This window comes from Quercus suber, unplaced genomic scaffold, assembly GCF_002906115.3.
Source record: "Quercus suber isolate HL8 unplaced genomic scaffold, Cork oak 2.0 scaffold_295, whole genome shotgun sequence".
NCBI classification, from domain to species: domain Eukaryota; kingdom Viridiplantae; phylum Streptophyta; class Magnoliopsida; order Fagales; family Fagaceae; genus Quercus; species Quercus suber.
The window spans coordinates 235,597-304,531 of record NW_027069751.1 but is presented as its reverse complement, the minus strand read 5'-3'; the positions used below and the strand labels follow the sequence as shown (position 1 = coordinate 304,531).

The window sequence follows — 68,935 nt, the reverse complement described above, 5'->3', positions numbered from 1 at the left end:
ACCCCTATTTTTTTTTTCCTTTAAACTGAAAATTGATGAGGTTCTTTTTAGATTATTATTGTTAATTGATGGGTTGATTCTCTTAACTTCTGGAATGCTTTTGTTTCTTCTTTCATAAGAGGACAACCCAAAAAGAGGCTAGATAGAGGGAGATCCCCACCACCATTAGACCCAGTAACGCCGCCAGTAAAGTGTGTTTTTTATTAGTTTTTTTTTTTTTTTAATGAAGTTATTTTGGTCAAAAGTGAAACTATTTAAATATCTAATGAATTTTACGATATGGACTAAGAAGGGATTAAATTATATGCTTCGTACCTGTACTGTCAGTGTCTCCACGATGGTTATTCATTTCTTATGCCACTATTGCGTTAAGTGCAGATGGATTTGCAGAGGTTAGGCACGGCCATAGTGGGTCTGGCTCTGCACAGTTTTGCTTTAAGGAATTGTATCCGAAATTGATGGAGTTAGAAATACAAAAGTCTAGTAATATAGGTTTAGGTTTGAGGTCTGACAAACAAAAAATAAGGTGTACCGATTGAGTGAGTGAGTGGGCTACTCAATGGAGGAGGAAATATGGGTTGATACTATTCTTCTTCTTCCCAGACTTTCTCCCTCTTTATGTGTTTGTCTCATTTTTCCTATCTTTCATCTCTATCCGTTCTCTCTCCTCATATTTATGGGAGTAATTAGAGACCACAATTCTTATCTTTTGACTTCCGTCTCTATCAAAGCAAGTGCAGTGGATAAGTTAAAAAAATGTGAACAAAAAGACAAAACAACCCTCAGAAAGAGCAAAATCAAAACGCAACACGCATGACTCATGCCGTTTAATCGTTTCTATAGTCGTTTGGCCTAACATAAACACCTCAGTTGTCCTTTTTTATATAGAGTATAGAAATGACAGAAGTTAGAGCTGTTACTGTGAATCGGGTTGGTGTAATATTTTATTGGATGAGCTCTTGTAGCCTAACGATTGACTTCAATTTAGCAACTAATAAGCAAGGTTATCAATATCAAAATCCTACATAGAAACAGTAAAAGGGTTCGACAATTAGATTGTAGGATCAACACGACGATCATAAAATCTTACTTTTAGATTAAAAAACATCTATAATTATAATTCATAATATATGTTAAATATATATTTAACAAAAAATAATTTTTGACACAAATCTATATAATAATTGTGGGGCCGGAAAATCGGGTAGCCTTGGCCCACTCCAAACCAGGCCCAAATGGCCCACGTCGAGGATGCATGATGGGTCCAAGGATGGAAGCACGAAGACCAAACCCCGAGAAGCATATCCGAGAATGACCCTGCCCTCGGGCGTCCGAGGCCTCTGGAGAACACAAGGACCACCTTGTCAAAGGAGATTCCTTTGCTGTCCGATGAGGAGGGCCCAGTGCCACGCGTTGGTAACAAGGGTATGGCAGAGGGGCAAGTCTTGGGCGAACTATCACCTCGGCATTGAATACGCTCACCTAACCCTCCTGGCCGCATTAATGGGGACGTAACCTCTTGGCAGGGCAACATTGATTAGGGTGAGCCACTCGAGCACGGATATGACCTTTGATGAGACAGACAGTCAGGAGAGAAGCCAATGGATGATCACCAGGAGGAGGAAGAGAGGAATATATAAGAAATGTGAGCCAAATGTTAAAGGGGGAGAAAAAAGAGGAGCTTGGGAAACAAGCCTCCTCGGCCACTGGCCGAGGAGCATCCCTCAGTTGTAAATTAGTCTTAATATTCTTTCAATAAAAGGAAAGGAGTTGAGGCCCTGTTAAGCCTGGCGAAAGCCTAAACCTTCAATCCACTCTCTACAAATTCATTGTTCTGGGTTCGTTGGGCCTAAGGCCTATATCTTTTGGGCTACAAAATCGGACCCTACAATTGGCGCCGTCTGTGGGGAGGATTAGTGCGCTGGCCGGTGCAACAGGCGATGGTTCGGAGTAATCATTCTACGGAAGATCGGTGGTAAAAAAAAAAAAAAAAAAAAGAACTACCAAACAAACATTGCAAAAAGATAAAAGTGCGAAACAGAAGATTCAACAAAAAGGGAAAGAAACTGCACATTACTTTATTAAACGAAAAGTTACAATGTACAATCAGAGGCTCAGGCAGGCGTGCTTTAAAGCAATTCTACAATCAGAGGCCCAGGTGGACCTATTCTAGAATTAGCTAGAGGAAAAGGGGCTGGGGCTAGCCTGGTTCTAGGCCACCAACAACTCCTTGTCCGGTGCAGCGAAGCTTAAACAAAGCGAGGACCAGATGCAAGGGCACCGGGACGCCCTCCCTCGTGATGTTCCCTTGATTCTCTCCAATCCTCACGAGCGTTGGCCGTTGGAGACGGCAACACTCGGGCACCAACCATGACATGTGTTCGCACGCCTCCTCCGTCGAGGGTGCGCTCCGGGGAAAGACATTAAGTACTTCAGCGACATCCCTCCTGGCCACCGTGCGTGGCACCATCAGTGTTACGCCTAGACTCTGCCGCGCCGGAAGCCGAGTGGGGGCTGCGGTCACAACAGCCCTTGGCCCGGGTGTCCTCACACCCGCCCAAAGCCGCCTCATATCTACCAACTCCGGTCACAATCCGAGCGGGGTTATTGAAGGGGCTGGGGGAATTGAAGGGACGTGTTTCTAATTGCGTTGGGAAGTTCATGGAGTGTGGAGAAACCTTCCCCCCGGAAAGTCTTATATAAGGGATGAAGACTGGTGGAAATTAATCCACACAGAATTCGAAAAGAGAATTCTTAGCAGTGCTAATCACGAAGCCACCAAATTCCAAAGGGACCGTAGACCACTGGATTTGTGTTAATTCACGAGGACATTAATGAAGGCGCGTCTCGCTCACCGAAATGCCAAGCGCGAGGCGCGAACAGCCAAGGGACGCCTCGTAAATCAAAAAGACGGGGGCTCGAGTTGGAGGCGAGGTCAACGCAACGTGTAAGATCATAGTCTGACCTAAGGAGGAATCGTCTCCAATAAAGTGGTCCGAGAACAAACCCCTACCTACAGAGAAATGGAAGTCTTAAACAGAACCAAGGCATTGCTTGGTCCTCGAACTTAAGCCTATGGGGAAACTAACCGCTCAGCTATACCTGGGTACTAGATAGAACCAAGGTATTGCATGGTCCTCGGACTCAAACCTATGGGGAAACTAGATACTTACAGAGAAATGAAAGCGTTAGACAGAACCAAGGCATTGCATGGTCCTCGGACTCAAGCCTATGGGGAAACTAACTGCTCAGCTATACCTGGGTACTAGACAGAACCAAAGTATTGCATGGTTTTCGGACTCAAACTTATGGGGAAACTAGATACTTACAGAGAAATGAAAGCGTTAGACAGAACCAAGGCATTGCATGGTCCTCAGACTCAAGCCTATGGGGAAACTAACCGCTCAACTATACCTGGGGGCTAGACAGAACAGGGGCATCGCATGGTCCTCGGACTCAGGTCTACAGGGAGACTAACTACAAAATATCCCAAGTTAGGAAAGGATCAAGCCCCACCTAGCCCTTGAGATGCAAGGGAGCTGCCCATGCATACGTTCTCTCTCCTTATCATCGTTACTGGCGCAATTGGCCGACATACAATTCAAGCTAAAATCGTGCAGATCAAAGGAAAAAAAAGGATAAGCAGGCAGCGTGTACACAAATAAGCAATTGAAATAAATAGAAAAGGAAATTAAATTCGCATTACAGTAATGAGTTTGTAAAAATTGCATGGCAAGAGCCACAGTACATAGAGGAGAAGCACAACAAAATAAAATGAAACGGCGTGAAAGTGGGACGAGCCAAGACGCCAGGGAGTCTACTCTTTTTGCTCAGGCTGGACAGGGGCAACCCCTGACTCCTCCGAGCCTTGGCCTGAGGGGACGGCCTGCAAGGGTACGGCGCGGACAGCTGCTTCCTCAGTGGTGGGGGTTGGATCATCGGAAGGGATCTCCACTATCTCTTAGGGCACCTCCTCGCTCGAGTGCTCCCCTACTTCGGCAGCCCCCACCTCTTCAACAATCTCCCCGGCCTTAGTGCCATCAGGGGCGGCCTCGCGGATAGCGGGGGGGTAATACACGCTCTCTGCCTTCCATAGGTCGGACGTGGCCTCCACCCCAGCTTGTTTGAGGGCCTCAGCCCAGACCTGGGAACAGTATTGCCTACACACCCCCGAGACTTGAGCCTTGTAGAGGGCCTCTACCGCAGCCATCCCATCAGCATAGGCTACGGTCTCAGCCTCTTCCTTGGCACTCTCGGCCATCTCCCTGCCATGTTTAGCCTCGTCCTTAGCCCGCCAAGCCTGGTTTCTGGCCCATTCTGCCTCCCTTTGGGCCCCCTCGGCCCTTGTCACCTTAGCCTGCAGATCAGCGATCAGATCCCTCGCGGTCTGTAGTTGCTCCTCCGCCTCGCCCAGGCGCCTCGTCTGCTCATTGGCCTGGTTCTGGGCACCCTTAAGACCGGACAGGGCACTGTCCCGCTCCCTGGTCACCGCCTTCAAATCCTCTCGGGCCTTAGCGAGGTCAGCCTCGGAATTCTTCAGAGCCCGGGTAGCCTGAAAGCGCCAATCACGCTCCCGTTTGAGGGTCTCCTTCTGGTCGTTTGCTGCCCCTTCCAACATAAAGATAGCTTGGACAGCCTGCCAGAATAACCAATGTGTTATAAGCCCAATAAAAGGAAAAGAGTGGGAGAAGAGTCGAGGTTGTAGCCCTTACCATCCCTACATTATCGCTTGAGGCTGAGGAAGACCTGTTCGCTCGTCAAAGAGCTAAGCTCGGCCATATCCGCCGGGAGCAGCAGGCTCCTCTCCAGTACATCTGCCACGCGCGCACCTTCACCCTCATTGAAGTCCCTGAAGGAGGCGTTAACCCTCAAGGGCTCCCCACGGAGCATCGAGGCTGGGAGCCAGGCCTGGGCCTCGGAAAAGGTAGTGTCGACTACCTGCCTCTCCTGGCCCTTGTCGCCTATTTTGAGCTGCTTAGACGGTCGCAGAGTAGTGTCCACCTCCTGCAAGGACACCGTCTTATCCTCTACAGGCCTTTTACCCTTATCCTTCTTCTTCATGGGGCCGGCAGGCACGGACCCAAAGGGCGAGCGCGTCTGAGAAGGAGAAGGAGGGAGCCTCTGCCGAGCGGAAGTCGACCTAGTCTTTGGAGGTAGAGTGGGAAGTTTCTGTTGGGACTCCCCCGGCTGGCCCTCAATCAGGTCCAGGAAGTTGGTGGTGGGTTTCCTCTTGTAACCCATTCTCGGCCGAGGAGGGGCTTCTGAAGCGAGGAGGTCTGCTTCGGTTAAATTGGGATCACCCAAGTCCCCGGGAGGGTCCTCGGACTGATCAAGCTGAGTGAAAATGTCAAACGCGTCCCCTGCCCCCTCTGGAGCTTCCTCGGCGGCCTCGGCGAACGGTTGGGAAGAGGAGGGGACGGCTAGTGTGACAGCTTCCTGGTCAGAGGGCTCCTCGGGGAACGAAAATCCGTCCTCGGTCACAGTAATCCTCTGAAGCCGAGGATCGTTGGCTCGAATGACGTGCTTTGGAACTGGGAACGATTTCTGGGTAGGTTTATACCCCAAAATTATGTGGGCGGCCCTAACCTGATTGTCATCCTCGTTTATATACACCGACGCCCTCAGCACCTTCTGCAAATCTTCCCGGTTGACCAGATGGAAGTGACGCTCAAAAGCGTGCGGATCTGCAAACGGAAAGCACCACCGCGTTAGTAAAAAAGAAAAAGGGGGAAGAAAAAAGACGAGAACTTGAAACCCCTCCTGTTTCCCACTGCCCCACTTGGTATTCCCTCTGTTGTTGGGCAGTGAAGACCATCGTGCCACTCCCCTGACACGATGAGAAAATCCTCATTGAACCCCTTGCTGGACTCGGGGAGGCATTGAATGAGCCGCACCCTGTCGTCTCTCGTCTTCAGGTAATACGACTTGCCCTTAAGAAGTTGAAGGTTGTAACACCAGTTCACGTCGTGGTGGGTCAACCTCAACCCCATTTTCTCGTTCAGGGCGTCCACACAGCCCAGAATTCTAAAGACGTTTATCCCACACTGGGTGGGGGCTAACCGAAAATGCGTGAGCTAATCCCTCATCACCGGCCCCATGGGGATCGTCATCCCCCCTTCAAGGAAGGCGACAATGGGAATTACCACCTCGCCCTCCTGTCTGTGTATGCGCCAATCCCCGTCCTCACAATATCTCAGACCTACATTGCTGGGAATTCGGTAGTCGGTGATGAATTTCTCCATCGCCTCCTCAGTATCAACGTATTTCTTAAACCTACCCATCCCGGTTGACACCTAAAAGAACTAAGGAAGAACAGGCGAAGCAGAAGAAAGAGTAGAGAAAGAGTCCAGAGAGGGATAGAGCGACTTACTGAAAAGAGGAGGAGCTCCTCGAACAGGCTTTTTGTGCTGGAGGTGCTAGTGAGAGTGTGGCTGAACTCAGGAAAGGCGCACGAGAATCCTTGATTAAAAATGGCAAACAGAAAGAAGCGGTTCGTATGGGTATTTATACCCTAAATCGAGGAACCATGCGGATTTTCCCGCCCATAAATGCGAGACGAACCTCCACTGTTGGATGGGTAACGCCTCATTAGACGTGGGGAGCACAGAGCCGCCTGAATTTAATGATGGGCACGTTACGTGCTCCGAAACGTCAGCGATGTGCCTTGGGTAAATGAATGGACCCCAGTACTGACGGGGGGGAGGGGGGGATAAGGCCAAGGATGTCAAAATCCTTCTCCCCGCCCAAGGATGCGTGCAGCAAGATTTTGAGGGACTATTGTGGGGCCAGAAAATCGGGTAGCCTTGGCCTACTTCAAACCAGGCCCAAATGGCCCACGCCGAGGACGCATTATGGGTCCAAGGACGACCCTATCCTCGGTCGTCCGAGACCTGGGAAAAACACGAGGACCACCCTACCAAAGGACTCCTGGAATATCCGAGGAGGAGAGGACCCAGTGCCACGCGTTGGCAACAGAAGTACGAAGAAGGGGCAAGCCTTGGGCGAACTGTCACCTCGGCATTGAATATGCTCACCTAACCCTTCTGGCCGCATTAATGGGGATGTAACCCTTTGACAGAGCAACATCGATCAAGGTGAACCACTGGAGCATGGATATGGCCTCTGATGGGACAGACGATCAGGAAGGAGGCCAATAGATGATCAACAGGAGGAGGAAGAAAGGGATATATAAGTAAGGTGAGCAAAATGTAAAGAAGGGGGGAGTTTTGGGGAGAAGAAAAAACCTCCTCGGCCATGGGCCGAGGAGCATCTCCCAATTTTAAATTGTTCTTAGTATTTTTCAATAAAAGGAAAGTAGTTCATGCTTCATGCACGCCGGCTAGCGCCTAAACCTTCGATTCATTCTTTACAAATTCATTGTTCTGGGTTCGTTAGGTCTTTAACCCACATCCTTTGAGCTTGGGCAACAAAAACAGACCCTACAATAACCTAATGGAAATTGTTTTAATTTAGTGAAGAGAGGGAATATATATATATATATATATCCTTAACATTTTTGTGCAAGTCTATATTTAAATTAATCTTAAGTTTTCCCCAACGGCCCAAGTCCATTTAAATGGTCAACTACTTATGAAATTTAGGTCCTGTTTGGTAGACTATCTAAACAGCATATTTTTAATTTTTAAATAACATTACACACATTTTTACACACTTTTTCATTCACATATATTTCAAAAAATTACGAATAACATTACTCAAACTCTTTTACCAAACGAGACCCTTAAAATTGTAAAAAAAAAAATTATAAAATCTTGAAGATTGGCTACTTGCCCATTAAAAAATTAGTTAAATACTAATATAAAGCCCAAGTAAATGATTGACAGCCAAGCATTCGGTACAAGTAAAGAAGTTTGGTGTTGACCCTTTACACTTCGACAGCCAAGTATTTATTGTTTAGTAGGAGACCTTGATAAAAAAAAAAACTACTAGATAAATTATTGATCGTCATTGGGTTCTACCAACACTAATTTATTGTCGTTTATAATTATAAAGCAGAGGTTGATTTTGTCGTTTATCAAAGCAGATAATGATATGTGGTTATTTTTAATGGTAACAAATGTCTAAGAGAATTCTTTTACAAAATACTTCCAAAATTTTTTTTATAAAAAGAAAAAACTTATTTTTTATACTTTTTATAAAAATAGTAAACATTCCAAAAATAATTATTTCATTTACTAAGAAATGTCCTTGCTTTCCGTGGCACAAGGAATCTTATTGGTTTATCTCAACCCCACCACCGAGTACAAGCACATTGATGCTCTTATTATAAGCATCAGTACGCAGCCACCTTAAAATTCATCTCCATCCATAAACACGGACTCCACAAGCCAGTTACCTTATGGATTGCAGGGTCTTAAAACTTGTGATTCAGTCAGCGCATGGATTGAGAAACGTCAATCATATGACAACAATGAAGCCGTACGCGATTGTTTCCATTCGCGACAACCAAAATAACCTCCATTCCTCAGAGGAAAAAACACCGGAGGATACAGGGGGTGGTTCAAACCCCACATGGAACTCCCCAGTTACGTTCAACCTCGACATCACCAAGGCCAAGGAGAGCAGCCTTGAGCTTGTTGTTAAGCTCATGTCATTCCGGACGGATCACTGGTTTAGGGACAAAGAAATCGGTGAAGTCCGTGTGTTCATCACAAAACTGCTGGAAGGTTTTGGTGGTAAAGCTAAAGCTGATGCAGTAGTTGCTGAAAAACAGATGAGTGAGAGTGTTATGACCACAGATGAAAAGCCCGAAGGAACACTAGTCTTTTCTTACAAGTTTGAGAGCGTGACTAGTGTCCAGAAACCAGCAAGGCAGAAGAATTCTCCAACTGCGCAGCAAAATGTGCAGCAGAACCCTCAACAACCTGCGGGATTGGGGAATCCGTTGATCTCCAAAACGGTGAAAGGGATTGCGGGAACTGCGTTGAACAATACCGGATTGACAAGTGTGGTTGCCACTAATGCTACTGCAGCCCGGCCTCCGCCTGCTATTCAAACCCGTGTTGCTGCTGCTGTTAATCAACGTCGTGCTGATGACCCGTCTGAGGATAAAAATGAAGGGATTGCGGGAACTGCGTTGAACAGTACCGGATTTACAAGCGCCTCTGATGCTGCTGCAGCCCCGCCTTCGCCTGCTATTCAAACCCGTGTTGCTGCTGCTGTTGATCAACGTGGTGCTGATGACCCGTCTGAGGATAACAATGAAGGGATTGCGGGAACTGCGTTGAACAGTACCGGATTGACAAGCGCCTCTGATGCTGCTGCAGCCTTGCCTTCGCCTGCTATTCACACCCGTGTTGCTGCTGCTGTTGATCAGGGTGATGCTGATGACCCGTCTGAGGATAATAATGAAGGGATAACGGGAACTGCGTTGAACACTACCGGATTGACAGGCGCCTCTGATTCTACTGCAGCCCCGCCTTCACCTGCTACTCAAACCCATGTTGCTGCTGCTGATGACCCGTCTGAGTATAATAATGATGAAGATGAAGGTGAAGATGATGGTTATGAAGATGAAGATTTTGAAGATTAAGAATGAAGCTAGATACGGTCATGGAAGTAGTATATAAGGATCTCAAGGGTGGTTATATTATATCTAGGTATGCATATAATAATTAATAATGCAAGTCCACCTCAAATTAGCTATATGTATTGGTTTCTACTGTTTCTGTGTGAATCTTTATGCAGTCTTTCTTAGAATGTCAAGCTGAGACTGTGAATTATCTTAATGTTCTATTTCTACTATGTGTGTCAGTACTGTTTCTATTTTGGGGATGATAAATAGTAGTTGTTGTGTTCACTATTCTTCTGATATGGTATACGTTAGTTTTCATTTTGGCAGCGTTTGCTTTGTTTTTGAGTTCGTATAATTTCGGACTTAGAGTTCCTTTGGAATTTGTTGATTTTACTAAAATTGAAAACTTTTTATTAAGAGTACTTTAAATAAAAATAAAAATTAGTTGAAATAGTACAATAAAATTCATGAATAGTACCTAAAAGTGCAGCAAGGCCTATAAATAGTAACAAAAATAAGCTGAATAGTAAAATAAGTTGACAAAAAATAAGCTATCCAAACACAAGCTTAATTAGATATTTGGAATTATACGCCCTGTTTGTTTCACTGAAAAATTTTCTATAAAGATAGTTTTTCATATTTTTCAATGTTTGATAGTATATAAAAAAAAAAAAAAAAAAAAAAATAGTCAACAGAAAACTATCTTTAGTCAACAGAAAACTCTTATAAAAATAAGGCTTATTTTCTATAGGTTGTTTTCCAAAAAAAAAAAAAAAAAGGGGAAAATAATCTCTCTCTCTCACAATGTGTAGCTCTTATAAATATTATCTTCTTCTGACCTAGGAAAAAATATTTTCTTTCGCTCATTTAGCCTTTCTCATAATAAACTCTCTCACTTCTTCTCCTTCCTTTATTTTTTCTCTCTTCTCACACCCTCACTATCACCCCTTCTGGCTTCTTCTCTTCCCACAGACTTCTCTCTCTATCTGCCTTTCTTCTCTTTTTCCTCCTTATTTGTTCTCCCCTCTATAACATTGTTCTTTAATAAGGTTTGTATTTTTTTTTCTCCTCACAGATCAGTCAACGGTTCTATAACAGTTTTTGGTATATTTATCAAACTCTTTGTACTGGATTAGTTTGCCAGTAAAACTATTTGGCCTATGTGGCATTTTGAACTATTTAAAATGGAACTTAAGGTTATAATGGTTATTTTGAATGATGAGAAGTATGGTTTTTATATATATATATATATGTGTGTGTGTGTGTGTTACTGTTTATATGCATGAGCAATATTAGTATTTGAGATCATAAAAATTGGATAGCTAATTTTGATTGTATCTGTTGTCAAAATTTTAGTTTGAAAACCAAATTCATTCTTGGTTTTTATTATCATTATTATTATTGTTGGAAATTTAGACCCTTTAAACACACACAGATTGCGTAGCCTAGATTAATTAGCCAAGTTGTTACTTAGTCAAATTAAGCAATTCTAGGTTAAAACAATCCAAACAATCATATCAAGAATATAAAGCAGCGGAAAATAAATAACACAAGATATGATCACCCAGGAAACCACACGGTAAAAACCTGGGGAGGATTTGACCCACCGATCCTCAAGGCTAACCTGAATTCACTATGAAAGAATTGAAGTTCGTACAAAAGGACTACAAGCTCCCCGCTCGACTTCCTAATGCTACCCACCAGTAGAACTTCCTGACACGACCACGCGCAGGCTCCGAATCCACGGACTACTTCTTTCTTGAATTCTTCAATCAGCTACAAGCTCCCCGCTTGCTTTTCTTTTAAGTTCCAATGGTTGCAACAGTAATGATCTTCAAGATGTTGAAATAATCTCCACCATGAAAACCCTAAGTTTTGTGTAAAGGAAAGCTCCTCAAAGATCTCACACGAGATTCACACAAAACAGCAATGTATGAGCAACAATACAATATGGACAACCTTCAAAAACGTGGCTAGGGTTTTATTTATATACCTAGGGTAAAAACATAAAACCCTAAACGTTTAATGAAGTAGGGCTGAGTTGGAAATTCTGCAGAAAATTCAACCTGTGCGATTTTCGATCGATCGAGTCTATTCTTCGATCGATCGAGCCAGGCCGAGAGTCCCAAGTACTTCTGCAGCCACTCGATTCCAACTTTACAATATTAAACCAACTTTGAGCAAGTCTAAATAAGACTAAATACAATGTTTTGATCATGGTTTGCCAACATTACAAATTAGAGTTCTAAATACATAAAATCCTAAGACCTTAGAACCTAACAAACTCCCCCTTTGGCAATCCGTGACAAAACCCTAATTAACAGCTCAAAGTTTTACAAATAAAAAGCCCTTTACAAAGATAATGCTCATAAAATTCAATTCAGCCTAACTACTATCCATAGTTGCAAGTGTAGACAGCAGCTTAGTTGAATCAACCTGTATAATCCTGAAATACTCAACAAACGCATAAACGCATGTGTGACAGTAAAGAGTAAAACAACAGGTATAACATTCTTGTAAGATCCACACAACACAAAATAAAGACATATAAAAATGAACAAGTCATAAATATAAATCAATACGCAGTGAATCATAAAGCAACAAGAATCAATAAAAAATATCATGTATATCAATCAATGTTACTCCCCCTAACATGAATATCCCCAAAAATGATATACAAAGTGAAGCACATAGATACAATCTAAAAACTCCACAAGCTCCTCTAAAACAAAAAAAATCTCCCCCTAACAACAAAAACACTACTACAAGTCAAAACTCCACTCCCCCTTTTTGTGACGGAATGCCAAAGAGCAATCACAAGGCGCCATCAAAAGGAGGTGGTGAGGGTGAATGAAGACGCGCAAGATCAGCTCGGAGAGCACGCATCTCATCCAGCAAGTCCACCAAAATCTGACCATGAGCCTGCTGAACAGTCATGACAGTCTCCAAAGTACGACGAACATCAAAGTCGGCCGAAGGAGGTGGAGGAACATCAGCAGCAGCATCATCATCACCAACAGGAATAGGAATATCCTCACCAGCCATACCTGCAGAAGAAGAAGGAGGAGGTGCACTACCAGAGGGCTCAGATCTAGGGTGTTTAGAACCAGCTCGAAGATGAGCGGCCCTCTGTCTAAGAAAAGACGCACCTATAGGTCCTATCACATGGACGGGCTCAGAGGCAGGAAAGTCATCAAGACCAAGAAAGAGAAGAATCCTATGAATGAAAATAGGATGAACTAGAGCATGAGCAGTAGATGAACTCCTATAAACTTCGTTCAAAGAACGAAGAAAAAGATGGGGAAAACTAATAGGAGCATCAGTAACAAGAGCGTACAGAAAAACACACCTCTCAAGAGGAATGGTGTGAACATGGGAAATAGGCCAGATCGAATGACAAGCTATCCGAAAGAACAGATAGTGCAACCCAGAAAGCTCAGCAGAAGTGATCCGAGGATCAGAACCCCACTGGACAGTAGTACCAGTGACGTATGACAAAACATCGCTAATCTCGGGAGACTCATCATAAGGATAGACAGGATGCTGGACCAATGGTACCCCAAGAGCATCAGCCACTACCCGAGGAGTAATGGTGTACTCTACGCCTCGTATCCAACTCTTAACTAGAGTGTTGGAATCATAGACGCGGATAGAGATGTTCGAATAGAACTCTCTAATCAAGGCAGAAGGTGGAGGAGGATCAGAAACATCCACCAAGGGTAACCAACCCCGACGCTCAAAATTTGCCCTAATGGCAGGATCAAGCTCATCTAACAGCACAGAACGCTCAGCCCAAATCTTTCTCTTAACGATAAGTTTCTCAAAAGTCTCTTGGTTTTCCTCACTCGGAAACCTCTCACTATCAAAGGATGGAGGGGGTGAAGGAGAAGGTGAGGGAACACTCCTACGGGCTCTAGTTTTCCTAGGCATAGTGCTAAGGAAAGGACAGAGACACAAAGAGAAAAACACAAAGAAACAAGAGAAAACAAAACCAAGGGCAGACTGCAAATTAGCACAATAAATAATATAGAACAAAAATCTATATGATGCATGAACAATAAAATGTTGTGATGCATGATCTAAATGCAGTGACAAATTAAGTTTAATTGAGAGTAATTGGACAAAATTGGCTTGAACAAGGAATTTCTATCAAAAATCCCAAAAATTTGAAAAACCACTTGAAAATTTTGCAACAAATTGATGAATTGAGCATTACAAAACACAGCACATAGATTATAATGCTTAATTACACCAACACAACAAGCCAATTTCATCAAATTCTACCCAATTTAACAAAAGCCCCAATTCGGATCAAGAACAAACCCTAGAATTTTCAATTTTTCACAAAACACAAAATTGATCAAATTAACCACCAAGGATCATTAATATAATGTGTCCCCACAAAAACCCAATGATCAATTTCATAAAATAAGGTTTGAATCAACAGAAAATCCAAAAAGAATAAAGTCCGAAAATTACCCTTAAATGCATGGATTTATGCATGAAATAATGAAAATAACATCAAAAGGAAGGGCAAAAGAGTCTTACCGGCTTGAGGAAAGAGAGATTTTGCAAAAACAACGGAGGAAAACGACAAAAATCCTGAGGTGTGGAGCCTTGCCAACGCGGAGAGAGAGAAAAGTTTGAAAAAAATTTGAATAGCACCTTTGAAAAAGTCAGAACTGAACTTTTAAAAAGCTTTTCCACGATATTCGATCGATCGAAAATTACATTCGATCGATCGAAAAGCACAGTCATTTTAAGACAAATGAGAGCACTTTTTCGATTGATCGAAAAATAGGTTGGATCGATCGAAATGGGCAGAGGCTCACTAAATTTTGGAAAAATCACAGTTTTTGAAAGACACAAGCCGAATTTTGAAAATAACTCCTCAAAGCATTAAATTGAAGAAACAAAATGCATGAGTATGAGATGGAATGCTTTTTCAAAAACCCAAAATTTTGAACCCAATATTCTTAAACAAATTGCAATCAACCTCCCATTATATTTTCTCAAGCAACAAATATGTTGTGCATAAATCTCAAGATATTTTCAAACTTGGTTGGTCAGACCAAAAACACACACTAGCATGTACAGTGTTTAACAAAGAGTAACTTGTGTCGTGTGTGATACTAGCAAAAACTTGAGATACATGTGAGGTGATATGTGAATAGCAATCAATCACAAAGTCTACAAAATTCATCACATAGAATTCAAAAGAGACTATCACCTAAAGAGTTACATCCTATAACTCCCACATCTCCTAGAACAAAAGCTTGCAATCATGTAAGTTTCTTGTATTTTTGCCTCTTATTTGCATGAGATGGCATTCAGCCTAATAGTACACACCGGTTTGAATTAAGTGAATTGGCATCAAGCCTAATAGTACACACCAGTTTTAATTTATTTTGAGGCTACACCTTATGTTCTTTTTGTGCATGTGCTACACTTTCTCGAGCACAGAATCTTATGATATGCACTAAGGTGTTCATGATTGGCTAGTGAACAGTGGTGAGATGGTTATTTATGCCTTTCTCAAAAGGATCAAGTCCGACAGTCAAATAACATGTGACTTCAAGATTAAGACAAAGTGATAAACACCATAAACATCTTTCCCACACAACATGCACTACAAAACTTCAACTAGTAAAGTGCAATAAATAAGCTTATCAAAGCTAAACAAGGTACATAAACATGTTATGTAAAGATAATATGGCCAATCCTTGATTATAAATCCAAGATATATAATACAAAACACAAAAATCTTTTGGTTTTAACAAACTTTATAACCAAAAACAAAAAAGCACATATTATGCTAAATGAACAATGCAAATGCAATGCATGACAGTGCAAAACTAAGCTATAAAGGGTACACAAACAAGAAATATCAATTTCTTAATTAACCCTTGAGTACATGTACAAACTAGTACATACTCATTCAAAATCAAAAATAGCTTAGCACAAACTATTCAAGTTTCTCCACAATGTCAGCATGTTCTAAATCAAGAGAGATAAAACTCATGTAATCCTCAAGAAAAATAAAACAAGACACAAAATAAAATATTTTTGTCTTTTTGAATTTTTCAATGTTTTTGGATTTTTTTTTTTAAAAATAAAAAAAACCTAAAAAACAAAACAACCAAAAACAAAAACAAAACATGTCCACAAATAATTGAAAGAATTAAATCAAGGACAAGTTAGCAACACTCACCTTGGAGAATCTTTTCTCACCCATCTAGCACGAGTCTTCGGCTTTGTAGGTGAAAATCCATGAGAACAGAGTGTATTTGAGGAATTACACCAATCTTCTGAGAGAGACTGAAATCCTGCAAATTCCTTTCACAAGCCAACAAGCTCAAATTTTTCAAAAGAATATGAAACAATTTATATGGACTTATGGCAGGAGAAATATCATCACATATCCTAGATTGAAACATAGAATGCTTAAATTTCAATTTATGACAATTAGGACGAATGTGACCATGAACACCACAAAAGTGACAAACAGGAACAAATTTAGGAACATCAGTATTCCTAATAGCAAATCTATCTCAGATTTTGGTTTTTGCCTCAACAAAGAACAATTTGGTCTAATATGACCAACAACACCACAAAGGTGACAAGTAGGCACAAAAACAGATTTATTATGCTCTCTAACAGTAGGTTAGACTTAGGTTTAGAAACTTCAGCGTCTACATCAGAACTTTTACCTTTGTCTAACCTAGCAAAATAAGCCTTCTCTTTATTATTCCTCTTAAAAGGAGGGATATAAACTTTCTCAGTTTTAGGCTTAAGAGAAACAGAAACACTTCTGTTATCATCAACAAGTTCGGTATTAGACAAATTTTCCATTTAGCTTCAGCCTCAGCTAACTTTTGTTCCAAACTTTTCATCTTCTCATCTTGAGAGGAAATTTGATTTCTCAAAAATTCATTCTTTTTATTAGACTCATCTAATCTCACAATCAAATCCTCTTTTTCAAGATTAGCCAATTTTAACTCTTCTTGAATTTCTTAGAAATTTTCAAAGATTTAGATAATTCCTTACGAAGAGTTTCAAAAGCATCAAAAAAATCAACAGAAACAATAGTGTCCTTTTTATTCAAAACATCACAGGCATCAATAAAATCAGCAGAAGCATGAGCAGAAATATGATCAGAAAGACACTTCAAATTATCCATGACAACAGGGGTCAAGGATCAGCTCTTAGATCAAAAGATCTAAAACAAGAAGAGCTACCTGCTCTGATACCACTTGATGGAAATTTAGACCCCTTAAACACACAGATTGCGTAGCCTAGATTAATTAGCCAAGTTGTTACTTAGTCAAATTAAGCAATTCTAGGTTAAAACAATCCAAACAATCATATCAAGAATATAAAGCAGCGGAAAATAAATAACACAAGATATGATCACCCAGGAAACCACACGGTAAAAACCTGGGGAGGATTTGACCCACCGATCCTCAAGGCTAACCTGAATTCACTATGAAAGAATTGAAGTTCGTACAAAAGGACTACAAGCTCCCCGCTCGACTTCCTAATGCTACCCACCAGTAGAACTTCCTGACACGACCACGCGCAGGCTCCGAATCCACGGACTACTTCTTTCTTGAATTCTTCAATCAGCTACAAGCTCCCCGCTTGCTTTTCTTTTTAATCTTCAATGGCAACAACCTTGTTGATCATCAAGATGTAGAAAATATCTCTACCTTGAAAACCCTAAGTTTATGTGAAGGAAAGCTCCTCTAAGATCTCATAAGAGATTCACATAAACAGCAAATATGAGCAACAAAGACTTAGAGAGGTTTGGGTACAAAACCGTAAAAATAAAAGGAGGCACAAAAGGCACTCTAATCTCTCTCTTTCCAAGTCCCAAAAACGTTCTAGGGTTTTCCTTATATATAAGAGTGTTTTACTTGAACCCCAAGACGTTTAAATAGAGTTTGGGCTGAACTGGAATTCTGCAGAAAAATAAATCTGTACGTGGTTCGATCGATCGAGTCTAATTTTCGATCGATCGAGCCTTACAAATTTAGTCCAATAAATCTGCACTCACTCGATTCCAGTTTTACAAATAAACATACTTTGAGCAAACCTAAACAAGACTAAACAACCTGTTTTGATCATGGTTTGCCAACAATACAAATTAGAGTTCTAAATACATAAATTCCTAAATCTTTAGAACCTAACATGTGCAATTCAAAGGAGTCTCGCAACTAGATCTTACATCTGGCTCGCGACTAGCAAGTCACCAGAATGGCACACGTGTGAATCATATAGGGGAGCTGAAGGGTCACGATAGTTAGAGCATTACAGGACAAATCTTCCAGTTTGGCCAGGTAGTTAGCTCGCGACTCAGACTCGCGACCCATTCCAGTCGCGAGGATGAGTCGCTAGAATGCCCTGTTTGATGAAAACTAACTTTGCACATTCCTCATACACACTACTATAAATACCCTTATACCCATAAAATGTAGAGAGCTTCCAGAGAGAATTTTGAGAGAGAAACCCTAGAGAAAAACAAGATTGACTTATCCACAATCTTTATCATTTGATTCTCCAATTTCCTCTACTCTCACCCTCTCCATTGACATATCCTTGAGAGGTACATTTGCCAAATCCTTATCTCACCATACCCATATCAGTGAGGAGGTGTTTTGGTGCTTGGAAAGCAGTTCAAAGAGGACCAATTCATTTGGCTGATGCAATAGGCTTATTGTAGGATCCGGTAAGCTAGAGAAGACAAGGTTCAACGTAACCCTAATGGAGCAAAAAGCTTGGAGGGCTTAGGTGCACTAGGTAGATTAGGCTTGGAGGGTCTTCTGTTATTCATGTATCCCAACTTCATTCTCTAGTAGATTATTGATTGCTTGGAGGGCAGCGGAGAGGTTTTTCACCGAGTACTTTGGTTTCCTCTTCGATAACACATCGCCGTGTTATCTTTGTGTTTGCATCTCTCTTTCCTTTCTCTTTACCTTTAATTGCTACTATGTTTGTAATTAATTATGGTTTAGAGTGTATTATCAATTTGGATATAGCTTATATTTCATATTTCGCACATATATTATTTGATTATAAGCTTGTGTTGGTAATTTTGTATTTGGGGGTCTAAACGTTCATTTGTGTTTTATACGCTATTTGAACTTTTAGTTTTAATTTCAACTATATATATATATGTGTGTGTGTGTGTGTGTGTGTGTGTGTCTACACACACACACGAAACCTTTTTCATTCGACATGTGTTTTATATATTTTTTCCAGTGGATTTATATCTTTTATTAATGGGAATTTTGTGATGTAGTGAATACTAGCTTTGGTTGTTTGTTGTTCAAGATTTCCTTTTCTCAATAAAATTAAACTTGCCCACCTTAACAACATCCTTGTCCCTCATAAGCAAAAGGAAATAAACCCAAGAACAAAAATTATCAATTGAGTAGTTAAAAAATAAGCCAAAGCAACAAATTTTATAAACAAAAATTTTAAATTTAGCCCATTTAAGTGTCATTTGGCATGATTAATTTTGCCAACTCATTTTACTATTTAGCTTATTTTTGCTACTATTCATGGGTCATACTGCATTTTTTGGTATTATTTTTTAGTCTCATTACACTATTTCAGCTAACTTTTACCTTTATCTGTAGTACTTTCAGTAAAAAGTTTTCAGTTTCAACAAAATAAGCAGATCTTAAACAGACACTTAGCCCTTAAAAAAATGGGACAACCTAGTCAGATCAAGTTAATATGTTCAATCAAATTCAAAGAAAAAAAAAACCCTAACTTTTACCTACCGAAGAGAGAAAAAGTTTCATCTTGTCTGGCTCTATCCCGGTAGGTAAGTGTCGCGAAATAAATTACATGGTAATTTTGTATTTGATTTAAAGGTAGTTATATGTGTAATTTACCATTTATAATAAGGGGGAAAAATGTGCTATATCCAAATCCATCACACGGAGTATAAATATAGGGTTCTACGCACAATCCTTACTGACAGTTTAATATTTTACACGTTCTCCATTTTCCTAATTTCACCATTATCATTCAGAATCCAAACAAGTAGCGACTCCATCACTAGAAAAACAGATCTTAATACAGCAAAGACATCAAAACACCCCCATTGCTTTGCAACAACAATGTCAGGGACTGCTGGATTCATAAGTTTTCTTGGAGCACCAACACTTTGGTTGATTGCAGCACCAGACTCGTTGTAAAATAGAAGCTGCCTTGGATTTAACGCTATCATTCGTCTTTGGGTTATTGCGGCGCCAGATTCGTTGTAGAGTGGAAGCTGCCTCAACTTTAAATTGCTTGTGAAAACCTAGAGTAGAGATTACCCTTCAGGTCATTGGCCATTAGAGCAAAGGCTTCCACCTTTGTATGGGTTTTGAGGGATTTCGAGGAAAGTGGGAGTTTGGATAGGTTGTATACGTTGACGGAGGAAGGTTTCCAAGCCCATTCAAGAAGTTCTTTTCCAAAGAAGTGACATTTTTAAAGACACTTAGCATGCCTTCCTTCATCAATATTACTGTTTGTATAGGTCCATGCAATGCCGTCCGTAATCAACGTGAGCCACAATCTCTAATAGGCCACAACACATTAAAAGAATGAGACATGAGATATTTTCCAAATAAACCGAGGTAAACTACGATTTGAAACATATACTATAAAAAAGTGGACCTATTTCAACCCTTATTTTTTGAGGGTTTATTAAAATTTGTCCAAATAAATACTAAATATAACACGCGGGTGACTATTACTATGCTTATTGAGAAACTTCAAAATAAGTCAACATATAACCCTGGAAATAAGTGCTGAAAAAAAAATGGCGGGTGAATATTACTAGGCTTACTGAGAACCTTCAAAATAAGTCAACATATAACCCTTGAAATAAGTGCTGAAAAAAATGCCGGGCACACCAGCATGAGTTTTCACTCTAAAATTTGTAGATTTCCCAGTACCCCTCGAAAAAATACTGCAAAACATAAAGATTGATTTATTTCTAAGCAAGATTGAAAAATTTTGTATGAAAATTTCAGAGTATTTAGGTCCTCCCTGTCTTATTCTTTTTCATTTATTTTTCCTCTTTTTCCTTTGATTGCCCTTTCTCTCTCTCGCGCTCACTCTCGAAGTAGATCGCATTTTCTCTATGTGCGAAGATGAATCACCAAAATGTGAGGAATCTCTAGTCGGAGGAAGGAATTTTCTGACGAGGACAACAGCGCCAACGAGAACTGTCATACTCTCTCCGTTACCACCTCCGGCGAATCTTCCGACGGTATTTTTATTTTTATTTTTTGTAAAAATTAAGTTCGTATCTTGATCATACATAACGCAATCGTAGTGATTGAACATTGTGCCTTGCTCTGTGCCTCAATCTTTGTTTTTATTGATTGACTATGGAAATTAGGGTTCAATTTTGGTGAGTGATTTACTGATTTAGGGTTCAATTTTGGTGTGTGATTTTAAACTTTGCTTTAGTAGCTGAGTATTTTTACAATTCAACATTTTAACCAGCTATAGATGGAGTACTGATGTTATTGTTACAATTCAATTCAACATTTCAATCATTTCATATAGGTTAGTAAAAATTCTAAGTCTTTTTGCAATTTTTTATTATAAATTAGTCTTTTTGTAATTCTATATTCAATTAATTTAGTAGGCTGATGTGAAAGGAAATGATAAAATTGGCTTGGCCAAGCTAGGATTGATTTTGGTTTTAGATTTGTGACTAATCGGGCTCTATTGTGGTTGAGATTCATTCAATAGATATAGTGTCCAAGGAAACTGCAAGAACTTTTTCTTTTGGTTTATGTTGTATTTATTCATATTATATTTGTTGCCTTCTTATGATATGATTGCCCTGCTCAAATGTTTATCATAAAATACTTTGGTTGAAAGATAGCGGGTTTAATCTTTTCCCTTTATTTATGATTTCTTTTTGTTAACCCTTTTCTGTATCCATTTATTAGAACTTATATTAATTGTAAAACTTTCTATAATGTTACAGAAGTTTTAGCTTAAACAATTTCAATGGAACATTACCTATGCAGCTTGGAATGTTGACCTCCTTACAACAGCTGTGAGTTATATATATATATATATATGTGTGTGTGTGTGTATGTATGTATATATATTTGTCAAACACACTTGTCCACTGTCCAGATGATGATTGCCATTCCAACTATTGAAGAAAGGACCACTTGACTCTGCATCTGCATCTTCTTTAGCACAAAGAAAACTGTGGCCATGAAGTTTTGATGGAAATTTAGACCCCTTAAACAACCAGATAGCGTAGCCTAGATTAATTAGCCAAGTTGTTACTTAGTCAAATTATGCAATTCTAGGTTAAAGCAATCATACAATCATATCAAAATAATAAAGCAGCAGAATAATAAATAACACAATGATATGATCACCTAGGAAACCACACGGTAAAAACCTGGGGAGGATTTGACCCACCGATCCTCAAGGCAAAACAGAATTCACTATGAAAGAATTGAAGTTCTTACAAAAGGACTACAAGCTCCCCGCTCGACTTCCTAATGCTACCCACCAGTAGAACTTACTGACACGATCACGTGCAAGCTCCGAATCCACGGACTCCTTCTTTCTTGAATTCCTCAATCAGCTACAAGCTCCCCGCTTGTTTTTCTTTTAAGTTCCAATGGTTGCAACTCTAATGATCCTCAAGATGTTGAAATCATCTCTACCTTGAAAACCCTAAGTTTTGTGTAAAGGAAAGCTCCTCGAAGATCTCATACGAGATTCACACAAAACAGCAATGTATGAGCAACAAAGCAATATGGACAACCTCCAAAAAAGTGGCTAGGGTTTAGTTTATATACCTAGGGTAAAAACATAAAACCCTAAACGTTTAATGAAGTAGGGCTGAGTTGGAAATTCTGCAGAATAATCAACCTGTGCGATTTTCGATCGATCGAGTCTATTCTTCGATCGATCAAGCCAGGCCGAAAGTCCCAAGTACTTCTGCAGCCACTCAATTCCAACTTTACAATAATAAACCAACTTTGAGCAAGCTTAAACAAGACTAAATACATTGTTTTGATCATGGTTTGCCAACATTACAAATTAGAGTTCTAAATACATAAAATCCTAAGACCTTAGAACCTAACAAACTCCCCCTTTGGCAATCCGTGACAAAACCTAATTTAAAAGCTCAAAGTTTTACAAGTAAAAAGCCCTTTACAAAGATAATGCTCATAAAATCAAATTCAGCCTAACTCCTATCCATCAGTTGCAAGTGTAGACAGCAGCTTAGTTGAATCAACCTGTATATTCCTGAAATACTCAACAAACACATAAACGCATGTATGACAAAAAAGAGTAAAACATCAGGTATAACATTCTTGTAAGATTCACACAACACAAAATAAAGACATATATGAATGATCAACTCATAAATATAAATCAATACGCAGTGAATCACAAAGCAACAAGAATCAATAAAAAATAACATGTATATCAATCAATGTTACTCCCCCTAACATGAATATCCCCAAAAATGATATACAATGTGAAGCACCTAGATACAATCTAAAACTCCACAAGCTCCTCTAAAACAGAAAAATCTCCCCCTAACTACAAAAACTCCTCTACAAGTCAAAACTCTACTCCCCCTTTTTGTGACGGAATGCCAAAGGGCAATCACAAGTCGCCATCAAAAGGAGGTGGTGAGGGTGAATGAAGACGCGCGAAATCAGCTTGGAGAGCACGAATCTCGGAGAGCACGAATCTCGTCTAGCAAGTCCACCAAAATCTGACCATGAGCCGCCTGAACGGTCATGACAGTCTCCAGAGTACGGCGAACATCAAAGTCGGCCGAAGGAGGTGGAGGAACATCAGCAGCAGCATCATCACCAACTGGATCAGGAACATCCTCACCAGCAAGACCTGCAGAAGAAGAAGGAGGAGGTGCGCTACTAGACGGCTCAGACCTAGGGTGTTTAGAACCAGCTCGAAGATGAGCGGCCCTCTGTCAAAGAAAAGACGCACCTATGGGAGCTATCACATGAACGGGCTCAGAGGAAGGAAAGCCACTAAGATCAAGATAAAGAAGAATCCTATGAATGAAAATAGGATGTACAAGAGCATGAGAAGTGGATGAACTCCTATAAACATCGTTCAAAGAACGAAGAAAAAGATGGGGAAAACTAATAGGAGCATCCGTAACCAAGGCGTACAAAAATACACACCTCTCAAGAGGAATCGTGTGAACATGGGAAATGGGCCAGATAGAATGACAAGCTATCCTAAAGAATAGATAGTGTAACCCGGAGAGCTCAGCAGAAGTGATCCGAGGATCAGAACCCCACTGGACAGTAGTCCCAATGATGTAAGACAAAACATCGCTCAGCTCGGGAGACACGTCATATGGATAGACAGGATGCTGGACCAATGGTACCCCTAGAGCACCAACCACTACCTGAGGAGTAATGGAGTACTCTACGCCTCGTATCCAACTCTTGACTAAAGTGTTGGAATCATAGATGCGGATAGAGATGTTCGAATAGAACTCTCTAATCAAGGCAAAAGGTGGAGGAGGGTCAGAAACATCCACCAAGGGTAACCAGCCCCTACGCTCAAAATTTGCCCTAATGGCAGGATCAAGTTCATCTAATAGAACAATGCTCAGCCCAAATCCTTCTCCTAAGGTTAAGCTTATCAAAAATCTCTTGGTTTTTCTCACTCGGAAACTTCTCACGGTCAAAGGAAGGAGGGGACGGAGAAGAAGCAAGATTAGTCCTACGGGCTCCAGTTTTCCTAAGCATGATGCTAAGGAAATGACAGAGACACAAAGAGAAAAACAAAAGAAAACACAAAAAAAAAAAACAAAACCAAGGGCAGACTGCAAGTTAGCACAAAAATCAATAGAATGAAAATCTATATGATGCATGAACAAATACAATGCCATGATGCATGTACTAATGCAGTAAACAAATAAGTTCAATTGAGATTAAATTGACAAAATTGGCTTGAACAGGGAATTTCTATCAAAAATCCCAAAAATTGAAAACCACTTGTTGAAATTTTTAAACAAATTGATGAATTGAGCATTACAAAACACATCACATAGATTATAATGCTTAATTACATCAACACAACAAGCCAATTTCATCAAATTCTACCCAATTTAACAAAAGCCCCAAATCGGATCAAGAACAAACCCTAAAATTTTCAATTTTTCACCAAACTCAAAATTGATCAAATTAACAGTTAAGAATCATGTTTATGATGTGTCCCCACAAAAACCCAACGATCAATTGCATAAAATATGACGTGAATCAAATGAAAAAAACCAAAAGTGTAAAGTCCGAAAATCGCCTCTAAATGCATGGATTTATGCTTGAAATCATGAAAATAAAATCAAAAGGAAGGGCAAAAGGGTCTTACCGGCTTGAGGAAAGAGAGATTTTGCAAAAGATTCGGAGGAAAATGAAAAAAATCTCTATGTGGAACCTTGCCTCGTCGGAGAGAGAAAAGAAAAAGTTTGAAAAGTTTGAAATAGAACTTTGAAAAAGTCAGATCTGAACTTTTAAAAAAGCTTTTCCACGATCTTCGATCAATCGAAAATTACATTCGATTGATCGAATGAAACAGTCATTTTAGAACAAACTAGAGCACTTTTTCGATTAATCGAAAAACAGGCTGGATCGATCGAAATGGGCAGAGGCTCACTAAATTTTGAGAAAAATCACAATTTTGAAAAGCACAAACCAGATTTTGAAAATAACTCCTCAAAGCATTAAATTACAGAAACAAAAAGCATGAGTATGAGATGGAATGGTTTTTCAAAAACCCAAAATTTTAAACCCAATTTTCTCAAAAACAATTTTCAATCATTCTCCCATTGAATTTTCTCAAGCAACAAATATGTTGTGCACAAATCTCAAGATATTTTCAAACTTGGTTGGTCAGACCAAAAACACACACACTAGCATGTACAATGTTTAACAAAGAGTAACTTGTGTAGTGTGTGATACTAGCAAAAACTTGAGATACATGTGAGGTGATATGTGAATAGCAATCAAACACAAAGTCTACACAATTCATCACATAGAATTTAAAAGAGACTATCACCTAAAAAGTTACATCTTATAACTCCCACATCTCCTAGAACAAAAGCTTGCAATCATGTAAGTTTCTTATATTTTTGCCCCATTAGAATGTGAAATATATTATGTGAAATGGCATCAAGCCTAATAGTACACACCGGTTTGAATTAAGTGAATTGGCATCAAGCCTAATAGTACACACCAGTTTTAAGCAATAAGCAATTAAGCCGAGGCATCACCTTATGTTCTTTTTGTGCACGTGTAACAAGTACACAAAATCTTATGATATGCACTAAGGTGTTCATGATTGGCTAGTGAACAGTAGTGAGATGGTTATTTATGCCTTTCTCAAAAGAATCAAGTCCGACAGTCAAATACCATATGACTTCATGATTAAGACAAAGTGATTAAAAACCACACACATCTTTCCCACACAACATGCACTACAAAGTTTCAATTTAGTCAAGTGCAATGAATAAGTTCATCAAAGTTAAACAAGGTACACAAGACATGACATGTGTAAAAAGATAGACCAACCTTGTTTTTCAAAAATCAAGAAAAATAGTGTCTAACATAATTTTTGCTTTCTCCTTTTCCATTTTTTTTTTTTATTTTTTTTATTATTATAAGAGAAAACAAATAAATCCTAGAATGAAATGCATGAATGTAATGCAATGCAAGTCCTAAAACAAAGAAAAACACAAATACCAAAGAACAATGGTCACAAAAGAATAGAGCAATGAAGCACAAGGACCAAGAAAGCCAGAAGAGACTAGGGACACCGAAGCACACCAATGACTTGACGAAGAGTCTCAAACTTACTTCCATCAAGAGGTTTGGTGAAGATGTCAACATTTTGACGGTCAGTAGGGATATACTCAAGAATAACAATTTTCTTTTCAACTAAATCCCTAATGAAGTGATATCTAAGTTCAATGTGTTTGGTCTTAGAATGCTGAACAGGATTTTTAGATATATCTATGGCACTAGAATTATCACAGTAGACAACCATGGTGTCTTGAGGAATCCCATAATCACTCAAAAGTTTCTTCATCCACAGAAGCTGAGAACAACAACTCCCAGCAGCAATATATTTAGCCTCAGCAGTGGATAAAGAAACAGAATTTTGTTTCTTACTCATCCAAGCCACAAGATTGGCTCCAACATAGAAACACCCCCCAGTGGTGCTTTTTCTATCATCAGCATTCCCAACCCAATCAGAATCAGAAAAACCAGCAAGAGACAAATTTGACTCTTTGCTATAAAACAATCCATAATCACAGGTTCCACTCACATATTTGATAATTCTCTTAACAACATTTAAATGAGAGACCTTAGGATTAGACTAAAATCTAGAGCAAACACCAACACTAAAAGAGATATCAGGACGACTGGCAGTTAAATACAAGAGACAACCAATCATGCTTCTATACAAAGTAACATCAACAGACTCACCTGATGGATCAATTGTTAATTTCACATTAGCAGCCATTGGTGTTCTAGCATGAGCAGCCTTGTCCAGTCTAAATCCTCTTGACCAAATTTCTTGCATATTTAGCTTGATTGATGTAGATTCCTGACTCTGTTTGCTTCACCTGCAATCCCAAAAAGTAAGTCAATTCACCAATCATGCTCATTTCAAACATTGCCTTCATTTCATCTGCAAAAGAATGAGCAAGAGAATCATTAGTAGCACCAAAAACAATGTCATCAACATAAATTTGAGCTACAACAAAACCAGTCTTATCCTTTCTTATGAAAAGAGTTGTATCTGCAGATCCCCTTTTGAATCCATGCTCAGTGAGATATGCAGTCAATCTATCATACCAAGCTCTAGGAGCTTGTTTCAAACCATAGAGAGCTCTCTTTAACTTGTAGACGTCATCCGGTCTGTGAGGATCCACAAATCCCTTGGGTTGCTCAACATACACCTCTTCTTGTAACATCCCATTTAAGAAAGCACTTTTGACATCCATTTGATACAACTTGAAGTTTAGATGACTTGCAATGGCCAACAGTATCCGAATGGATTCCAATCTTGCAACTGGTGCAAAGGTCTCATCAAAGTCAATTCCTTCCACTTGTGTGTACCCTTGTGCAACAAGTCTTGATTTGTTTCTAATCACGGTGCCATGTTCATCTGACTTGTTTTTAAAGATCCATTTAGTTCCAATCACATTTACATTTTCCAGTCTAGGAACTAATTCTGATACATCATTCCGAACGAATTGATGAAGTTCTTCATGCGTGGAATTTACCCAATCAGCATCCTGAAGTGCTTCATCTACCTTCTTCGGTTCAAATTGGGACAGATAACATGAGTGAGTGATCACATTCAAGGCTTTTGATCTCAATCTCATGTTATCATTCAGACTACCCAATATATTTGTGGAAGGATGATTCAATCTCACTCTAGAGGATGGGCGTTTAACAAGAGATGTTGTGGTACCTTTCTGTTCAAATGGAGGACTGAGCTCACTTTGTACCTGTCGAGTGCCATGAACCAGAGTGGATGGTTCTGAACTTGATGGTACTGAGACTGTATCATTCAACACCAGCAACTCTTCCTCACTATGTTTCCCAACATACTCAGTAAGAAGAGAATCATTAACTTCTAAAGACTTATCTTGAGCAGGAACAGTGCTTTCTGAAGATGCTTCTGAACACACTTCATCATTTATCACAACATTTGAAGATTCCATGACTGTTTTGGTTCTCAAATTGTACACTCTATAAGCTCTACTGGTGGAAGAGTATCCTAGAAAGTATCATTTTTCACTCTTTTTATCAAACTTCTCTAGGTTCTCTCTATCACGTAGAATGTAACAGTCACTGCCAAATATCCTAAAATATTTGACAACAGGTTTCTTCCCTCTCCAAAGTTCATAGGGTGTTTTCTTGGAGTCAAGTCTAAAATACACCCTGTTGAGTGTATGGCAAGCAGTGTTGACTGCTTCTCCCCAGAAGGACTTTGGCAATTTTTTATTGTGTAGCATGACTCGTGCCATCTCCTGAACAACCCTGTTTTTCCTTTCAACAATCCCATTTTGTTGAGGTGTCTTGGGTGATGAGAACTCTTAGTGAATGCCTTGATCATTGCAGAAAGTAGCCAGTTTGGTATTCTCAAATTCTCTTCCATGATCACTTCTGATTCTGGCTATCACAGTATCTTTCTCAACCTGCAATTTCTTGCACAGTTGTATCATCTTCTCAGGAGCCTCAGCTTTATCCTTCAAAAGCACAACCCAAGTATATCTAGTAAAGTCATCCACAACAACTAGAATATACTTCTTTCCACCCAAACTTTGAACTTTGGCAGGACCCATGAGATCAATGTGTAATAACTCTAAAGGTCTTGAAGTTTGAACACTAGTCACAGACGGATGCTTGGATTTTACTTGTTTACCTATCTGACATGGTCCACAAATGCACTTATCTATCTTCTCAAATTTAGGTAAATCGATAACTGCCTCACACTTGGAAATCTTCTCTAACTGCTTATGACTGGCATGCCCCAACCGTTGATGCCACAAATCAACTTGATCTATCTTCGCACTAAAGCACTTGTTGTTTACACTTGGTGTTATTCCATAACAGTTGTCAGCTGTCCTTACACCAACACACATACAGTCACCTCCTCCATCAAGTATCTCACATTCATATTTGGTGAAAAGAACATTTAATCCATTGTCGTAAATCTGACTTATGCTGAGTAAATTGGCCTTCAATCCATCAACACACCAAACATCTTCAAACACTGGCAATCCTGGAATGTCCACAGTACCAATGCCTCTGATCACAGATTTACTTCCATCTCCAAAAGTGACTGTCCCAATCTTTCCTTCAAAGAGTGTTTTGAATAAACCTTTATTTCCTGTCATGTGCCTGGAACAACCACTATCCAAATACCAAAGACAAGAATCACGTGCCTTTAAGGTGGTTAAAGCAGTATAACAAACATAATTCTTATCACATGTGATTATGCCAAGATACTTAAGGAAAGATTTAACAAAAACAACAAACGGCAAAGACAGCAAGTAGATAAGTTGACTAATAAGCAAAAAGATTTTCCAAGAATCCATGACAGCAGGGGTCAAGGATCAGCTCAGAGATAAAAAATCTCAAATAAAAGAGCTACCTGCTCTGATACCACTTGATGGAAATTTAGACCCCTTCAACAACCAGATAGCGTAGCCTAGATTAATTAGCCAAGCTATTACTTAGTCAAATTATGCAATTCTAGGTTAAAGCAATCATACAATCATATCAAAATAATAAAGCAGCGGAATAATAAATAACACAATGATATGATCACCCAGGAAACCACACGGTAAAAACCTGGGGAGGATTTGACCCACCGATCCTCAAGGCAAAACAGAATTCACTATGAAAGAATTAAAGTTCTTACAAAAGGACTACAAGCTTCCCGCTCAACTTCCTAATGCTACCCACCAGTAGAACTTACTGACACGACCACGTGCAAGCTCCGAATCCACGGACTCCTTCTTTCTTGAATTCCTCAATTAGCTACAAGCTCCCCGCTTGTTTTTCTTTTAAGTTCCAATGGTTGCAACTCTAATGATCCTCAAGATGTTGAAATCATCTCTACCTTGAAAACCATAAGTTTTGTGTAAAGGAAAGCTCCTCGAAGATCTCACATGAGATTCACACAAAACAGCAATGTATGAGCAACAAAGCAATATGGACAACCTCCAAAAATGTGGCTAGGGTTTAGTTTATATACCTAGGGTAAAAACATAAAACCCTAAACGTTTAATGAAGTAGGGCTGAGTTGGAAATTCTGCAGAATAATCAACCTGTGCGATTTTTGATCGATCGAGTCTATTCTTCGATCGATCGAGCCAGGCCGAAAGTCCGAAGTACTTCTGCAGCCACTCGATTCCAACTTTACAATAATAAACCAACTTTGAGCAAGCTTAAACAAGACTAAATACATTGTTTTGATCATGGTTTGCCAACATTACAAATTAGAGTTCTAAATACATAAAATCCTAAGACCTTAGAACCTAACAAGTTTCTTTTCAAGGTAACATGCATGACACAAATAAGGTGTGGAATGGTTTTCAGATTTGATTCAAAACTGCAAAAGCATGAGAAAGCACATAGCAAGTTGCTTTGCTTCTAGATATCCTTCTTTAGTTGGTATTGTAGATGATCTGCTAATATTGTTCTTGAAAAAAAAAACTGTCCTATATTTTTGAAATGTTATCTATTGCAAACTCTGACAAGTGTAGCTAAACTAGATTCAGTGGAGGTACTTTGCTGCGGACCAGATTGTATGTATGATATTGTTAATGAACATTGATCAATGCCTTAAGGCTCACATCCAGTCCAGCCACCAACATGTTACTTGTGAGATATGTTCGACCAAGCAGTCAAAAAGGAACATAAGCGGCACCTATGAAGAATGAAATGCTCCTATGAGTGTTTTCTTCACACATTTTCAACTGTAAGATACTTGACTTTTAAGAATTTTCATTGAATAAAGATCCCCTTAGACATGCTTATTATAAGTTTTTCTTTTTTGATTAAGACATGCTTATTATAAGCTATTAGTGCCATTCGTGTAATGAGTAATATCTGACACTAGACAGTAAGTCTCCTCAAGCTCTCTTGTTGGAGGACTAGACTTTGGGCAACCTTTATATGAGTGACCATGAAAGTGTGGCATTTCCTTAGGTATTGATTCAGAGTTAAGTTTCCAGACCTCAAGATAGAAGACTATGGTACAAGGCCCCATGCCTTGTGGGGTTGAATGTCTCTCTGTTTGGAGGACTGGGCAGCCTTTATTTAGTGGACCATGAAAGTACTAGTGAGGCATGTCCTTAGGTATTGATTCAGAGTTGAGGTTCTGGACTTGTTTTTTCCGCCCCAACTTATGCTCCTCGGAGGTCTGTTTCCAAGAGCCAAGAGCAACCAGTAATTGCTGGACCTCCTCCTCCTCTGGTGTCTAAGACACTAATTTCCAGCACAAATGCTAATGAAAACAGCAGTAATAAGGATTATGAAGGTGTGCAATTTGTTATTGTTGACTTTTAATATAAGTAGAACCTTTAAAGGATTTTTTTCATAAAAGGTTTGATGCGATTGGGTTTTGGTTTTGTCAAATAACTCAAGTAAGTATTTTTTCACTATTTTGATTCTATTACCTATTTGGAAATTATGTATGGGACAAAGTCATTAAGCTACTTCTTCTTCTTCTTCTTTTGTTTTTGTTTTTGTTTTTGTTTTGAGAAGTCATATAGCTACTTGTTGATCAATTTACTTATACTGAGATTTGGCTCGTGGACCATTAGAAGAAGCTGATGTGGGTAATTGTTTTTTTTTTTTTTGGTTTAATATATCTAAGCAAAGATTGTTAATGATTGTGACCCTTGTTCTGGGTTTTGGAGTATGGATGTTAAATTTGCTTTCTTGGTTCTCCACTCACTACTGATATTTGGTAGGACGGGTAATATTAGTTTCCATGCGACATTGATTCTTTCTGATGTCTTTAGTTTGGTTTCAATCATGTTGAAATTTAGGCTTTATTATTTATGGACTTTGCCTATTTAGAGTGGTTAACTTCTTTTCTGCTTATTTCCTTATAATTTGGCCTTCCCAGTCATGCAAATTGGGCTCCCCACTTGCTGCTGATATTTGGTAGACATATTTTCAAGAATCAACTATGTTGAAACAATCACCTAGTAGAAATCAAAGGTCAAAAGGCTTCAAGGTGAAGCATGCAATACAGATATGTCTTTTGCTTGCCATTTGCATCTGGTTGCTTTACCAAGTCAGACACTCCCATGAAAGGTGTGTAGATATATTTGCTGGGAAATTGACAAACTTTTGGTATCATTCTCTCTTTTCCAGAAACTTGAGGGCACCCATAATGGCTGAAATGTTCAATTGTACTAGTTAATAACTTCTTGCTTTGGAGATGATGATGATGAAGAATGAAATGTATCAAAACTTTTAACTCTTGGACAGATTTGGTCTTTGTACAAAGTGTGGTTGTTGATATTTTTTTCTCTTAAACAATAATTGACAATAATTTGTAGGTTTGAGTTTAGAGATCAAAGAAAGTGTAATTGTAGCAATATACCACTTTTGCTATACATCAATATCATAGCATATCATCTCAACAATTGTGAATTTTTGTGTATATATATATATATTTTTTGCATGATTGTAGTTTTTTTTTTTTTAAAAATAAAATAAAATCTTATTTTGAGGGTCAAGAGACCCCTTAAATAACATTATTTATCAAGGGTTGTAAATATAAATCTTTTAAACCTTGGCAAAAGGTTATTTAAGGGTCTCTTGACTCTTAAAATAAGATAAGAGCACTTGTTTTAAGGGCCACGAAGGCCTTCAAAATTTCCTTTTTGACGAAATATGTTTCGAAGGTTATCAAGGGTCAATTGGACTCTTAAAATAATTTTTTTCAAGATTTTTTAATACTAATTTTAAGGGTTTTGGCCCCTTAAAAAAAAGGCATATTTATTGTAGTTCAACAATGTGAAGACTAAAGGCTAGTTCAGCAATTGCAGAAAAAGCGGGATGTTAGGATATAGTGTCTATGTGCTGGAGGTCTAGTAACTTAGTCTGTATCTCAACAATCTTTATGGGTAATTATTGTATGGGTTACAATCTTTAAAGTTTCTTAATTCATTTTAACAGAGTCACGATTCTATTCGTGATAAGTCATATATACTAATTATTTGAATTAATTGGGTATTAATAGAATTATATAATACATAATTATACTAGCAATTACCTTAAAAACTAAAGGGAAAAACTGTTAAAAAGAAAAAATAGCTTCCTCATTGTAGGTTGAATTTAATCAACCATCTTGTTGGCTTTATTCCGTGCCAAATTTGCTTGTAATTTAGCAATTAGTAACCCTGTATTTAGGTGGGAATCATGTAAGGGTAGTGAGTGAAAGAGTGTGAAGAAATGCCCAAGATTGTGTAAGGATGCAGAGACTCACGGCTGGGACTCGCGGGTGACTCGCGACTGGCAAGCCGCCAACTGCAGCACATGAGTGAAGCGTGCAGAGAAGATAAACAGTCACGCCAGCTGGAGCACTATAGGACAAAAAGTCCAGCCTGGCCGTTTTGTTAACTCGCGGCTTGAACTCGCGACTCAGTCAAGTCGCGAGGCCAAACCGCCAGCCAGCTCTGTTTTGAGAAACCTGACTCTTCGCATTTCATTCTCACTCCAGTATAAATACCCACGAAATGTAGAGAGCTTCCAGAGAGAATTTTGAGAGAGAAACCCTAGAGAAAAATAAGATTGATTCATCCACAATCTTCAAATAGAGACTCTTCAAATTCCTCTACTCACACCCTCTCCGTTGTTATATCCTTGAGAGATTCTTACCCAAATCCTTTTCTCACCATACCCATATTTGTGAGAAGGCTATTTGGTGCTTTGGGAAGCAGTTAGGAAGGGACTAATGGTTATTGGTTGATACTATGGGCTATAGCGGAATCCAATAAGCTAAAGAAGAAATAGGTTCGGCGTAACCTCGTTGAAACAAGAAGCTTGGAAGGCTTAGGTACATTGGGTAAATTAGGCTTGGAGGGTCTTCTGCTGTTCATGTATCCCAACTACATTCTTTAGTGAATTACTTACCCCTTGGAGGGCGGCGGAGAGGTTTTACACCGAGGGTTTCAGTTTCCTCTTCGATAACACATCGCTGTGTTATCCTTGTGTTTGCATCTCTCTTCCCTTAATCTTTGTCATTTAATTTCTGTTGTGGATGTGATTTTATTTGGTCTAGATTGTTTATCAATTCTATTATATGCTTATGTTCATATTCCGCACATCAATTGTTTGATTATAAGCTTGAATTGATAATTTGTAATTGGGAGTCTAAACGTTCATAGTGTTTTTAACGCTATTTGAACACTCAATTGGTATCAAAGCAGGTGCACTCCTTGTGGTTTAAACACCTTAATGCGATCCTTGACCCCGTATTGAGATGGACTGGTCTCAATCTTTAAATGTTTCACCATTTTTTGATGGTAACAACTATGCTTTCTGGAAAGTCCGAATGAGGGCATTCTTGTGTTCTATTGATGATAATGTTTGGGATGCTGTAGAAGTAGGTTGGACTAGGCCAGAGGCTACTAAATCCACTTGGGATAAGGCAATTCTTGCGGCGGCTAATGCTAACAGTAAAGTCTTGAACGCTATTTTCTGTGGTGTTTCTCTAGAAGAGTTTCATAGGATCTCACACATCATTGTTGCCAAGGAGGCATAGGAAATACTGGAGACCACTTATAAAGGAACAAAGAAAGTAAAGGACGCCAAGCTGCAGATGCTGACCACCCAATTTAAGGAGCTCAAAATGAGTGACGATGAGTCCTTTGACTCTTTCTATAGCAAGCTGAATGGAGAAATCATCGGCAAGTTCAACTTGGGGGAGAAAACAAAAGACTCTAAAGTTGTGAGGAAAATCCTTCGTTCGTTGCTGGAGAGCTTCTGTGTCAAGGTGACAGCGATTGAAGAGAGCAAGGACCTTGATGATATCAAAGTCCAAGAACTGATTAGGTCACTTTAGACCTATGAATTGTCATTGCCCACACAAAGAAAGAGCAAATCTCTTGCTCTTAAGACCATTAATGAAAGGGTGGAAGTTCATGATTCATCGGATGAGGAAGTTGTTGATAAAGATATTGCATACCTTATGAAAAATTTCCGAAAATTCTTGAAATTCAAGAACAATGGAAAATTTGGTGATAAAGGGAAATTCCAAAATTCAGGAAGGGAGAAAAATGAATTCAAAAAGAAAGATGGAAAGGAATTCCAATCTACACAAGGAATCACTTGTTTCAAGTGCAACGGACATGGACACTTCAAGAAAGAATGTCTCAATTACTTGAAATCGAAAGGCAAGGCGTATGCCACGACTCTTAGTGACTCGGATTCATCCAATTCTAATTCTAAGGAAAGCTATGATGGAGAAGGGAATTACTCCGCTTTTATGACTATTGCTCATGTTGAGTCTTCGGAGGACTTGAATTTGCTTGTACAAGAGCTTGGAGAGCATAATGATGATGAATCAATGGGAATTATGGATGAATCGAATGTTGAAGAAGATGAGAGTCCAGAGGGTCTTCAAGAGAACTTCAACTCACTCCTTGAAAAATCAGGAGAATATGCACGTGTGGCAAAGGCAGCTATGAAGAGGATGAAGAAGGCAAAGGAGGACTATAGAAGTCTCCTAGTGCGACATAAGGAGGCTAAGTGTGAGATAGAGACTCTGAACGAAGAGCTGACCAAAGCCTACTCAAAGGTAAAATTTCTTGAGCATGAGGTGGTTCAAGCCAATGCTAAAGTAGACCGAGTCTCCTCCAAGAAGCTTAATGAAATGCTTACTCATCAAAAACCATTATCAGACAAATCCGGGTTAGGATATACCGGTGAAAGTAGTTCAGCTGTCAAAATCACCAAGGAAGTGAAATTTGTGCAAGCCAAAGAACTTGTAGTGGCTGACTCTATACCTAAGAAAGTAAAGGATGAAAAGAAGAAGAATATGGCTAACTAACGGGTGTTGAATAAGCCCCATAACCAATCAGTAATCAAACCTGAAGTTAAAGGAAGATCTATTCCAAGATCACAAAGAGGTCTGAGAATGAACTATTTTTGCCATCATTGTGAACTTCAAGGACATACCAAACCAAATTGTCATAAGCTTAGAGCATTGAAGAATGCAATTGATCAAAGGTCAAGAAGACCAAGGAATGACAAGAGGACTTGGGCTGTTGAGTCATCAAGAGGTCAAAATGGTGATCCCGGTGTAATGGACATGATGAAGATGATCAGTGCATTCACCACTTACTTAGAGAGCTTCACTAGAAGGTTTGAAAGTCCTAACTTTCATACCCAATCCTATAAGGATATCACCCCAAATGCACGTGACGTGTGGGTGAAGAGGAGTACTCATGCATAAGCATTACAACATGTCCATGCATTAATTCTTCCTATGTTTTGTGAATATGCTTGGTTGTGTGCTTTTTGCTTGATTATGTTGAAAATTATTTGGTTTCTTACTTGTTTCTTTTTAAAATGTTTTTACATTGTTGCTTTTGATCAATCTTTTCTTGCTTTTATGTCAAAAATCCAAAAAAAAAAAAAACACATAAAAAGTAGAAAATATAAAAAGTTTGATCAACTTTGTTGAGTTTTGTCTCAAAACATGTTTAGCCTTGTACCTTTGTACTAATGGCTTGGTGCATCTACGAGCTTAGCTTGTTTCCTATGCACTTATATTATTTTGGAAGAAATCTTGAAATCTATGTGATTGTTGTAAATAGATCTTCAACCTTGCCATGAATGATTAGTGAATGGTTTTGTTAATCTTGAGACATGCATAGACTTGTATCTATATATCTTCCCACTATTTTTATTGCTTTTACTTAAAGAGCTCACCAAATGTAAATCTCCTAATGAAAAGAGATATTGAGCTGCAAAAGTCTGTCGCACATACTAGTATTTGACAAGGAAAAAGGGAAAGCGACCAAAAATAAAATGTATGATGTCCAAAAAGCCAAAGGTTAACTCATCAAAGTGAAATATCAAAAATTTCAGGCATCGATCTCACAATGAGATGTGTTGATTCAAAAAGATCAAATGATATGATGTATATGGAGCCAAATGAAAAGCTTCAAAGTTATGTTATCAAGTTAATGTGAGAGGTCATATATGCATTTTTCTATAACTGAGATGGGTCACATTATCTAGTGCTAATTTTGTATGTCTTGATTGAATTGATCATTGAAGCTTCACATTAGACTAAGGACTATCTCATTTCTGATATCCACACACATCACATATGTCTATGTTCAATGAATGTCATATTCATTTGTGTGATTATACTTGATTAAATTTGTTTTCACATGCTCAATTTTTGTTGATCAAACACAAAAAGATTTTTGAGTGTTTTAGCTATTTTTGGAAAGTATTTTGTTTTTACAAAAGTTTTCAAAATTTCAAAAACAGTGTTGCTCTATTTTGGCGACTCAGTGCGGGTTGATCCAGTAGCATGTCCCAGTCGCGAACTTTACTCAGAAGGTTTTCGCCACTAACTGGTGACTCATTGGCGGGTAAATGCCCTAGTCGCGAAAAATACTTAGAATATTTTTCAAAATTTGGGTTTTTATGTTTCTCGCGGCTCAATGTGGCGACTTGTTCGCGGGTGGAAGGTCCAGTCGCGAGGGGTACACAGAGATTTTCGTGGCTCACCTCGTGACTCTCTCACGGGTAGATCTTCCAGTTGTGAAAAACACTTAGAAAAATTTTTCAAAATTTTTGTTTTGAGTGTTTTGGCGGCTGGCCTTGGCAACTTGCACGCGGCTTGACCTAGTCCCGAAAAACGCGTGTTTTGCGTTTTAAGAGCAGTTTTTTAAAAAAAAAAAAAAATTCAGTTTTCCCTCGAATTTTTATGACTGTTCATTATCTTCCCTATTTCAACCCTCTCTCAAACTCACCGTGTCACTCTCATAAACCTCCATCTTTGCATCATTTCAACCACCAATCTTCAAGAAAAAGGTATGGGTTTTCTCATTTTCTTTATGTTCTTCATGTTTATAACCTTATTTTCTTGGATCTGTGAGTTGTGGTTTTGACTTGTGATATGTTTGGTTTGCATTGTTCGAACATGGGTTTGCTTAAAATGTTGGGTTTGGTTGATTGGGGTTGGTTGCTTTTGTTGCTAGTCTGCTGAATATGTTTGCTATCATGATTAAGTCTCATTGTGCTAGTCTATGTTCTGAACTTTGTTGTTTGATATATTTCATACCCATGAGATATATATGTTTGGGGTTCTCTGTGTCTTACTCTGAGTGTGAGTATGGTTGTTTCAAATTGGCTGAGGTTTTTGATTATTTAGATTATGTTGTCTTGAGTTTGTGTTGGCATATTATGTGTGTGCTTCTGTCTTGAGGGTTTGTCTTGAACATTTCATATTTCTTAAGTTATGTCTCATTGACATATGCTTTCTTTTGACTAAGTGTGGTTTACACTGTCCAAATAGAGTTGTTTTCTACTTGTTGCAGTCTACATCAATACAAACTGTACTGGTTTGAGTTGTTGGTTTTTTTATTTGAATTTTTTTCTTATCTGGTTCTTAAATGTACTTGGCCTATATGATTTCTTGACACTCAGTTATTCCCTATGTAACTAACTTGTTTCTAATACATGTGTATTTCCACCTATTGTGTTATGTTCCTGTTGTGGCCTCTTCTGCTTATTTACAGATGGCTCCCACACCTACAAATAAGAAGACTCCTGCTAAAATGGCTGACAAAAGATTGAAAATGGACCACAATCTGTTTAGGTATGTTTATCACTTTGAGAGATACAAAGATTCTTTTATGAAGGGAACAATTATCCAAGAAAGGTTTGTGGACTTAGGGGACTTGAAGGATACCTTCATTCTAGACTGTTTTGAGGGTAGAGGATGGGATAAGTTTGATAGGCCAAAAATGAATCGACCCTTTGTGATAAATTAACCAATTAATTTAGCCAAGTGAATTAATTAAGTTAATTAACATGCAAACGCGTGGTAGCACAAAAAATTCACCAATAAACTAATTATGCAGTAGAAAATAAATAACATGGCGATTTGTTTACAAATAGGAAAAACCTACATAGCAAAAACCCCACCAAGTGATTTTCAGGTCACCACTCCCAAAATTCCACTATTATCACAACAAGCGGTTACAAGTAAAGGAATCCCAAGTACCTTACCAACCTACAATTGAACCCTTATCCCAATACCCAATTGGACTTGCTCTGTAGTGACAATTTTCCCTTTTGATGCACGGCTCCCAAGTAAGTGACTAACCAATGTGCGGATCCCAGTACGCAACTTCAATCACCAACTATATAGAGTTGTTGGATGCAAAGTTCTTCAGTTCATCCATGATGAAGATCAAGAAGATGCTTGGTCACAAAACCCAAAGGTGCACATACACAGCAACTTCTTCAGAAGAGATGAACTAGGGCGAAACTTTGTCTTCGGTCACAAATTGCTTAAACAAACTTTGCTCAATGCTTGCGCAACTTGTGTACTCTTTGACGGCCCTTAAAACAATCCTTTTATATGTCTAAGGTTAAGAGAAAAGAAGGCCCAAACAACTAAACACAGATCCTAAGAAATCAAATTAGAAATTCTGATTTTCGTAAACCTCAACGATAGAAGTTGTCGAGCATCTGTTGAGATAGTTGTCGAGCACACGGGCTTGAGCAGCTTCCTTAAACCTCGACACATGCTAGCTGTCGAGCTTTAGTAACTTTGCACTTTCAGCTTGTTTTCTTGGACAGACTTGAAGGTTTCAACACTTGATCTTGAAACATGGTTTCTTGAAGTATTTCAACACATCCTAGATCTACCCAATTACAAGTAAAGTGCGTTTTGTCAAAGGATTAGCCAATTATATAAAATCATGACATATGTTCTTAACATGTGAACCACATATGTCCTAACAAAGTTGCTGAGTGATCTACCTGCAGTTTGTGAGCCTTTAATAAGGGAAGTCTATGCAAATGCTGTTGTAAGGGAGGATGAGCTGAGTTGCTGGATCAGAGGACATGAGTTCACCCTAGATGCACATGATATTGATGAGGTTCTAGGGCTTGAAGGTTTAGAGGATCATGATTTCACCAATTGCAAAGACAAGATGCTATGTATAGAAACTATCCAGAATCGGATTCGTGGTGTTAAAGAGGGGAGATGTCTCAACACTAATGCCTTCCCTGCTAACATGAGGTGTTTGACCACCATTATGATGTTCAACTTGTATCCAGTGAGGAAGCTGACTACAACCACCAATGCCAGAGCTATCTTCCTCATGGAGTTCAAGGAGAAAACCTTTATTGACATCAGCTCTCACATTTTTGATACAATTGTGGATGAGACTAGAACCACCTTTAGGCCCAAGTCGATTTTTCTTAGCCTTCTCATGAGACTTTTCAGAGCAAAAGGTGTTGCAATCCCTCAAGATATCAGTCCCATGACTCCACTCTCAGCCATTAACAAACAAACCGTCACAAGGATACAAGTTCATCTTCAAGGTGATGAAGAGGAGGGTGACCAAGGAGAAGGCGATCCAATGGTAACTGAAACAGAGGCTGCAAGACAGACGTCCACACCCAGAAGCAGAGGCAAGAGGAGCAGGGCTTCAACCTCATCAGCTGTACCTCCAGATGCATTTCAAATCATCCTGGGGAGGATTAATGGACTCAGAGAGGTCCAGAATGAGCATACTGACAAGATGGCAACAATTTAGGAATAGCTCATCACACTTTCAGCCAAGTTTGACAGCATCAACACCCAGCAGTGACCCTTTGGCCATTCTGGTCAAAAAGGGGGAGAATTTTTTGAGAAGCAGCTCTTGAGGGGAAGTGCCATTTTGAGGGGGAGCAGCCAAAAACAGTGTTTATTTAGTTTATTGCTCAGTTTTATTTTATGTTGATGATTATGGTGTTAGTTATAATACTATGTTTTTGAATACTATTTTCATTATGGGTTTGATATTTTGTGTGAAACTTTGGTTTATTAATACTTAAGATGTTTTTCAGTATGTGTTTAGTTTGTGTTTATACCTGTTGCTTTTGTAAACTTTTAAGGTTTCTGTACCCATGCTTTGTAGCTTAAGTACTTGTTGTTAAATGTCATGCATTATCTTTAATACTCCACACTTGTGCCCTTGTTGGATCTTGTATCCTTGATGCAAATACCTTAGCGTTTTGCATTGGTTGTGTATTGGACATGCAATTAATTTTTGCGTTTGCTTTTAATTGCATTGCGTGTCCGGGTGATCATTTACTAGCTAAATGTTCATTGTAGTCATTCTTTAATGACTATTTTTGTTTGATCAAGTTATGCTTCATAGACTATATCTTGTTTAATATCTTGATCGCATTTTACTTGCTCCTATACATACCTTGTTCAACTTGTTATAAGCTTAATGAAAGTTTTGTTTGTGTGCAAGTGTTTCAGGATACAAGTACATAAGGTGCAAGTACTTCACAGCTTCTAGAATTGGGTGTGAGTGAGTTTTACCACTGTTCCTAAACTCACGTTTAAGTCTAGAGTCTGGTTTAAGAGTTTTGTCACGGAATAGTCAAAGGGGGAGATTGTAAAATTGTTACTTACAACTATTTTGTGTTGGCTTTAATTCCGTGCCAAATTTGATTGTAATTTTGTTCAATCATGTTTACCCTATATTTTATGTGGGATTTCATTGTATGGGTTGTGTGTGAGAGAGTGTGTGAAGACTCAAGTTCTCATTGAAGGCCAAGTGGAAAATATAATATTATTTTATTACATAGCATAACTAAAATAATATGGTGTTTATTGCTATACATTTCATTTTTACTATTTTTCTTCTTATCTTATTTTATTCAACATTTTAGCAGCATCCTCCATATCATAATTATTTATATTTTGTCTCATTTTTTTAAAATTAAACGTATAATATTTTATTTAAATTCAATAAATAAAAATTGTTCTTTAAAGTCTTCCCATGAAATATTACAAAGAATCAATGGAAAAATGAAAAACAAAACAAATATCAATTTAGAAACACTCAATTAAAAAAAATAGAATAAAAAAATATCTTATAAAGTATTCCCATAAAACATTACAATGCATCAATAGAAAAAGAGAATACAAAACACATGTGATTTTAGAAACACTAAATTTATAATAATAATAATATCAAACCAAACATATCGTAAAATAAACTTATAGTTATGGATATACTAACTTCATGGCAGCAAAATGGAATAAAATAAAAATAAAAATAAACATTACAATATGCATATTTAGTAAATTAGAATTATCATCAAACTTGGGAAAACAATAGGATGTTAACAAAGAAAGAGAGAAAGAGATTAGTGAAAGAAATTAGTAAAAGAAATCATACGTCAATTAAATAAATTAATTAGTAACAGTTAATTGGAAAACAAAAAGGCTGGCAACTAAAGGAGTAAAAAATTAATTAAAGATGACCTTACAAATGTTATTAAAAACTTTACAATGCAAATAAATAATCGTTAAATTCACTTAATTAAATCATATAATCAACAATTAAATACAATCATTCAAAATTTAAACTTGAAACTAATCAAACTCTAATCTAGAAAATCATATTTATTATCAAAACTAAAAGGAAGGCGTTCTTCAGTAATAATAGAAATATATAAGAAATAAGGATGAAAATTTTCAAAATCCTTTTTTTGACATTTCATTTAACATTATTTATAAATAATAAAATATTAAAAAAAATCCTTAAATGCTGATATTCTTCACACACCATGACTTTTAAAATCTAATGAAAGGTTCTAAGAATTTAACTCTCATTTAATTCCTTTATTATGAAAATCACCAGCCAGTAGAATATGATAACAGTAAGAAACGTTATAAATGAGAGCATGAAAAAACTAATTAGCCACTATTATTATGGAATAGATGTCTTTTTTTTATGCATCTAAGAAAATGAAATTTATAGAGTTTACTTATTAAGGTATATGTGAAGATTCACGTTAAAAAAATTTGTAAAAGTTTTTTTGAAAAAAAAAAAGTATATGTAAGGTTTTTATAAAGAAAATGAAAAACCAATTTTTAATTACTACAACTGTCGCCACTCTATAAATCAAACACAACACTTATATTCAATATCCTAAACAACAAAGTCAGACCCTTTTGAATATACACCACCATATTCAACTTATAAATTACAACCCAAATCAATCATACAATTACACAATCAAAGCATGAACATGTAACATGAATTACCTTCTAAATTATTGCTTCGAATTTTCACAATTATTGAAAGAGAATCACCAAATTTAATTTTTAGAAAACATCAAGACAAGGTGAATTTTAATTTTTTTAACTTCCATAGAAAAAAAAAATTACCCACATTATTTCCATCCTTATGGAAAAGAAGGTTTACATGTAGCATGCAAAACATGTTTAATTGACTTAGAGATGTAAAAATTAGTCAACTGACTATGGTAGAATTAAGGTTTCAAATTTTAAATAAAACAATTCAACAATAATAAAAAATTATTCTGTGAGAAATATGATTATTAAATGCATTACTTTTCATTAAATTCGCTCAAATTACAAAATAATAGTAATAATGAGACCACCTTAAAAAATAATCACGTGCGACACGCAGGTTCGCGACTAGTTATAAGTAAAAAACAACAACACACTCCCTGCCATTCCAAATTGTTAGTCCTTTTTTTCATTTTGGAATGTTCCAAAATAAAGTCTTTTTTCCAAAATTAATAAATAAAATTCTTATCTTACCTTTTATTTAAAAAGTCATTTTTCTTTCTTTATAGTTTAAATTAATGAGGGAAAAATACCTTGACACCCCATAAACTTTTATTTCAGCCAATTTAGTACCTGAACTTCACACCTCAGCCAAATCACTACATCCGTTAGTCTCCATTTAATAAACTTGGATGATAGTACTTGTCTCAATTTGGATGATAGTTTTGAAAATTTATACACTTTTACTTAATAGACAATGCATTAAATGATATTCCATTAAAAAGTTGAATTTTCTAAACATGACCGACAATTTGGTATGGAATGAATAATTAAGACACACCAAGGGGGTTTGTTAATGCAAGGTGACAATAGGTTGGGTAGTCAAAGAGAGTTTGGCTCTTTCCAAGTTACTTGGATTCTATTAAAGGTCACTAAATAGCCAATGACCCATTGGTCAGGCCAACAGCTCGCTAGCCCACTAGGCTGATGAGCTGTCTAGCTCGATATTTGTAGCCCAGTGGGGCAGGCCATGGGCTTGTTTTTTTGTCTACGGGTGCCCATTGGGCTAGCTTGTTAGCCCGACTTATTAATCCCGAATTTACAATGAAGAAATTTGGGTGGGGTGGGGGGACTTTAAGACCACACACTTAAGTACTAGAATTCTCAAAATGATTGTACTTAATGACGTCCAATTTTGCAACAAAAATTGTAGTGTAGGAGGTTAGGGTTTGTCCACTAATATATATATATATATATATAATACAATTGTTCCCCTTCTCTTTATGGGAAGGTTTCTCAAAAAAAATAAATAATAATAATACAATTGTTAGCATCTTCCAAACAAACAGCAGCTATACTAGGTGGAAGATTAACCAAAGTGAAAAAACAAGATATCATAGAATCTAATGCGAACTTCGCTACTGTATGAGCAGCAGAGTTGCCGCTTCTTTTGACCCAATTAAAAGAAAATGACGTAAAAGACAAAGCTAGCCAACTAATATCTGAAATAAAATGTGAGATGGACCAAGTGGAGTTGCCAGTACAATCAAGGATGGCATCAATGCAGACCTTTGAATTACCTTCAAAAATGACATGGCTCCATTTTTCTCGGGAAGCTAGCTAAACAGCCCATAACATTGCCCCAGCCTCCGCCTTCAGAGGGGGACCGCTTTGGGGTGATCCTAGCCCAAACGTACCAAGCCTTGGGAATTTTTGGCAACAACAGCCAATGCCGTGTCGGAACTAGAGATTGCCGCATCAACGTTAATCTTGATAGTACCTGGAGGTGGAGATGACCAGTTGGGAAAGGCAGAATCTGGATTGGTATGCTCTGACTTGGAGAAGATGAGATGGCATTCAAGAAGCTTGGAGTGGATATTCTAAATTAAAGCCTGCAGGTCCACTGCTCCTTTATGGTGAAACACAAAATTGCGGTTCGCCAAATCTCCTCAAGGGTGAAAGCCATGTAGAGGGGAACCAGCCATTGGTCTTAGGCTTGACAGAGAGTTGATGGTGGGTTTAGAATCAACTTTATGATATCAGCTGATGTTGTTAAATGCATCTCCTCGGACCTAAATCCCCAGCATACCGAGAAGCAAAGAGCTTTAGCCACAGGGCATTTGATGAAGAGGTGGGATGAGGTTTCACAATCCTGATTACAGAGCATGCAGGCAGAATCTGCAACATCCATGCAACACATCAGATTTTCTTTTCCACCAATATTGTTAAACATCTAATATCAATCCAATTTTAGTACACAATTGGAATAAGTAAACACATAAACTATCCGATTGGTAAATTTAGAAATTAGTTATTAATAAAACTCTCTTTGGTTGGTTATATTCATCAATTGTTCCAACAATTTATTCTAGAAAATAATAATTTTACTAGAAAAACTCAAGAACATCACATACTATGGCAAAAGTAATATCTAACAAGATTATCACATTTTGCTAGAGAGATTATAAAACTGTATTCTAACAATAAGAAGATTCAAGAATAAACTTATGAAAGAATTAGAAATTAAACATTAATCTAACAAAACAATTAAGAAAAAAAGAACAATTGATTTCAATAATCAAAACATGAAAAACATGCTTGAATTGATAAGTGGACAACTTACAACATTGGGAATTCACCCCTAACCCTATCCTAGGTTCTTAAGCTTGCACAGAAAATAAAAATTTCCAAAAATTTATGAAAAATAATGTTTTCCAGCAGCCAAAAAACATGGTTGCCCTTGTTTTCTTTTAATATTTATAACCTCTAAATGTGTACGTTGAACGTGCCAAATTATGAATCTTTAGTATTCTTTAAAAGCATAATTAACTTACTTCATGCTTCACAGTTAATTAAGTAGTAACAACATGAGAGGTATCACTTGGTGCAAGGAATGCATATTTTAGTGCGTCAACACTAAAAGGAAGAGGTTTTGTTTCTCTTTCGGGCAACTCCTCAAAGCATGGTTCCCAACCATTCACACTCCTCGTGTTCACTTCCAATATCATGTTACCAAAGTAAGCTTCATGAGTCCATTCTTGCAATTTATTAAGGCATTAGTAGCATCTAAAAATGAACTGAATAATAAAATTTATTAATTTGAACTAACATATCTTCTATCACCCCTCTTAGTCTTTTTACAGATCGATCAGCTAATTGTAACACCATAGAAGTGGGTTTTATATCACCTAAACCAAGTCATAAGTAAACCGAGTAGAGCCTCAAATTAACACTTGCCCTTAAAAACAACAGTGTGTGTTCCATGGTCCTCCAATAATACATGAAATAGTGGGACATCTAGGGTCTTTGTATTTGGAGGGGTCTTATGTTGAATTAAAGCATGTACCTGCTCCGTTAGAAAAGCTATGTTCTTGACATTGTGCCTCCTTTTCATTGTGCACAAATCCTTAATTACATTGGCATATGATGGTATTTGCTTAATGACATGCAACAATCGAAGATTAATTTTTACTTGCCTGAGGTTTTGCAAAATTTCAGGGCTATAATCCTATTTCCTTGAAGATTTTAAAACTTGAGGAAATGGTATAGCGACAGGTCTCTTAGCAATTTCATCAGTATTGCGAAAGTCAATATCATCACTACTCATGTCTAATTCTCTTAAGTCGCCGTTGGAGTATCTACATTTTTTCCACTCAGAGTATTGATAGCATTGACTTGCTGAAGATGTGACTTATCCTTTATAGAACATTGAACCATATATTGGCCTTGAAAATTTTGAGGTTGGGATGGAAAATTTTCTTTCTCATTTATAGTTAAAGAACTAGTTAACTTTGAAATATGACTCTTTATCTCCCTGTTCTCTTCAACAAGTTGGGTGAGCAATTTATCATGCTTCTTATTTGTTTTATTTTGAACCTTTATAAATGCATGAATGTTCTCAAGTGAATTAAATGGGTGTGAATGTGATGCATGTGATGTAGGAAGTGGTTGGAAAAAATTTCTTTGTAGTTATGACGAAGAGTGAGTCTCATTTTTCCAACTAAAGTTAGGATGATTCTCAAGTTGGATTAGGGTGAATAAGTCTTATTATAATTACTAATAGCCCCCACAATGTTCTTCATACATTCTTTGAGTAACAATGCTCCTTGAATGCCCATAGTTTTTAGCATTCTGCAAAAATGTGTACGTTGAACATGCCGAATATTGAGCATTCTTCAAAAATTACGTACTTTGAATATACAAATTTTGTAAATTCTTTAAGTGATAATGTTCGTCGAATGCCCAAAATTCTCAACATTCTCTAAAATATTGTGTACATTGAACTTTAAGCATTATTCAAAAAATTACGTACTTCAAACATTTAAAATATACATATATATATATATATATGAAAATTATACTAGTAATAGTGTTCGTTGAATATGCAAAATTTTCATCATTTTTTTGAAATATTATGTACTTTGAATCTACGGAATTTTGAGCATTCTTTGAACATTGCATATTTTAAACGTACAAAATTATGTAAAGTTTTCAAGTAATAGTGTTCATTCATTGCACAAAATTTTCGACATTTTACTAAAAAGTTGCGTAGGTTCATCATGCGAAATTTTGTGTGATCTTCGAAAAATTTTGTATTTTGAACGTACAAAATAATGAAAATTCTTTGAATAATAGTGTTTGTTAAATATGCATAATTTTCAACATTTTCTAGAAAAAAAAAAAAAAAAAATTGTGTACATTGAATGTGCGGAATTTTGAGCCTTTTTTTGAAAAATTGCGTACTTCGAACTTAAAAAATAATGGAAATTCTATGAGGGCGCAGAATTTTCAACATTCCTTGAATATTTTGTATGTCGAGCATGCAAAATTTCTACATTTTATGAAAAAATGTATACGTTGAACGTGCCGAATTTTTAGCATTCTTTGAAAAATTGCGTACTTCAAATGTCCAAAATTATGTAAATTCTTTGAGTAATAAGGTTCGTTGAATGCACAACATTTTCAACATTCTCTAAAAAATTATATAGTTAGAACATGCAGAACGTACAAAATTATGCAAATTTTTCAAGTGATAGTGTTCGTTGAATGTGTTGAATTTTCTATATTCTATGAAAAATTGTGTATTTTGAACGTGCGTAATTTTGAACGTTTTTTGAAAATTTTGTACTTTGAACATACAAGATTATGTAAATTCTTTAAGTAATAGTGTTTGTCGAATGCGTAGAAATTTCAACATTCTCTAAAAAAGTATGTAAGTTGAACGTTCATATTTTAGTGCTTTCTTCAAAAAATTGTGTATTTCAAACATACTAAATTATGTAAACTCTTTAAGTCATAACGTACGTTGAATGTGCAGAATTTTCAAAGTTTAATGAAAAATTGTATACATTGAACATGCAAAATTTTGACCGCTTCTTCAAAAAATTGCGTACTTCAAACGTACAAAATTATTAAAATTCTATGAGTAATAGTTTTTGTTAAATGCGCAGAATTTTCAACATTCTTTAAAATGTTGTGTACGTTGAACATGAAGAATTTTCAACATTATTCGAAAAATTGGATACTTTGAACATACAAAATTATAAAAATTCTTTGAATAATAGTTTTGTTGAATGAGCATAATTTTCAATATTTTCTCAAAAATTGTGTACGCTAAATATGTGAAATTTCAAGCATTCTTCGAAAATTTGCGTACTTAGAACGTGCGAAATTATGGAAAAATCTGAGTAATAATGTTTGTTGAATGCGCAAAATTTTTAACATTTTTGAAAAATTGTATGTCAAACGTGCTTTATTTTGAGAGTACTTGGAACATACAAAATTATGCAAATTTTTTGAGTAATAATGTTCATTGAATGAGCAGAATTTTCAACATTTTTGGAAAATTGTTTACATCAAACGTGTTGCATTTTGAGCATTATTTGAAAATTGCATACTTCAAACATACAAATTTATGTAAATTTTTTGAGCAATAGTGTTTGTTGAATTAGCAGAATTTTCAACTTTCTATGAAAAATTATGTATGTTAAACGTGCCAAATTTTGAATGTTCTTCGAACATACAAAATTATGTAAATTCTTTGAGCAATAGTATTCATTAAATGCACAAAATTTTCAACATTCTCTATAGATTTTTTCCTTCATGAAATGAGACACTTGTGATGTTGATATGTATGAGATACCATGCCTAAATGTATGTTAGGACATGTATGAGATGTTGTGGCTAGATGTATGTTTAGGATGATACGTGTTGATAATGCCATGGCAAAATGAATGGTTAGGGTTTTGTGATGATGAATATGAGACAATGATATACCATATTTTGGTGCATGTTAGGGTAGGTGTGCGTGCATATAGAATAGCCTATTAGAGGATCCTTTCATCAAATTAGGATATGGAAAGTAAAAGCCAACTCACAAGTTGGGCAGAGTTGAGTGCACCTTCCCATCTCTGTACCTTATCACTAGACACAAACTTTGGATAGACCAGACCCTCTGTAGGGACAATACATGGTTCCTAAACCTAATTTAGGTGGTGAATCCATGAACCCTCTGCCTCCAGTCCACTCGGCTAAGGCTTATTCCCTAGAGCACAACAATCATGTATAGTAAGGGTAGTTAAACAAAAGAAGCACACACCTTAACTCTCTAATCCCTAAATTAGTAACCCCTAAGTCCCTAACCTCTAGATTCTTTATCCCCTAAATCGCTAACCCCAAAATTTAAAAACACATGAATTGCTAACCTCTTAATCTCTAATTGTGAATCACTAACCCCTAAATCTCTAATCCTAAATCCTCAACCTCCAAATCTCTAACACCAAAATCGCTAATCGCTCACTCCTAAATTTCTAACCCCTAAATTTATACCTATTAATCACAAACCCCTGAATCACTAACCCCTAAATTTCAAACCCCTAAATCGCTAACCCCTAAATGTCTAACTCCTAAATCACTAATCCCTAAATCTCTAACCATTGAATCTCTAATCCTTGAATCGCTAATCATTACATCACTTACCACCAAATCTCTAACCTCTCCAAATTTCTAACCCCTAAATCACAAACATCAAAATCTCTATCCCTTGAATTGTTCACCACTAAATCTCTTACACCTAAATTACTAAATCTCTAACCCCTAAATCGCTAATCCCTAAATTTAAAAAAATGGACAAAAACAAGTTGTATTATGTGAATTTTTTTTATTAACATCTAATATTCACAATCCGTTTCACATTTTTAATTGAATAGAATATCTACATCTGGTTTACTTGTTTTTCTCCATTTCATAGGTATGATTAGTTAAAACAGGTGCCGTTATGATATTTATTAATGAATTTATGAAAAATTTTAAAAAACTGCACACATGCACATGTGCGCGCGCGCACACAGCTAATAACTTGATGGCAACTTTAAGCTCAATAGCAATTTTTCATAGAATAAAATTAAACTACAATCACCACAATGAAATTTTTAAAATTTTCATTTGCAATGTAAATTACCAAATTGACTAAAAAATATTCAATGGAACCAATAAAGCCTTCAAAATCATGATAATCCAAAACTTTAACTAATAAAAGGGCAATTTGGCATGTCTTGAGATCATTCATTTATAACAACCTTAACCATTTATGATCTCATGAACTTGCACAGCTTTTCCCAAATTAGGCATCTTTAGGCCCAACAATAAACTTCGCTATGAAAAACCCAATCGTATCGAGTGGAGATGACGGATCAAACCTCTGCACAAGTTCTTCCTCCCCAGGTCTTAACCATTCCCTGTGAGTTCAGCATTGAAGTAGTTATATGGCTTATTATCTACCAAGTAGGAACAATCAACTTCAAAATTTATTATTATCAGGAGACTGGTAGAAGAATTCATAACAAGTACGTAAAATAGGCTGTCATACATTTATATGAAAACCAACACCAATCTATATAAAGTGAAATGATATCAATGAGTTACACAATGGCATATGCCTAGACAAGAGTACATACTCGATATATCCATCAGGAAATTCACAATGACCAACAAGGCCAGGACCTCCAATTCTTGGATGCTGAAAGTACCATAAAAATCAAAATTAGATGATAAACAATCATATAATGGCATTTCCCCCTACCCCCTCCGAAAAAAAAAATCAAGAAATAAACATCGACATGATACCTCTTATTCTAGAAAAAGCTACTGCTACCAACGTGATAATGAAATTATAGTTTGTACTGGAGTGGAGATGATAACACAGTTTTGATTATTATTATTATTATTATTTTTTTTTTTTTTTAAATTTAGAAGGGAGGCTGGTTCTGTCTCTTTACTCCAAATATTTTTCCAGTGATCGAACAACCAGTATCAATCTTCTCTTCAAACTTGAGCAACTTCTCTTGAATCCTTACAAAAATATATCTATTTAACAATAATATATATAAAGCCGACATGTAGCATTCTATATTGCTACTCTCTCATTGTGTCACGTCATCTAACTATTTCCAACTCTACTCCATTTTTAACTCCTCTATTTTCATTCCTCACTTCCTCTAACACTCCACACTTTCTTCTACTTTTTATCTCTCCATTACTCTCTACCCTACCATTACTCTTCATCCATTCCTCTTCTTTTTATTTTGACCTCATCTTCTTTACTAAAATATATTATTCTCTTCCATTCAATCCATATTTTTCCCAAATAAAAATGTGATTACTCTCTCTATTTTTTTCCCCTATTGGTGGATTTATAATTCTTTCTTGCATCTCTACTTTAGGTTTATGATTTTTTGTTTTGAACCATTCTCCCACACTTCTCCCACACACAAAAGTGATTATTACTCTATGTATGTGTATATATGTATAATTTTTTTTTCTTTCTTTTGGAATCTTTAATTTAATCTTGCATTTTTACTTTAAGTAGATGAATTTTTGTATTGAACTATACTTTAAGCTATTTTCCTTTGATTATTATAAATATAGTATTTATTCACATAATGTTATTCTATCATATAGTATAACTTGGAAATTTTGGTATTTACAACTATACCTTTTATTTTCGATACTCTCTCTCTCTCTCTCTCTCTCTCTCTCATAACTTTGGTTTGATTTTTATTTGAGTTAATCTTTAGTTAGTTTGGAAGTGAGAATTTAAGTTCATATCAAAACACAATCTACATGACTGTATATGACTATGTATTTGAATTTGAATGTGTCTATCAATTGTTTTTTTTTTTTTTTTGCTGAAGTGTCTATCAATTGTTTTAGTAATATCAATTGTAATTATGTGATATGTTTTGATTATGATGATAACCTCCTTAAGAAAATGAAAATTTTGAATAATAAATTTAAAACTTAAAATTTTATTTGTACCAAAAGAAATTAGATAATGCATAATAACAATAGTTAGAAGAATATGTATCACTTCAAAAAACAATAATATCAATAAAAAACACCAAAAATAATAAAATTATATATTTTTAAAAATATAGAAATAAAAATTAATTTTCAAAATTGTTTAATTTTTTGAGAGCAAATTATTTACAATAAATTTAGAGAATAAATTATACATTAAACCACATCACAAACTAATAATATATTCCCACACATTGCATGGGTTGGCAACTAGTAGGTAAAATTTTGGTTCTAACCTGTGGTACCAAGGACAGAAAAGTATATCTATCCAACGCATATCGTACCAATGCTTCATTCTCACCAGGATTTATTGTACACCTAACCCAAAAAAAAGAGACAGTATAAACAGTTCAGTTCAGGGTATGATGATGCACACAATAAACATTATTGCTCCAATAATCAGCAATATACTAACAACAGTGTTCATACAAAAGATCATTAGGCATTACCAAAGTCACTGGCTTAATCTTGATTGTGTGACCTATGTACATAAACAATGGGCTTAGAACAGATCTAGAACAGTAAGCCTGACCCAGAAATTATATACATAGTTATTGATTAGTCTATTATGATAGGAAATATTTACCTCTAAACCGGTTTAGAGAAAAATTCCCCCCACCCATAATGTGGCGATTGATAAAATCATTCTCAGGACCTATTTAATGAATCATGTGACTTACTTAAATAATGCACATGGATGATTTTATTAATCACCACGTAATGTAATAAGTTGGAGGAGATTTGATACAGGACAGCCTAGGCTTCACCACCTAGAACAACCCTATAAACTTTAAGATTCACAACCTAAGGATTGCTTGGCTTCCCCAACAAACAGAAAAGCAATTTCACCAATGAAAGAATTTTTATAAATAATAATAGTATGACTACAAACCAACCATCTGGAGCCTTTTTATAGAGCCTCCAGGAAATAAAGATTAAGATAACATTCATATAACTCTCACCTAAAAGATAATCTAAAACTAATCCCTATCTAAAAACATGAAATTTAATCCATATCTGAACCCCAAACTAAATAAATGAAAAATATATATAAAAATATGATATAATCCAATAAAAATATATAAAAAATAAATAAAATTTAAAAAGGTCAATAGATTTCGACTAAGAAATTCCAAAATAATTTCTAGTGGTGCTCCCACATCAAGATTCATTCAAACCAGTTTGGAGGAAAAAATTTGTCCATTATGATATAAGTATTTGTGTATTACTGCACCATAACACTTAGATATAGCATGCAATCATACACAAACATGCATAACACTATGAAAAGAGTATCAAGGAAAAATATTTACTATATGAGCTCCTCACTCTTCCACATTCAAACAATTTAAGAAAACTTAGAACATTTACTCTCCAATCACCCAGTGGACAGTACCAATCAAAAGTCAGTAAAAAGAAGAGAGAGAGATAACAATGATATGAAACTAAGAAATTAAGAATATTATGCCTGTTATTGTTATCATGGTGAGGCACTTGAAATGTCAACATGTGGTAATATAATGAGTAACACAATGCATGCATACTAACGTTGAATACACGATTATTCCACCTGGGCGAGCTAACTGAACAGCCTGGTCAAACATTCTCCTCTGATACTTTGCATGGTTTCTTAAGGATTCAATTGTATCCTGCCAACAAAAAAATTAATATCATATTTTCTCAATCAATTGATAATAGAAAATCAAACATTAAAACATAAACTATGTCTATAACACTAGCATGAATTAAATGAAAAAAAATAGTAATAATAATGATTGGCATATGCTCAAACAAGCAATCCTAATTTTTGAATAAGACCTCAATCTCTACATACATTCCCAGCCAAATGGAGAAGCATAAGATGTGGCTGGGAGTGTTTTCTGGCTTTTTAAGAACACGTTTGGTAGGCTATTTTGAACAAAATTTTTTGTATTTACGCTCTGTTTGTTTTTAACTAAAATATTTTTTCTAGAAAATGTTTTCTCATTTTCAGGTGTTTGTTTGCATATAAAATATAGTCAAACTAGTAAAATATTTTCTATTGACCGTAAAATCCTTTATAAAAAGTTGTAAAATGTTTTACCCTTAAAAATTGGTAAAACATTTTACAAAAACACACAGTTGCTTCCTCTCACCCCATTTGGTGGCTAGGTTGCTAGTCCAGTAGGCTAGGTTGTTAGTGCCAGCAATTTGGTGGTTGGAGCGGCCGCTCCTTCAACTAGTGCCGGTGGTCTGGTCACCGAAGCTGCCACTCTAGCGATCGGTGAAAGTGTCCGATTATCAGAGCTATTGTTCCAATGACCGATGCCAAAGGTCTGATAACCGAAACAGTCATTCTGGCCAGCGATGCTGGCTGTCTGGTTGCTGAAGACACCATTCTGACCATCGTTGTTGGTAGTTCAATAACTGGAGACACCATTCCGACGATGGTGGCTAGAGCTACCATTCCTGCAACTGGTTTCGGAGGCATAGTCACTGGATCTCTGCCACCAGCAGTCCCAGTGGCTGAGCCCTCAATTTTGGTAGTTTGCTTGAAAAATTTTACTTGTCATACCAAATAATTGATTTTTTACAAGGAAAATTAGTGTAAACCCACCTATGGTTAGACCTATTTTAATAGTGCCTATTCGTGATTTGGAATTTATCATTTTTTTTTTTTTTTGATAAGTAAGAAGAGAATATTATTAATGAAAAGAAAAGCAAGAAAAACACAAAGAGTTCACGGTAGTGAACAAAGGAAAAAAAGGAACAAAAAGACAGAAGCAGCCCCTAATCTATTCTAATAGATGAAATAAAATCCATAAGGGTAGAACAATCCGAGAAACCCCAACAACGAGACCAATCAAAGAGGGTCCTCTAGCAAATCTCTAATAACTGAACCACAGTTTTCCCTTCATCCTCAAAAGACCGCCGACAGTCCAAATAGTCCACATTAAACAGTCTGGAACTAAATCCCAAATATCAGAACTATGCTTCCCAAGCCAATGATACCAACAAAATAATAGTCCACAACTGAACCTGGCATGACCCAATCGATCCCAAACAACCGAAGCATATACATCCACAAAGAGTGAGTTATCGGACAAAAAAGTAACAGGTGATTCACAGATTCTACATTACAACAACACAAACAACAACGATTCGCCAAAGGGCGACCACGAAGCATAAGATTATCCAACGTTAGAATCTGGCCATGAGTTGTTGTCCACATAAAAAAAGCCACCCTTTTAGGAACCTTAACTTTCCAAATACCCTTCCAAGGAAAAGTGGAATGAGCTGCATTACAAATCTTATGATAAAAAGACCGAGTACCAAACTTCCCACTGCCATTAAGATCCCAACAAAGCCTGTCACACCCCCCACCCCTAGGAATTTGGGTTTGGATGAAATGAAGAAGGGAGTAGGAAGCCGCCAACTCCCAATCATTGAATCCCCTCTGAAATCTTAAACTCCACACTCTGTCATTATCACCCACTAGAGGGCTTAACACATCAGAAATATAAGCCTCCTTATTAGTTGAACACAAAAATAACTAAGAATAAAGAATATTAAAAGGAACATCCCCAGTCCACTTATCATGCCAAAAAAGAATACGAGAACGATCCCTCACCACAAAAGAGAAATTCTTAGCGAAAATTTCCCACCCTTCACTAGTACTCCGCCATAAATCACAACCATGAGCCCTACTACAAGCTCTAGTGCACCAACCCCCTTTTCCCTCCCTATATTTCATGGCAATGACCCTTTGCCACAGATGAGAGGTTATATGGCCATACCTCCAAAGCCATTTCCCTAATAGGACCTTATTAAAAGGCGCCAACTTCTGAATTCCTAAATCACCCAACTCACGGGGTAAGCAAACCTTTTTCCAAGCCACCAATGGATATTTGAAACACTCAACTAATGAGCCCCACATGAAGTTCCTTTGAATACATTCCAATTTAGTCATCACAGCTTTAGGGATAGTAAAAAGGGAAAGGTAATAAATCGGAAGGCTTGAAAGAGTACTCTTCAGTAAGGTGAGTCTACTCCCCTTTGACAAATAAAGCCGCTTCTAGCCTGAAAGCTTTTTTTCCATCCTCTCAAGGATCGGATTCCAAATAGAGGTTGTTTTGTACAAAGTTCCCAAAGGCATCCCCAAGTAAATCATAGGCAAATTGCCCACCCTGAACTGAAGGATATTAGCCAAAGACTGAATGTTACGCACCTCCCCAATAGGGACAATTTCACTTTTCCCCATATTCACCTTTAAACCAGTAAAAGCTTGAAAACAAGTCAAGACCATCCGAATGGACAGAATCTGCTCTCTAGAGGCATCACAGAAAATAATGGTATCATCAGCAAATAAAAGGTGAGAAACACGGATACTAGTAGAATTAATAGAACCCACATGAAAACACTAAATGAAACCACCTTCCTCAGTTTTCTTCAGGATACAACTTAAAACCTCCATGATCAAAAGAAAGAGAAGGGGAGACAAAGGATCGCCTTGTCTGAGGCCTCTAGAGCTACCAAAGAAACCAGCAGGAGATCCATTAACCAGAACTGAGAAGCGAACGGTAGAGACACAAGTCTTTAGCCATCTCCTCCATCTATCCCCAAAGCCCATCCCCTCCAACAGATAAAACAAAGTGTCCCAATTCACATGATCATAAACTTTTTCAATGTCTAATTTACACACCACCCCCGGAGTACGACACTTCAGTCTACTATCTAAACATTCGTTGGCAATAAACACTGAATCCAAAATCTGTCTGCCACCAACAAAAGAATTTTGTGACTCCGAAATAAGATTATTCAACACCCGCCTCAATCTGTTAGCTAAAACCTTGGACAAAAGCTTATACACACTGCCCACTAAGCTGATAGGCCTAAAATCTTTGATATTCAATGCATTATTTTTTTTGGGAATCAGAGAAAGAAAAGAAGCATTCAGAGACCGTTCAAACTCTGAGCTCCTATAGAAATTATCAAAGAAGGCCATGACATCTATTTCCACTACACTCCAGCATTTTTGAAAAAAAACCATAGTGAAACCGTCAGGACTTGGGGCTTTATCACCCTCCATCTCTTGAAGAACCTTTACCACTTCCTCCTTAGAAAAATCCCTCTCTAATTCAAGCCGCTCATCCTCCTCAATGCTAGCAAACTCTAAACCATCCATAGAAAGGCGCCAAGTATCTGACTCAATGTACAATCTTTGATAAAAATGGACCACCTTAGACCGCACCTCTTCCTCATCCTCATAGAGGAAACCATCCACCTCAATACCCCGAATATGATTAGTTCTTCTATGGGAGTTTGCAACCCAATGAAAAAAGCGAGTATTATTGTCTCCCTCCTTCACAAATAAAATCCAGGACTTTTGTCTCCAAGAAATCTCCTCCAAAGAGGCAAGATGTGCAATCTCTCCTTTAATCTAAATATTACGAGTTTGATCCTCTTGAGAAAGACCTGATAAGTCCTCCCTAGCATCCAAACCCAACAATTCAGATAAAAGACATTTCTTCCTAAAGGCCAGATCCCCAAATTCCTCCTTATTCCACTTTTTCAAGTCCTCTTTAAGAGCTTTTAATTTACGAGCCAAAATAAAGCTAGGAGAACCCAAAAAGCAATACCCATTCCACCATTACCGAACCCTCTACAAAACCCTCTTCTTTCAACCACATATTCTCAAACTTAAAGGCACTCCGACCTTTATTAACACTACCTGCCACCACCAAAAGAGGGCAATGATCAGAAACTACACGAGGGAGTACCCTTTGAGAGACGTTTCCAAAGTGATCTACCCAATCCACCAATGCCAAAGTTCTATCAATTCTTGACATACAATCTGTCCCCGAATCTCTAAACCAAGTAAACGAAGCCCCTTCAAGGGGTAAATTCACAAGGTAATTAGCCTCAATGAAATCTGAAAAAGCAAACATAGCTGGACTAAAAGCCTCACAACCAAATCTCTCACTCGGATAACGAATGGTATTGAAATCCCCAAAAACACACCATGCCGTATTCCACCTGGAGTGCATCCTTGAAATTTCTTCCCATAAAGCACCCCGCTGATTATCCTCATTAGGCCCATACACTCCTGAACAAGCCCATACAAAATCATCTACAACCCCCTTCAATAACACATTAACAGAAAACCGACCAACAGCACAATTAACTTTTTCAAAAACTCTCTTGTCCCAAACCAATAACACCCCCCCTGCAGTATTTACTGCATCTAGAACAACCCAATCTAGAAACGGACTACCCCAAAGGCTTCGAACAACAAAAGAGTTTAAAGAAGACAGCTTAATTTCTTGAAAGCAAACTATATCACACTTCCACTCCTTGAGAAGATTTTTACATACCTCTCGCTTTTGAGGATTATTTAATCCCCTAACATTCCAAGATAGCAGTCGTAAACTCATTTAAAACTGGTAATCGCCCCCGTACCTACTGAGAAGTCTCTGTTCCTCCCCTTAGATGCTACCCCATCATAATTAATAGAAGAAAACAAACCTTTGAGTTCCCTAAGCCCTTTCTGCTTGGAGTTCTCAATACCTTTAAAAGATCCAACACTAACAACATCAACACAATCTTGTTCAAGAAGACAAAACAGAGCCAGGCATTGATCTTCATGCTTAACAATAGGAAAACCCACAATTCTACAAAAAATTTTCATCAGGCTACAAACCCATTTCAAATTTTTCACCGCTGGCCCCTGAACCTCTCCCTCATCACCTTCCTGGATCACCTCCAACTCCTTTTGTTCATTGGGATCCCATTTAGATAGGGGTGAGCACTCCAAAAATCCATTCTCATCCTCTCCATGAAAAAAACCACTAGGATTAACTTCATTGTGCTTCCACTGAATCCAGAGATGCTCAGGCACTTCCTGTAACATCTCAACCCCATCTAAGTGGCTCGGCGACACTGGCTCAACACTAGGACTACTCCATTTTTCTCCCTTCTCACCAGAAACCACCGTAGAGTCATCTCTCTCTCCAAAACAGAGACCCTCCTCACAACCCAAACCCGACAGAGGAGAAAAAGAGTTATGGGCAACACCCAGATGCCAATGATAAGAAAAAACCTCAAATCGAGGTCCCCACGGCCTCGCCGTCTTCCCTACCCTCAAAACCCCTGCTATCGAAGTATGGGTCTCGTCCCCCATCCTTCGATTGGTCACCTCCACGCCGGAAAACCCAAGAATGGACCTCTCCAATGCACTCGCCGGCACCGATGCAGTCACCGACGACCCAGAAACCTCCGTCAAACTCGCCGGCACCCTAGCTGTCACCGACGACCCAAGAACCTACCTCAAGCTTCCACTCGAGCTCTCCCCTTCAACCCACGAAGATTGACCCTCAGATGAAACAAATAAGGACACGGGTTTGACCAAAGTACCCTTAAGTGAAGAAACAGTATCCACGGCTGGGCTTTGACGAGCCCACCAGCTTGTTTTATAAGTTTTGGCCCTCCACTTACATCCTTGGGCCAACTGAAATCCATTGCACCCAGACATGTCACATAACGTTTCCCGCCCTCAGGCTTGCACACTCTCAAAGCCAAAAAGGCAGGGGTCAACTTAAAGGTACAAGCCTGCGTGGGTCTGCCATTAATGACTAAAACTTTGCCATTTAAAACTAAACCATTCTTTGCATGGACTCCAGGAATCCAGTACTGCCCCCAAATTGCTCCAAATTTTTCAAAATTCCTGAACTTATGCTGATGACCATGAGCAGAAAAAAGTTTATCACTCCGGTCACCACCAGCAGACTGACCTCCTCCACCACCACCATTTTTGGAGGATACTTCAGCCATAGAAACCGGTTTACCACCAATGAAAAAATTCCTCATCTCTCTCTGAAACAAAGACCTACCTGTACGATTGGAGCTTGCTAGTATCATAACACACCCTCGGCGAGCCCCACCATAGTATTCAGCTATTACCACAAAAACACCAGCCTTATTCGACCTCCCACAGAATTCCAACAACTTATTATTTTCCCGGAAACATTTGCAAATGGAAACTTTCCCTGGAACCCAATCACGAATATCAACAAAACAAGAAAGGATCCACTCCAATCCTTTACGACCTACCCAAATAGTGTGCTTGACATGCCGGCTGCTCTCATGTATAGCATACGAATCATCTCGCCCACCATTGAAAGAAAAAGAGAAAAACTTTGCATCAATACGGAAAGGAATCTTTCTACCCGCCTGAACCGATAAAGATGGAGAGGTATTAAGGTTAGAAGCTGGTTTGGTATCAGTTTTAGGTAGGGAGATAACAGGTAACAGTGGAGGTGTAGGCACAGAAGGTTTAAAAGGCAATAAGGATGGTTGTAAGGGGGGTGCCGGTGGGCAAAAACTAGAAGGGATAGAGGGATGACAAAAGGTGTATGAAGGCAAACCAAAAGGTGGGAGTTGAGGTGGAAATAGAAAAAGATAGGGAGGGAGGGAAGGAATATGTAGGACAGCCGGTGGTAGGAAGGGGAAGAGAGAGGAAGTTGGTGGGGTTGATGGTGAGGGTGAGGGTGATGGTGGGGAGGGGGTGGGGGAGGGAGAGACATGCTAGTCAAGTCATGCTAATCAACAACTGCCCTCCTCTATAAAGGCATCACCTCTTTATTGTCAACTTCTTTGGACATTCTCCATTTCTTCCTTCATCACAAGTTCTTCTACAAAATTAGGTGGCAAAAACTCCTTGAGAGTTATTGGAAACTTAGACCAAAATCCATACACTCTACTGAGTTTGAATTCCTTTGCTCTTTCTCTGGTCTTTGCCCCCCTCCTACTTTATTAATCGTTCTAACAATGCTTATTTTTTCTTTTATATAACCTCTCTCAAGGGCCACTTGCTAGCAATCAATCTCCTTGCACTTGCTATTCCTTAGGCTAACACAAGTGCTCCATTCTCCTTGAATGTATCTTCCGTCATATTTTGAGATTTTTTTTTTCTTCCTCTGAAATTGCTCTTCCAGTGCTAGAACTAAGAATAGGCTATGCTTGCAAGATCTCAGCTATCAGGAAAAGAAAATCTCCAACTATTACAAATACGGATTTGAGGTGACCACAGGTTGCTTAGTAGGGTCTATTTTGATGACACCATCATTTAATCACTTTTGATCTGATTTTAGGAACTCAACAATATTCTATCGGATGAAAATAATTAGATAGAATTTTTAGTATGAACCAATCTAAAGAAAAAACAAGGTAACCAATAAAATGCAATACATTTAAACTAGTATGAAATTGAATGATTTCAAATGCAAAGAGTTACATTGAATTTGGTGGCTAAGGATTCATCACTTCTCAAGTTTTGTGGAGATGCCACGGAAGCACAAATAACCTTTCTTTGCTCCTTCCTTTGCTTATAACAAAACGAATTAATCCTCTTTCCACCTGACACTGCAACTCTAGCAAATTGAGAAGCCCCAAAACTTTTTTGAAGAGATCAAGTTATGAATAATGAAAATTTGCAAACTTTGAAGCAGACCCAAATCTAAAATTCAACCAAAAATGCCATCAGAGGCCAATTCAAGATGAAGGAAGTGGAAATTTTAGATTTTGAAGCAGACCTAGATGGATTCTTGTGCAAAAACCACTTTGGAAGAAATTATTTCTCTCATCCACGCAAAACCAGATTTCACACCAACACACACATACCCATAGCAACACCGTCACAACCCTCTAAACCCATGAGCATCTTGACCTCCATTGCAGAAAAATGTGACCCACGTGCTGCCTAGAGCTCCTAATGGTACCGTATTGAAGAGAGAAATAGTGAGAGTGGGTGAGTTGACTCAGCTGAGTCGAGTTAGAGAGAGAGAGAGAGATGATAAGACTAGGAGAACTTATATGGAATTCAAAGCAAATCGTGTGCTATTACTGTGATACCTGAAAAATATCAAATTCACGTGCACGGATCTTATCATCAAAGTTCTTCATGTCTTTCCAAGAGTCCATCACCAACTCCAACAAAAACAATTGAGAGTGGATATGAACTGGAAGTTAAAAGTATAAAGTAAATTTGTTTAACTCAACACCACTACTTTTACGCTATTGATAAAAAGATATGATTTTACTAACTTATTAGATTTCAAAAGAGAGAATAAGAAGAGATAACCTTTAAACTTTAAAAGAAAAAAGTATAAAATTTATATGTGGGACATATATACAATAAGGGAATAGAGGGAGAAGGTCCTGCAGAAGAAAGATTAAAAAGACAAAAAGAAATACTAGACTAGTCAAAAAAAATAAAAAAATAAATAAAAATAGTTTGAAGACCACTTTATGAATTTTTATAAATTATTCTTTTCATAATTGTTTTATGTTATGAATTTTTTTATTGATTAATGAGATTATGAAATATGTAACACACACACACACACCAGTATACACCCGTACCAAAATATTCCATTCTAGTAGCCAATCTAGAATGGAATTCAAAACCTTGATATATAGGCCCGCATAGTGATAAAGCCCTAGCAGCTACTAGGGTTAGGTACAGCTGGGGTTTACAATATAATTAGGCCTCTTGGGCCACTACATAATTAACTCATAAACCCAACATCTTTAACATAAAGAGAAAATGGGGAAAAAAAAAACCTTAACTACTTATCAACAAAAATACAGAAGAATCAGCATAAAAATTAAATAAAAAATAGAAGAAGGCAATCTAAATTGGATTGTCCTACCTCTCCAGCAAACAACCGGGGTCTCAAACCAAGGGCAGAGCAGGGAGCATCAAGAAGGACTCTATCAAAGCTGTTAGGAGAAAAACCTTTCGAATTCTGAACCCTACCACCATTGCACTGATTTCGTCCAGTGCCATTCCGTATTCTTCGTATATTCTTCCTGATGTCAGCTTTGCTAACATAAGTTCTCTCATTCGCTTTTTCATTGCTAACTAATATATGACTTAATTAGAGATGAATTCATAACCATAGACAAAAATATTATACAAACATCAAAGAGGAAACAGATATGAAAACAATACAAAAAGAAAATCAAATACAGAACATGCATTCTGGTAACATGCAGAATAGAAAATTCTTAACTTCACAAATCTAACCAACATTATAATGCTTATATATTCTATTTTTTCAACATTTCAGTAGCATGTTTTTGGCCCTCTTTAATGATTCATTATGTTGAGTATGTACAACAGAATAGGAATAAATCGAGAAACACTCTGTCCTGACTAACTGGTCACGGCCCCACTCCCTGCTATGGACTTGAATGGAAAGATGGTCTTCTATGTGCATCAGCCTGACATTTACTGTGTACTAGATTCAATTGGACCATAAATAGATGATGAGCAGTGGCCAAAGTGATCTTAGGCAATTGTTAAGAATAATAAATTGACTCAAAAGTACATCTTGTCATCTTTCTAAAAGTTTAAGAACATGATATCTCCGGTACATTTCCCCCATGCGGTTCCCAAAAAAAAAAAGAACATGATATCAATATATCAAGATTTACCGGTTAGATAAGCAAAGAAAAATTTGATGATTACTTCAGAATATTTATCAAAATGTGGAGCCAAAATTTCTTTAGTGCTTTTCTACTTGGGTTCAGTAGATCAAAGTATTCACCTACCACTTTCCTTGCCACTCTTCTCAGCACTCATCCCTTCCATAATGATGGATGAGTTTCTCTCCACATGTGAACCCATTAAGTCAGAACTTTGAATAGTTACACCATCTATCTCCTCACTGCAACATAGATCGGTAGTAATATCGGAGTCATTCCTTCGCCAAACAGCTTTAAGAGCATCCAACTTAAATGCAGTTATACAATTCAAACCCATTTCAGCAGCCAGTTTCTGAATGTCAAGCACCTAGAAATAAGTCGATCAAAAAGAAGCAAGAAGTTAGGACTCAAAAAACAATGAAACTGAAAAAGATGATCAGATTACTACATGGTGTAAATTTCCATTTACAGAAGGGAAAAAATTTCAACACTCTCAATATCAAGGAGGAACATAAATTCATCTATGAGAAAGAATTGGATAGAAATTAATTTACTTTTTCAAAAGTAGAAGACCTAATTATATTAAAAAGCATTTTTCTTCTGCAGCAAGGACCCATGTATCTATTACAACATACCAATGCCTCAGAAAACCAGTTATTATGGAATGTAAATCACATGCAAGTGAACTGTTGAGTTTTACTTTCCATCATATTACAATGCAAGCATAACATTACCGCTCCTTTCAGCATGCTTTATTCTGGGCATCAACCCACACCAATCCTTTTTACCTCTACAGCATATCATATGTAGAAAATGGAAGGTTCTTACCAAGAAACTTTTGTTGTTCATTTGCCGGTTCATATGTACTAACCATTCTTAATCTTTTTCATTTTTTATATTTTTTCATGTTTGGCTGAGAGGTTTTGAGGTGAGATTACACCAAAAGTGGTAATTTGAGAATTCCAAATGTTGGTTTCTCTTGTCTGAGTAAACAAAGTTAGATCAAAATTGGAATTTTGAGCTTAAGATTTTCAAGAATCCAACTCTCAAATTTGAATTCTCCGGGACCCCGAAGGGTAGCAAAATTGGTTGGGGACCAAGCCATATGGAGCAGAGGTCACTAGAAATCTTTCCTTCCCTCTCCCCTTGGACCTAAAAACACTTAAAAATAAAAAAAAAAAATTAAAAAATATATATATATTCTATAATCTCCGGTACATTTCCCCCGTGCGGTTTAAAAAAAAAAAAAAAAAAAAAAAATAGAACATGACATCAATATATCAAGATTTACAGGTTAGATAAGCAAAGAAAAATTTAATGATTACTTCAGAATATTTATCAAAATGTGGAGCCAAAATTTCTTTAGTGCTTTTCTACTTGGGTTAAAGTTCAGTAGATCAAAATCTTCACCTACCACTTTCCTTGCCACTCTTCTCAGCACTCATCCCTTCCATAATGATGGATGAGTTTCTCTCCACATGTGAACCCAGTAAGTCAGAACTTTGAATAGTTACACCATCTATCTCCTCACTACAACATAGATCGGTAGTAATATCGGAGTCATTCCTTCGCCAAACAGCTTTAAGAGCATCCAATTTAAATGCAGTTATACAATTCAAACCCATTTCAGCAGCCAGTTTCTGAATGTCAAGCACCTAGAAATAAGTCGATCAAAAAGAAGCAAGAAGTTAGGACTCAAAAAACAATGAAACTGAAAAAGATGATCAGATTACTTCATGGTGTAAATTTCCATTTTTAAAAGGGAAAAAATTTCAACACTCAATATCAAGGAGGAACATAAATTTATCTATGAGAAAGAATTGGATAGAAATTAATTTACTTTTTCAAAAGCAGAAGACCTAATTATATTAAAAAGCATTTTTCCCTGCAGCAAGGACCCATGTATCTATTACAACATACCAAAGCCTCAGAAAACCAGTTACTATGGAACGTAAATCAAATGCAAGTGAACTGTTGAGTTTTACTTTCCATCATATCACAATGCAAGCATAACATTACCGCTCCTTTCAGCATGCTTTATTCTGGGCATCAACCCACACCAATCTTTTTTACCTCTACAGCATATCATATGTAGGAAGGTTCTTACCAAGAAACTTTTGTTGTTCAATTGCCGGTTCATATGTAGTAACCATTCTTAATCTTTTTCTTTTTTATATTTTTTCATGTTTGGCTGAGAAGTTTTGAGGTGAGATTTCACCAAAAGTGGTAATTTGAGAATTCCAAATGTTGGTTTCTCTTGTCAGAGTAAACAAAGTTAGATCAAAATTGGAATTTTGAGCTTAAGATTTTCAAGAATCCAACTCTCAAATTTGAATTCTCTGGGACCCCAAAGGATAGCAAAATTGGTTGGGGACCAAGCCATATGGAGCAGAGGTCACTAGTTTAAATCTTTCCTTCCCTCTCCCCTTGGGACCTGAAAACACTTTAAAAAAAATCAAATTCTATGGGAAGGTTGCCATTGTACAAATTCTACCAACATTAAGGTGCTGTTTGGTCAGTGTTGGGTGTTTATTCATTTTTTGACTCATTTTTATATCTCAAATCTTGTACTCATTTTCTATACCTAACTCACTTTATGTTTGGCTCAAAATTTCTGGTCTAGTTTTGTTTGTTTTCACCTCATATCTTTCAATTAAAAATTCACAACACACACACCAACAGTAAAACCAATACCAGATCCATCAGCATCCACCACCATCATCACCACAGCTGATCAAAACCCACCTCCAACACCACCACCAAATCCAAATCCACAGCCCAGAGAGAGAAAGAGAGAGAGATACAGCCACAGCCACACCCACCACCATTTCCCCCTACCAATACACCCAATTACAACTAAATCCACACCCACAACCACAGCCAAAGCTAAAACTAAGCCAAAACCCACACCCACCACCAAACCCACAATCACAGCCACAACCTGGATTCACAACAACCAAACTCAATCGGCTTATTGCCAAAAGAAAAAAAAAAACCAAACCAATGTTGAACCCAACCAAGAGAGAGAAATTGATCATGCTAAGGAGAGAGAGAGGACATTTCTTGCCGAGTACAAAGAGAGAAATCACTGGTGTTGTGGTTTTGATACCGAAGAAGAGGGAGTGAAGAGACTATGGAGAGAGAGAGAGCTCTGTTAACTGGTATGTGTGGAGAGAGAGAGAGATAGAGATATTTGGTCGAGGAAGATATAGGCATAAATTTGAGTGTGTAGGCCCACATATTTCTGGTTTTTTACAAAAATGCCATTGTGTTCATTTTTGCTAAAAATGAATATGGCCAAACTTGTTTTCATTTTCTGTATTCAAAACACTTTCTTGGGTACTAAAAATGAAAGCTGAGTACAAGTAACAAAACCAAACAAGTTTTTTTGTGGTAGGTCCCACAAAAAACTGCAAATGAATATATAATACACACATTTTTTTTCCCAAACCAAACACCCTCTAACAATCTCATACCACCCACCACTATTCTTGACGCTGTCACCATCATATTTAATGTACGCAGTGGGATTTGTACTCTTCTAAGGAGGATTGGCTGTAGGCAGTGGAATTGGGGATGTAACTAGTTCAGTTCTAAGCAAAACCTAAAGTCAAATCTGATCAATTTTGAATTGCTTTAAATAGTGTTTGTTCAAACCCAAGTTTGAAACAATTTAGATTTTGTTTTATATGCAGTTTCAACAGAAAAACATTAAGTTTAGAATTAGTGTGTTTTAGCCCATGCCATTTAACATAAAGATATAATAAATTTTTTTTTTTTTTTAAAGTGTGTTTTAGCTAAAAAATCTACTAAACCAAGAATGAAACCAATTGAACTATTCATTGCTGGCCAAGTTTTACTACTTGCCAAATGCCCTGTAGGGTGCGCACAAATAAATTCAGCAAATATTTACCAGAAAGAGTACAAAGTATTAAGAAGAAAGAAATAAGAGGGAGTAAATTCCATATATAACAAGCAAAAAATATACTACTCAAATCATGATCTATGTTGCACGGACACGGATATGGGGATACGGCAATTTTTGAAAAATAAGGACACGACATGGCGGGGACACAGCAGTTAAATAATTAATTATATTTTATATTTAGGCATATTTTTTAATATTTTTAGACATAAAAAACGTTTATGTCTAGAATTTAAATAATGTAAGAACTACAAATAAGTAAAGTGACACCCAAAGTAGTACAATAATATACAATATTTTACTTTAATAAATAAATAAAATTATAGCAAGACACACAAAAACAAAAATCACTAAATTCATAATAAATATTATAATTTATAAGGCAATACAAAAGGTTGTGAAAGAAATACATTAACAGAGTGGGATTAAAAAAAAAAAAAAAACCTTTTCATTGCAAATTATAGGTATTCACATCTTTTTGGGCCACAGGCTTTCCTACTCATCCTCCTCTCAAATCATGATCTAGGTTGCACGGACACGCCATTTTGCGTTGTGTCGGTGTCGGACACCGGAACAGGTACGACTCGCCGGATTCCGTGTTAGGTGAGTGTCCTCCTTTTTTTTTTTTTTTTTTTTTTTTTTTCTTGGACGCACTGACACGGCTCCGACGCGGCTCCGACGCGTCCGACACGCCAGCAGTGAAGAAAAAAAGAAAAGAAAATCACAGATTTTGAGAAACCCACCTCTCAAGTTCTCAACCCACCCTCCCTCTGACC

At 37.4% G+C, this 68,935-nt stretch overlaps 2 protein-coding genes and 1 long non-coding RNA gene across 8 annotated transcripts; 2 read left to right on the top strand and 1 right to left on the bottom strand.

The window, feature by feature from the left end:
- Positions 1 to 8,328: 8,328 nt before the first annotated feature.
- On the top strand, positions 8,329 to 9,553 carry LOC136071220 (uncharacterized). Its single transcript, XM_065782258.1, has one exon. The coding sequence runs from the start codon at positions 8,360 to 8,362 to the stop codon at positions 9,551 to 9,553; it is 1,194 nt and encodes a 397-aa protein (XP_065638330.1). The 5' UTR covers positions 8,329 to 8,359.
- A 10,820-nt stretch (positions 9,554 to 20,373) lies between these two features.
- On the top strand, positions 20,374 to 32,757 carry LOC112033475 (uncharacterized). 2 transcript variants are annotated; one of them, XR_010632522.1, is made up of 5 exons: positions 20,374 to 20,807; positions 21,540 to 21,611; positions 30,870 to 31,075; positions 32,231 to 32,341; positions 32,482 to 32,757. It is a non-coding gene; the product is annotated as an uncharacterized LOC112033475 (long non-coding RNA). The 2 variants fall into 2 exon arrangements; XR_002885248.2 differs by lacking the exon at positions 32,482 to 32,757 and having other exon boundaries at positions 32,231 to 32,462.
- Positions 32,758 to 50,772: 18,015 nt separating this feature from the next.
- LOC112033484 (rRNA (cytosine-C(5))-methyltransferase NOP2C) lies at positions 50,773 to 64,629 on the bottom strand. Of its 5 annotated transcripts, XM_065782273.1 has the most exons (9): positions 64,361 to 64,473; positions 63,457 to 63,616; positions 62,657 to 62,763; positions 62,426 to 62,513; positions 62,040 to 62,167; positions 54,317 to 54,417; positions 53,005 to 53,086; positions 51,367 to 51,428; positions 50,773 to 51,147 (listed from the first exon to the last, which is right to left on the bottom strand). In XM_065782273.1, the coding sequence occupies exons 4-9, from the start codon at positions 62,475 to 62,477 to the stop codon at positions 51,033 to 51,035; spliced, it is 540 nt and encodes a 179-aa protein (XP_065638345.1). In that variant the 5' UTR covers positions 62,478 to 62,513; positions 62,657 to 62,763; positions 63,457 to 63,616; positions 64,361 to 64,473; the 3' UTR covers positions 50,773 to 51,032. The 5 variants fall into 5 exon arrangements, with proteins under 5 accessions (XP_065638345.1, XP_065638346.1, XP_065638343.1 ...); XM_065782274.1 differs by having other exon boundaries at positions 62,426 to 62,763; XM_065782271.1 differs by lacking the exons at positions 62,040 to 62,167; positions 62,426 to 62,513; positions 62,657 to 62,763 and having other exon boundaries at positions 63,457 to 63,664; positions 64,357 to 64,629.
- Between the last annotated feature and the right edge of the window lie 4,306 nt (positions 64,630 to 68,935).

What these genes read in the sequence shown, in the direction of transcription:
- LOC136071220 (XM_065782258.1), top strand. Translation starts at nt 8,360, where the DNA reads ATGGATTGCAGGGTCTTAAAACTTGTGATTCAGTCAGCGCATGGATTG.
- LOC112033484 (XM_065782271.1), bottom strand. Translation starts at nt 64,571, where the DNA reads ATGGGTTTGAATTGTATAACTGCATTTAAGTTGGATGCTCTTAAAGCT. An exon ending in AGTGGCAAGGAAAGTGGTAG is followed by an intron (nt 63,665 to 64,356) that starts GTGAATACTTTG and finishes TATATTAGTTAG; the next exon opens with CAATGAAAAAGCGAATGAGA. An exon ending in TTTCCTGATGGATATATCGA is followed by an intron (nt 51,148 to 51,366) that starts GTATGTACTCTT and finishes CTGAACTCACAG; the next exon opens with GGAATGGTTAAGACCTGGGG.